Raw genomic sequence first — 72,089 nt, 5'->3', positions numbered from 1 at the left:
AGGAAGAAAGGATTTGTTAATCAAAATGGACCAGTGGGATTTATCATCCTAAGCTCTACTTCTCATTGGTTTCCTTTCTTGAAGAAATTCTCCAGGGTGCTGATCCAAAATTCCCCCAAGGAACTCCTGTTCTCTTATTTCAATTTAACTTCCTTTCAACAATTTATTGCTATATAAAAGGTACCTTTTTAAAACGTTCATTTCACACAGATTTTGTTGTCCTCTCCAGTGTATTGTGTTTCAGAGAACACTCAGGCAGCAGGCAAACCCACGAAAAGTAGAATCAAAATTAAATGAGAAATCTCCATTATTGCTTGTGCCATAGTCTACATTTTATTTTCCTCCATAATTTCATCAGGAACTAAAGATCAGATATATTACCCGTCTTGATAAGCTTCACAATTTCCAGGAGGCGTGTCATGTTCAAAGTTCTGAATATATGTAATAATCACCCGAGTTTTATATAATACATAGGTTTATATTTATGTGCCATTCTTCTGGGAATTTTAAAGGCACCTTCAAAAGTGCCAGAGAATGTCTGTGTCAGTGAAGGTACAGTCAAGAGACAGAAAACACACCAGTTATTTTATATGAAAGATAATTTAGTGTCGAGGATTTTTAGCGAGGTACAAAAAGTAAGTATTGGGTTGTCAGAAAATTCATGATGTATAATGCATTAAGTATTTAGTTAACAAAAATTTCAAGATAGTTCCAGTCAGTGTCAGTGGTAAAACTTTGTGCTCGAGGCCGGCAGGTGGCACTGTGGTTAAGGTGTTGGACTCCCACATGGCCAACTACAGTTTGAGTCTCAGACCTGGCAGCTTACTTTCTCACTTTCTCTTTCTCTCTCTCTCTCTCTCACTCATCTCTCTCTGGTGAGCACACTTGCCCTAGCAGGTTTAAAATAATAATAACAAATTAATTAAATAAGTTTTAAACATTTTAAACTGAAAGAAAAATAAGCTTGGTATTCCTCAAGGCAGTCTCACTGAGGATGTTCCTGGTTCACACTCAGAGACCTCCCTGAGTATGCTCAGTACATGGGTGCCCATGAGCCAGGGCTGGCTGGAGGCAGAAGTACATTGGGGCTTCAGGGCCATGTTAGGAGTGGTGTCTCTCTCACCCTGTTTCTCCCACTCTTTCTTTCCTGCTCATGGTAGGAAAGAGAGAAATAAGGCATCACAGAAGTAGCAAATTCAGAAAGCAGCTAGCACCCTGGGCTGGGGAAGCAAAGGCAAGAGGATGAAATTCCAAAAACTTAGAAGTTTGAGGAAGTGCCCCAGTCGAGCTGTGACTTAGAGCTCTGAGGTGGGGGTGCTGCCAGCTAGTGCCCTCAGTTCTGTGCTTGGTGCAGGGACCCCAAGGATCTAAGACCTAGTTCTCTGGGGGACTGATGCTGGAGTCTCTCAGGGGCACGAAGTCTGCTTCTGTCAAAGTAACCTCAACAGATCACGATAGGGGCACAGAAAATGCCCCTATTTTTTTCAGGGTCCTGCCTTCTAAAATAGTTTCTTCTTTAGAAACTTAGAAACCTTCAGGAGCAATGGCTTTTGTAGGCAGCCAATCATTCTGGCCAAACCATAGGTAGTCTGGTGAATCACCTGAGCTTGGATCCCATACTCAACCTCTTTCAAATAACATTACACAGTTTCTATAAAAAGTACTCGGTCATGCTTGAGACTATAACATAAACGAATTGCCTGAGAGTTGTCATATTCTAAAAGACTGGAGACACCACTCAAGGAGGAGTAGGAGTTGAAGTTGGGGATCAGTTCCGTTATCAGTAAACCCCCTGGCTTTCCTTGAGTAGATCCATGCACAATTGTCTGCCTTAGGTTTCTCCAAACTGAAAAGAAGGCCATTGGAAAAATACTTACGTTAATTCAGCATCTGCATTTTTAGATTTTGTCTGGCTTTTTTTCTTTTCAGAGTCTAAAATAACTTGAATCTTCTATACAAAGGTCAGAAGACACTGTAATTTGCTTTGTTTGCTTGTTTGTTTCTATGTGTTTCAATCCTACCTTTCCTCGCTAGAGGTCAGGGAATTTATTTTGTCTGTTCATGCCGGTCTGTCTATGCCGGTCTGTCTCCTCAGAACCTAGAAGTTCCTTATCTCATAGTAGTAACACAAATCATTGTTTAATGCTGAACGATCTCAAGTATATTGGTGACGTAGGGGTGGAGACAGACAAAAGGGAGAAGAGAAAGAATGGTAACAAGGGTTTGAGAAAGACTAGAAAGAAGGCAGAATAAAGAAAAGCTTTATAGAGATGTTACTTGCACTACGCCTTGTCGTATGGGAATAGAAGTTTGCATGGGGAAAGCAGGGGAGAAGAGTTTCTGAGCAGAGTATTTTTTAGATTTATTTATTTTTTAAAGAATTATTTTATTTAACTTTATTTTAATTTGACCAGAGATGGGGAGAGAGAGAGAGAAAGAAAAGCAAACCACCAGGTCCAGGACTTGAAGTGTGGTCGGCCATGCGGGAGAGGGAGAAGAGAAAGAATGGTAACAAGGGTTTGAGAAAGACTAGAAAGAAGGCAGAATAAAGAAAAGCTTTATAGAGATGTTACTTGCACTACGCCTTGTCGTATGGGAATAGAAGTTTGCATGGGGAAAGCAGGGGAGAAGAGTTTCTGAGCAGAGTATTTTTTAGATTTATTTATTTTTTAAAGAATTATTTTATTTAACTTTATTTTAATTTGACCAGAGATGGGGAGAGAGAGAGAGAAAGAAAAGCAAACCACCAGGTCCAGGACTTGAAGTGTGGTCGGCCATGCGGGAGTCCAGCATCCTTAGCCACCACGCCACCTGCCTGCTCCATGAGCAGAGTATTAGATACACAAAAGGTTGGTAGTTTGCCTGTGGCTGGGCATTGGATGCTGGCCACAGACATCAGGAGATAATCCAAGAGAAGGGATGGGACCAAATCAGAGGGCCTTGTGTGCCTGCTAGCACAGGCAGCAGCCCCGGGGCTGGGAGATGACCAGACTGAGCTATGATAAGCTCTTTCTGATAATAATGGGGAGAATGGTCGAGGCAGCTGAACTCAGAGACAGAAGGTTAATTGCTGACACAATGTTAGCCTATGGCCAAGAAAGGTGTGACAGATTAGAATCACTCTCATCTATTTGATCTGAATTGAGCTAGATTCTTCAACTAACCACCAGGGATTTCTCTGCTTTCCAGAGACAGTAGTAAAATTTTAAAACCTTCAAGACTCGAAATACCTTGCAATAGATTAATTACTCTGCTCTAGGTTCCCCAATATATTCTGCTAAACTCAAGTAAAATGTTCATATTTCCACTAAAAGTTTCCTACTCGTAGGGTGGTCACTGGTTTGCAAATGGTTCTAAAACAGGCAGGTTTCTGTATTCAGACATATTTGATATATTTTATTGAAACTTTTAATAAGACATTCTCCCCCTCATCATCAAATTGTCCCACAAATTTTTATGAGTCTGTTTGAAAATGCTTGTTTTGAACTTTGATAGTACAATCTTATTTTTTTTTAGCCAGACTTCTCACTTCTGGAAAAATAATATTTGCAATACAGTCATTTTCTACCAAGCAATGCCAGTGTTACCAAATGAACACAACAACGTGCAATGAAAAACCTTCTCAATATCTCATTATTTTAGACCCAACATGGCCTTCTGGGCAAAGGGACTTACGTTGGTTATTAAAAGTTTGTGTTTTCTTTTCTTTTTTTTTTTTTCTAAGCAAACATTCATCACAGTCATATCATTAAGGTCTTCTTGCCCTCTACCCATCCCATTACTATTTAAGTTGCTATTGGGTCATCAAAAAAAAAAAATCATGATGTATTTTTCTACATTTTTCTATACTAAAATGCGTCATAACTTTTCCAACAACCCAATATTTTCCATATCTATTTATCTAAATATCTATATATTTCTATCTCTATATAATGTTTACTATATTTATATATAAACATTTGTATCTATATCTCTATATATCTGTCTTCACATCTAGATGGGCAGACTGACCAGTAGGGTCCAGGTACCACTCAGGTTGTTGAATTTAATGTTCACTTTTTGTAAAGGGGGAGGTGGAAAGTTTCTCTTTTTCTTCCAGCAATCTATTTCTATGTTCATAATTGTGATGCTTTTATAATAGCAGTGGCTAGACCCCTTTGTGTTTAATAGGATCCATGCTCTTTGCCATCAGAGTTAAGATACAAAGAGCAGCACTAGCTGGGTAACAAGGAGAGCGTGTCATTAGTACTTAGCTACCTCATTACACTGTTTTAATTAGTCCTCCAATTACTTTCAGCTGCTACTAATGAGCGTCAGCTGCAGTAAGAAACACATCCTTAAGTAAATACTGGGAAAACGACATTTGCTCACCTACTCAGGTCAGTGGAGAGAGCATGTTAAAAGGTTTATTAGCAGTAAAAGTCACACTAGTTTGGGGCCAGCAGGTGGCATGGTGGGTAAGGTGCCTCACTTCTCACATGACTGACTGCAGTTCAAGTCATCCATCTAGTGGCTTGGGACATCACAATGATTACAAAGATAAATAAAAACTTAAAAAAAAAAAGAAATCAGGATGACTTTTTTCCTGTATTAATTAGGTTGTACTTTCAGCAAACTGATCATCCTTACTCCACATTTTGTTGTGGTTTGTCTGGGATTTTTTTCTTGATTTAGTAGAGAGAGACCCACAATCTATATCCAAATGCAATCTCAGTTGAATTTCAAAGAGTTCATAAAAATCTGGAGAAATTTTGGTTAAAAGAATATATTTCCTCTGTGGTGAGCACCTTTGGCTCACACATTCTGAGTGACTGGGTAGGTTCTTCACAAACTTAGCATGTAAAGACCCATGAATGGCCTTTATTCTTCCATTTCTCAGGTAATCCCTGACCATTTATTCTATGCTCACATCATATCACATGGCCCTGGAAATTTTTCGGTGGTTTGCTAGTACCTGTAGAATAAAATCCCAACCTCTTAGCCTAATAGTGTAGGCCCTGCTAGATGAAGTCCATTATTCCTCTTCTCTAGTTTCCGTCAACACACACATACCCACAGATACACCTGTACACACATTCCATACATGAATGCTATTCCTTCCTTTGGACTTCTGCTTTTTCTTTGAAAACTGCCTAAAGTCCTCCTCCCATCCCTCTGTATATGATTCCATACTATCCTTCAAGATCTCCTTGCATGGAACCTGTAGTGTGCTAGTAAATTATTCATAACCACCTCCTCAGAAAATGAGCAAACTGACTCGTAGCATTTTCTAGTTTGCATAAAGTAAATAATCCCTCTACGGTCATTTTCAATCAATGTGATGTGACCGAATGTAGAAATAGGAAGATCATCAGATAGAGTAAAAATTAAACAATCTCAAGAATATAGATAATAGCTAGATAAAGTAAAATAATTAAGAAATGATGGATCTTGAGTATTTAGTACTGTTATCTTTAGTGTAGTTTAGTTTATTGTAATTCCATTCTTAGTAATGGCTGTATCTAGCCACTGACTGATCCTGAAACTCTGATAACTGGCTCTCTGGAGCTGGTACAAGCCAGCTCGAACACCGCATTGCATGGAGCCTGCCACTACTTTTCTAACTCATGGAAATGTCCCTCTAAGTGGACTCACCATCCATGTAACATTTTGATGATTCACTCAAATAAATATTTATGGAGTGCCTACTATTTTCCAGGCATTTTAGTTCAGAAATTCAGGCATAAACTAGATAAAGAGACAAAAACACTATTTCAGGCTGCATCAGTTCTGAAAGTAACTGAAAAAGCAAGAAGATAGTGACTGGGCAGGAAGTGATACTGCTTGTAGGGGTGAGGGAGAACAATGGATGAGCAGAAATGAGATGAGGCAGAGGAATACTTGGTTGTAGATATGTGAGGTTTCAGGTGCTTATTAGACATTGGGGAGGAGATGCATTTAAACAATTTCTACGTAGATTCTAGAGCTCAGGGTAGTCAGGTTGAGGATATAGCTGTCAATGTCATCAGCATAAAGAAGGCATCTCAAGTCATAGCAGTGGAGGAAACCAGACATGCAGGACATAAAGATGGAGAGGGTGGGTGCAGTGACATGTATCCATAGTCCCAGAGCCTTGGGAGGCTGAGGCTGGAGGTTTTCCAAGTGTAAGGTCAGCCTGACTAGTGAGAACCTGTCTTTAAAACAAAAATGGAGAAGAAAAGAAATGTACTCCAACATTTAAAAGCCAAACAAAGAAAGTAATGATGTTTTACCTTCCTTATATTTTTTGTACGTGTGGATTTTCTTCCCCAGCTAAACTATAAGTTCCTTAAAGACAGGAGCCATGTGTTCCCCCAGTGTTCATCACACAGCAGAGGCTGGTCATGCTTACTCTTACTGGTTATTAAGTGGGCACAGGAGCAGAAGGATGGCCAAAGCTCTTTAGATAAAGCAGAAAAGGGGGTAAGAGCACCAGTATACTTGTTCTACCCAAATCTCAGCATTTCTAGGTGTTCAAATGACCCCCAACCCCACCTCCTGTCATACAGTTGTGTATCAGGAAAGCAGGAACATTTATGCACTGCATTGCACACTTAATAAAGCCCTTTCCTTCCAGTCAATAGCCTATAAGGTAGGCAGAGTATGCATTATCACTACCATTCTACAGCAGAGAAAGCGAACTTGGAGAAGGCAGAGATAGGCTTAAAGCCATGTTTGGGGCATGGCCAAGGGCACAACTCAGATTTCCTGTCTTTCTGCTGCTTGGTCCTGAACAGTCCTTAGTACAAAGGCTGATTCCTCAAGGGAACTCTAGGATCCAAGCAACTATTAAGTTTAAAATATCTTCAGGAGCGTAGAGCAAAGACTTCCCCCCGAGAACAAATAGCACTTGAATCCAGAAAGTAGGGGAGAAAAAAGCAGTCTTGGTACCAAAGTCAGGAGTAAACAAGTTTGTGTTATGCATTATTCAAAAAAGACAGTCTTTATTGACCCAAAGTGTCCCTTCATTTACAAGACTGGGAATTTATCCTTTTCATAATAGCCTCTGGGGTTCCAGAAGCAAGACCACGTCTTGCATTTGTAAACACAACCAAATCTCCTTTCTTGTTTAAAGGACTGAAAGGCAGGCTTTGGGTACCAACAGGAAATTTGAAGTAATTTACTCATGCAGACTTTTCCTCCAAGGATAAATGTAGATATATGTTCTGTTATTCCCTCTAACCCATAGTCTCCCTGGACACTTCAAAGACTGAAAGCAGGCAGGTCTGTGATGTAGTTACCTGGCATAAACTGCTTTTTCACCTTTGTCTTTGTACAGAATATAATTCCTACACAGCAGATGATTTTGAAAGGGCCCATTTATCCTTGGAGTCAAGTCATTTAAATCTTAGAATTCCACTCACCAGGCTATGTATTCCTTTGTGAGAAAGAGACCTACCTGACCAGAAGCCACAGGTAATCATTTTCTGCACATAAAACTGGTTGGACCATTTTAAGAAAAAATTGACTAGTGCATTTCATTTAGGGATTTTATTTTCTTCTTTTTATTTAACGTTGCCAAAGGGCCTATGCACTCACTAGAGACTGAGAGGGAAAGGAAAAGAGAGAAACTAACCTCAAAAGGGGCACGGTCATGCCACAGTCCCTTCTCCATTTCTCCATCCTGTCAGGATTTGGAGCACCCATGCACACATGGCTGTGTGATTTTTAAGCCATCGAGACCAGGATTTGAACAGCATGGTCAGCCACATGGGATCTGGCTCCCTTTGCCACCAGACAATGGTGCCGGCCCTGTTTTATTGTTTGAGCAAATCCATCTGTTAACCCAAAAGTCATCTCTGCAAATAGGCCTGTAAATCCACATGCCTCACAGGCCTTAAGAGGGTGGAAAGGGGAGAGGAAATACTGTCAGAGAGGAGCTGCTGGTTGAGGAGAAGATGGACTCATTAAGGAATTAGAGTTCCTGTGTGGCCTAGGAGTGTTTTAAAGGGGAGAGAGAACAAGACTATGGGGAGATAAGAGGTTGTGTTTAGATAGGAAGAGAATGCAGCTTGAGTGTGTGTTCTCTCCAGAGAGACAGTTAGGAAGAGAGAAATCACCTTCCTCTCCCATCCTCCCTGGGAGCTGGGGATGATCACGTCGCAATCCTTCCCCTTCATTCTCTTCTTGGGATTTTGGGCACTCATGCACATGTGTCCAGTATGATTTTCAAGCCACCAGGTTGAACTGGGGTCAGTCATATGGGAGTTCAGCACCTTAACTACAATGCTGCCTACTGGTCCCTAAAATTTACTTTTAAAGTGTAGTTTTTTAAAAGTGTATGTATTTCTTCCATCAGTGAGAGAGACAGAGAAAGTGTGTGAATGAGAAGAGAGAGAGAGATACATACAGAGATAGCACCTTCAACAGGGTATTGATGCTGTGATCCATCTCCCACTTCAGCCAGCCCTAGATCATGGGCACAACTATGCACAGTATATTCAGCGAGGTCTCCAGACTTGAATCCAGAACCTTCCCATGTAGGTCAGCCTCACAGACCTTCATGTTTTACACTATAGTACCATCTAACTCCCTCAACTACTCATTTTTAAATTTTGGATTCTTTCTCTTTCTCTCTCTCTCTCTCTCTCTCTTTTGGCTGATGAGTTGATTGGGTTCCTTATACCCTCTGGTTATAAATTCCTTGTTGAATTTATGACTTTCAAATATTCTCCCACATTCTGTTGGTTGTCTCTTTGCTATGTTCATTTTTTGTTGTTGTTGTTGTTATGCAGAAGCTTTTAAGTTTGATGTAATGTCATTTGCCCATTTTTGAGGGAGTTGCTCATACTTTTGAGGTCTTGTTTAAAAAATCTTTGCCTATATCAATGTCCTGAAGGGTTTTGCCTATGTGTTCTTCTGGTAACTTCATAATTTGGGGTTTTACATGGAACTCCTTAGTTCATTTTGAGTTAATTCTTATATATAGTGTGATGGTTTATTTTGGATACCAACTTGACTGGATTAAGGAATACCTAGACCCTAATAAAGCATTATTCCAGGTATGTTGGTGGGTTGTTTTCAGAAAAGAGTAACATGGGACTCTGAGTAGACTAGATGGGAGATCTGCCCTTAATATGAATGGGCATGATCCAATTAACAAAGGGCCTGGAGAGAACAAATATAGAAGACAAATGGGTCTGTTTTGAGAGGGAGTATGGGAGGTTTCTGCTTCCTTGGACATCAGAACTCAAGGCTTGTCTGCCTTCAAACTCCAGCATTCACACCAGTGGCCTTCCTGGGTTCTCAGGCTTTCAACCACAGACTGTGAGTTACATTATTGACTTTTTAGCCTCTAAGGCCTTGGGATTTGGTTTAAGCCATTCCTGTCAGAATCCCAAGATCTCCATCTTACAGATGAGCTGGCCTCTTGTGGGACTTAGCTGCCATAATCACATGAGCTGATTCCCCCAATAAATTTCCTCTTTCATACCCATATATATGCTATTGGTCTATCTCCCAGAGAACCCTAATATATCTAGTGAAAGATAGGGGTCTAATTTCACTCTCCTGCATGTGAATATACAATTTTCCTAGCACCATTTATTGTAGAGATTATTCTTCCCCCACTGAATATTCTGGGGACTGTTGTCAAAAATGAGTTGACTGTAAGTTCATGGATTTATTTCCAGGTACTTCATTCTCTTTCATTGGTCTATGTATCTGTTTTTATGCTAGTACCATGCAGTTTTTGTTACTGTGACTTTGGAATATATTTTAAAGTTGTTGTGTGATACTCCCAATTTTGTTCTTTTTTGCACAGGATTTCTTTGGCTGGATATATATATATATATATATATATATATATATATATTTCTCTGAAGAATTGTTATTTTGATGGGAATTTAATTGAATCTATAGATCAGTTTGAGTAGCACATAATCTGTTTTCAGGTAAAAAGGAATATTCCAAACTATATAACGTGGCTATATTACAGTGGTTTTTAAGTGGTTTTTTTTTTCATGTATCATAATGGCAACTTTTTTCTTTCTTATTTTTTTTTTCTGGTCAGAAGGTTAAAATGTATTATACCTTCCTCTGTCTAAATAACAGGATGATTATTTTATAAATAAAACAACTGTTGCTGGGGCAATAATAGCTACTACTACCAATCTTTTGCCTTTTATAGACATATGTCTCCTAACAGGAATCCCATCAGCCATTGTATAAAAAAGGTAAATTTATGGCTCTGTCTGTCATAAACTCACTCACAGTTTTTTAATTTATTTTATGTTTTCTTATGGGCTGTTTTTACCCTTTTCTAAACTTATACCTTCCACCATGGTAGTAAATTTAAAAGTCTATTTCGCTTTGTCTTAAAAGAAGAAAATAGATGCCTAAATATTCTTTTTCCTTTTACAAAGTATGCCAAGCTTTCTCCTTGTTAGCAGTTGTACTCATTCAACACAGGGATGTTCTTATAGCAGTGCCACAGCGCTGTCTATGAATCAAAGAACTTGCTCTTTCATACCACTGTAAGATCTGTTTTCTGTCATCTAGTACCATCCAACTGACTTATGATGTTTCAGAACTGTCATGAGACCTATGCAATATTACTGATTCTGAAATATCCTTTAAAAATGGGGGACATGTCCCATATTTCCTCCAAAACCCAAATTGTAGGAGAACGTGTTTAGCGTCAGGGAGTATAATTGCCCAGAGCCAGGAAAATAATCCTTCCTGGGCCATCAGCTTCAGAGGAGGCCCTCCTCAATTCTTTTCTTGTCTGCTACAATGCATTCTCCTCCGGACCATGCATTCTGAGTGATATCTTGTCTCGGGATTCAGCAGTTACTCCTGTGTTTGAGTATGATTCGAACTGGTCCCCAAGCTCCCTCTCTAACTTCATGTGAACATGTGTGCTAGACAGTTCAATGTGAGGGGTGTACCTGGTTTCTTGTATACATTCAAAATATTTGGGGGGCCCAAGTTAGAAATCCTTTTTTTTTTTTTTGGAGAGGTTTTCGCTATAGGGCGCGTGCGCTCGCCAGACAGACAGAGAAATAGAGACAGAAAGCGAGAAATCACCCCCCAGGGGGGATGGTCATGCCGCAATCCCTTCTCCTCCATTCTCCTCGGGATCTTGGGCACGCACGCACACGCGCCCGGCGTGAGATTTAAGCCACCGGGTCCGAGACGCGAACCGCAGTCGACTACGTGGGAGTCCAGCGACATAGCCATTACGCTAACTGCTGGTTTCCCCAAGTTAGAAATCCTTATCCTTCGAAAAAGCTCGTCACATATTTCAGTTAATATGTACAATTAATACCTGGAGTATTTTGCAAACTCTTGGTTTTATGCTATTATTCACGCTGAGACTATCTCTTCCTATTACATTTTCTTCGTCATATTGAGAATATCCCCATGTGTTACAGTCCCTCAAGAGTCCTCAGTGCTCGTTAGTAGTCAGTAACTCTTCAGATAACCTCCGTGAGAACTGAATAGCAAAAACTATGAAGACAAGATTTGTCAAAAGGACCTACTGAGATTCTAGTTTGCCATCTGTAGATGTCTATAGAAGAGAAAGCACACACATGTGCCCAGCGTGGTTTTCAAGTCACCAAGTCTGGGACTCAGACTGTGCAGTTGGCCATGTGGGATCTGGCTGCCCTAACTTCCATGCCACCTCTGGCCATAAACTTCTACAATTTTAAAATCTGATGTGATTTTATTTTTGCATTCATATTTTTTTGAGGAAACACACCCAAAACACCACTTTACGTGTTTCTTTCAAAAGTGTGTTTTTGTGGTGGTATGTTTGCACCCTGCTACTCTGAAAGAGTTGAGGCAGGAAGAAGCAGCTTAGGCCACTTTTGAAGCTGCGATGATGGACAGCTGCTAGAAAAACATGTTTGCAATCACAATGATGCTTATTCTTATAAGTTACAGGGCATTTACCAAAGATATGAGTCAACCCCCAAACACCTCCTATTTGTCATTCCTATAACTATTGGGGTATAAGCATATGAAAACCACTGGAGGGTGTTGCCAACCTTCCAGAAACAAAGTGTTCCCATTTGCCATGGTCACATTAATAGTCACATCCAAAGATGCCTCAAATAATTCTCCATTTCCCCTGGGTACTTTTATTCTAAAAGACATATTCCTAGGTGTCAGAAAGTACCCCTCCCTGTACCAGCAGCATCTGCCTTTTCTCTGGGAATCGTGTAAGAGTGGCAGAAAAATTTGTGTGAGCCTCCAAGTGATTACAATTCATAAGATGCTGATTATTATTATTATTTAAGATTTTGTTAGACGGTGCATGCACTTGCCAGGAGAGAGAGAAAGAGAAAGAGAGAGAGAAAGCAATCCCCCCCCCCCCCACCCGGGGGAAATGGTCATGCTTCAATCCCTTCTCCTCCAGTTCTTCTTTTTGGGATTTTGGGTACACTCACAGACTGCTGGCTGAATCCTTGGCCTGAGTCCCTCTGTGGGTCCTGCAGCCTAGCTAATGGCTGGCTGGCTGCTCCTTCTTTGTTGTTAGAAGGGCATCAGCAGGAGGCTGAGTCAGAGCCACTTTTCACCTGTTTGCTTCAGGCTCTCCTACCAAAAGCGAAAAGTCACTATGCATTTCCAAAAGAGGTATGTACTTTCTCATACAGTTTATAGGACAACAAAAGGCACTTTGCAGAATAGATTTCTTTCACAATTAAAGATCTAGGCCACCGGAGTGATACTGAGCATCAGCTTTGTGCCTACAGAGAAAAAGTAACATTCAACTGCTTTGTGGGCCCTCCTCTTTGCAAAGCATTTTAATTATCCTTTTTTGTTTTTTGGTTTTGTTTTGTTTTTGTTTTTGTTTTTTTTAGGGAGAGATTTTTGCCATAAGGCATATGTACTCACCAGAGAGACAGAGATAGAGAGATAGAAAGTGAGAAATAATCCCCTGGGAGGATGGTCATGACACAGTCCTTTCTCCTCCAATCTTCTCTTAGGATTTTGGGCATGCACACACAAAGTGAGCAAGTTTTAAGCTGCTGGGTTCAGGACTTGAACCACAGTTGACTATGTGGGAGTCCAGCGATGTAACCATTATGCCATCTGCTAGTCCCTTTAGTTACCTTTAAAATAACGATAACTCCAGATCTGTCTGCTGGACCCAGTCTCTCATATTCATTATTCTCTCCCAAGACCTGTTGCTTGTTGCCACATCTCCTCTGCATCTATCCCAGTGTATCCATATATCATCCGCCATCCAGAATCCTATGTATGTCCATATTATTGAAATGTAAACGACTTAATTCAAAAGAATTTTGCATCTCATTTATGCAGGAAGAGTCTCTGTCTTCTTTATGTCATTCATGGGCCCAGGTTGAGAGGTACCATTTTCATGGCTGGTTTCCATGGTCACTCTGGACATGAATATCCAGGCATCTGACAAGGGCATAGAGAATAGATTTAGCCCATAGCTAGTAGTTTGCCAGCCTCTGTTTCAGAATGTCAGTTGCATGACATCAGGGTCCCCACATGTCTTGTTCACTTTGTTTCCCATATGTTGAAAAGGACTTGACCTTCATGAGAAAGAGCTTCCATATTGCATTTGAACTGGAATCTGCAAGAAATACTTTTTATTGCAAGGAGACTGCAGAGAGAAAAATCTTCACTAAAAGATCTGACATCTTGTTGCTAATAAAAAAAAAAAAGCACTCAGTATATATAAAGTAGTAGATTAATTAATATTAGACTTGTGAGTTAAAGAGAGTTATGGGTTAATTAACTTGAGACTTGGTGAGTACATTTAGGGCTGAGAGCAAAATCAATTTCCTTTAGCAAATATATTTAACAGTCTAAGTGAACAAATAAAGTTTCCTAAAATAAATGTTAAACAAGTTTTGCGGTTATAACAAATGTATGTTAAGGTTTATAGTCCTGGGAAGGTAAATGAAATCTTTGTAGTTGAATCACTGAATATCTTAGAGAACTATCAACTTGGTTTCCATGCCCAGGGATTATTGTTAGAAAAAGAGAGAGAGGTAAAGAGACATTTAACCAAAATTAATTATGCATTAGTAGGTATTAAAAAGGGGAATGTACTTACAAAACAAGAATTTTTATAATTTTGGGACCAGCAATTAGTGTAATGGCTATGTTGCTGAACTCCCATGTTGTTTACCATGGTTCGAGTCCCGGACCCAGTGGCTTAAACTCACGCCAGGTGCGTGTGCGTGCTTGCCCAAGGTTCTGAGAGAAGAATGGAGGAGAAGGGATTGAGGTGTGGCTATCCCTTTTGGGGGCTGATTTCTGGCTTTCTATCTCTCTGTCTCTGTCTTTCTGGTGAGTGCACACGTCCTATAGCAAAAACCTCTCAAAAAATTTTTATAATTTTATTTATTTATTTACTATGAGAGAAAGGTGAGCAAGCAAAACATCCCTAACAGTTCTTATCATGCAACATGCCTATACTCCCTGCTAGCCAGAATCATAGGTGGTTACTACGCCAATAAGCTCAGGTCAGTCTGGGATTCAAACCCAGGCCTCCCATGTGGCTATGGCATCACTCATTAGCACTCTGCTGCTTGTGCTCTCACAGCTAGGCCAGAGAAAGGATTATTTAAGGCAGTTTCCATTTTAAAACAACTGTAAATGCTATTAATATTATAAACTCCTTAGCAAGAATCATAAAATAAAAAAGAGAGTATACATAACCAGTCATAAAAATAGAGAAAGATGTTACTACAGATGCAACAGCTATTAAAATATGTTAAGAAGATATTATAAATAAATTTAGGGCAATAAATTTGAACATGTATATGATATAGACACATTTCTAGAGAAAAGTGATTTATTACAACTGAGGAAGAAGAAATAAACAACTTGAATAGAGTGGATATCATCTAACAAATTTAACCAGGTAGCAAAAAAGAAATTTTCCCACACAGAAAATTCAAGCTTCCAGTGATTCCCAATTCAAATTCTACCTAATATTCAAAGAAAAGGAGGGATGAGTAAAACGGAGGATGAAGAAAAAGAAATTAGGAGAAAAAAAAAAGAGAAAAGAGGGGAAGAAAATATAATCATTGGAAAAGAAGAAATAGAATTGTCATTATTTGAACATAATGAGTACATCTATTTAAAAAATAAGCGAGCTTATGGAAGAATTTAGAAAGTGCAGGATTAAAAATCAGTATATAAACTTTAAAAACCCCCAAATTTCTGTGTATTAGATAGAAAAATACATGAACTTTTTTCCTATTTACAATAGGATCAGGACTGTTAGTTGCAAACAACTAAACTAGCCCTGGATATTGGGTAGTTCATGTTGATGTTAAACTTCTAGGGATGATAGTTAAAACTGTGGGGGAGAACTGCCCTAGAAAGTAATCAAATTCTACTATTACTTCCCTCACTGATGCCAGTTCTGCTCTGGAAATCAACCTTGTGACCACTCTCCACAGCTGAATAATCCTGCAGCAGTTTTCACCAGCAAAATGTCTACTACACGGAGCCACCTTCCTCAATTGTTTGCTTTTAAATCAAAATCTCTTTAGTTAGTCAGGTAGTGGAGTCCAGACAGCTCACATGTGTCTGTGTTAGCTGCAAGGAACACTGGGAAACAGAATTCTCTGAGATTGTCTACCTCAAAAATATAAAATATCTTGAATAAATCTAATAAAATATATCTATGACCTGACAGAGAAGAATAAACTGTTATTGAAAGAAATTGAAATGGATCTAAATACATTGAGAAGTATACTATAATCAAAATTTTGTTAAAATGTCAGCTTTCCCCAAATTTATCTAGAGATCAGTATGATTCTAATAAAATCTCAAAGATTTTTGTGGGATTCAACAAAATAATTCTGAGTCTTATGAAAATTGTTGAAAGTCTGAAATGGTCAAAAACAGGTGGAGAATTTGGTCTACCAAAAATCAAGGTTAATTTTAAAGCTATGTGATTTAGTGCAAAGATAGAGAAATAGACCAGTGAAACAGAGTACAGATCCCTGAAATGAATCTATTAATCTATGGGCACCAGAACATGACAGAAATGGCACTGCAGATTAGCAGAGCCTGCTTGGTCTTTGCAATAAATAGTGCTGGGAAAACTGGGTATCAATACGGATAAAGAATGGAATTGCATTTCTACCTTATATCATAGGCAATGTCAATCCTGTGTGGATGGCAAGATTATGAAAGCTAGAGGATGATTTTTTCAAAAGGTTAAAAAATTAATAATAAAGGAAAAAGTTTGATACATTGGATCACATTAAAGTTAAAAAATTCACTGTAAAGAGAATAAAAAGAAAAAGGATATTTCTATCGTATAAAACCAATGAAGTGCTAAAATCCACAATATATGATGAACTTCTACATACCAATGAGAAAAAAATAGACAACTTAAAAGCAGACAGAAGTATTGAAGAGGTACTTTGCAAAAGAGGATACCCAAATGCACACTGAGTATATGAAAAAAGGGTCAGCATTATTAGGCATGAGGAAAATGCACATTAAGGACATAACATTACTTATCATCTTGACTGGCAAATTATAACATTTTACACTACCAAATAGTGGCCTGATAGGGAATATAGACTGATATGCCATTTTGAAAAACTGTTGGGCATTGTTCAGTAAACTGGAAGATGCACATACACAAAGACCCAACAGTGCCACCTCTAGAAACGTTCCTAGCGAAACCCATGTATATGTACACCAATATACATGAATGTCCAGAGCAAAGAATACACACACTACAATTCTTTCTTATCAAAATCAGAAAGAGGCAAAGTTAAATTATGTTACTTAGGTTGTATGCATTGGTCATAAAAATAATGAAAAAAAAAGCAAGGAAATGATTATTATGAAGTCAAGATAGTGGTGGGGACCAGCAGTTAGCATAATGGCTATGTCACTGGACTCCCATGTAGTCAATCGTGGTTTGAGTCCCGGACCCAGTGGCTTAAACTCACGCCGGGCCCAGGTGCTTGCATGCCCAAGATCCCAAGAGGAGAATGGAGGAGAAAGGATTACATCGTGGCCATCCCCCTTGGGGGGTGATTTCTCTCTTTCTGTCTCTCTGTCTCTCTCTTTCTGGCAAGCACACACACCCTATAGCAAAAACCTCTCCAAAGGAGGGGAAAAAAAAGACAGTGGTTAATTTTTAAAGAGTTTTAAAAAATTTTTGGCCTTAGGGTGTACACACTTACTGGGGAGAGAGAGAGAGACAGAGATAATGAGAGAGAAAGTGAGAAATCACTCTCTGGGGGTACAATCACACTGCAATCCTTCCTTGTCCAGTGTCCCCCCCTGGGATCTTGGGCATGCACGCACACATGCCTGGCATGAGTTTCAAGCCACTAGGTCCAGGAATTGAATGACGCTCAGCCTTGTGAAAGTCCAATAATATAACCGCGATGCCATCTGCTGGCCCCTGTGGTTAATTCTTTAGGATGGAGAGGCTTATGATGGCAAAGGGACACAAGAAGGGGTTTCTGGGGTGCTGACAACAATATTCTCTTTCTTGAGTACAATGGTAGTTATGTAAGTACTTGCTTTATATAATTATTCACAAAATTGTACACGTATACCATGTACACTGTGTTGTATGTTCTATTTCACAACTGAAAAGCAGCAGAACACGCATATTTTAAATTTAGGTGAGACTTCTGCCACCCAGACTTCTAGCGATGCTCCTTCTATACTGTTCTCCTGTAGTCATCAGAATATACATATTCTTGAACTTTCTTATTTGCTAAGAAAGGCAATAAAAAAAAAATACGGTGCTTGAATTCTCTAAGAACTTCTTTCAACAAAATTGTTTTCTCTATGAAATAATTTAGTAATTTGGTTTCTTTGAATTTTTCTCAAACATGAATTCAAAGTTGAAACTTATTTAATTCCGGGTATAGTAGGTGCTCAAATTTGTTAAATGAATGTATCACCCACATGTGCAATTGTTTTTAGTAAAAAGACCATCTCTTGGGGCCAGCAGGTGGCATGGTGGGTAAAGGTGTTGTGGTTTGAGTCCTGGACCTGGTGGTGTGCTTTCTCACTTTCCCTCCCTGTCTCTCTCTGTCCCTCTCTGATCAAATTAAAATAAATAAATAAAGTTAAATAAGAAATAATTCTTTTTTTTTTTTTAAAGACTCTTTTTTTCTCTTCTTTCGTTTCAGGAAATTTCACGCCTGATTTTAAGTAGCAACAGCAGCCTCCCTGGGAACTTGTAAAAGTTGTTATAAATTTGAGACACCAAAGATGAATTAGTTCCATTTTTCACAAAGAGGAGGAAAATGGATTTTGTAAGCCTAAGACAGGTAAGGATGAGATAAATTCTTAGCAAGATTCTCGGAAGGATAGAATGTGAGTGTATAGATTTTATTTTAGTACTCTTAACAACACAGGATGTGAACATTTTCTTTTAGAACTAAACAGAAGGCAAGGCCATTTTACTGCTTAGTAACGAGAATAAACTTTTTCATTTTCAGTTTCCATAAGAATTATATAATGTACTGTTTCAAATTTTGCTATAAATTGTTAGGAAACAGCTTCAGGCTTAACTATATCAACTATGAAAACCTTCGCAGTTTGTATAATTGGATTCTATTTTCTGCCCCTGATCAGTCTTCCTGTTCTGATTTAAAACTCTTTGGTCTTTCTTACTATTGTTTATTTGTGGTTTAGCATCACATTGTGTGCTTTTCCTGTAAGTTTTTCCTAGTTACTAATTCTTAGTAAAACAAGACAAGGACGGGTAGAAGATGGCGAGAGGGTGGGAAAGGAAGGCAAGGGATGTCAGTCTGGAAGAGGAAACCTTAACTGTGTGTGTCAGTGCGTGTGTGTGTATGTATGTGTGTGTGTGTGTGTTTTCTAATTTGCCAGAGTCTGTGTGTGCTCTCCAGAGAGGGAAAGGGAAAAAGTACCTCCTAATGGGGCATGGCATGCTGCAATTCTTTCTCCAGTTTTCTGTCTTGTCAGGACTTTGGCCATGCATGCACATCAGGGTAGTGTGTTTTTCAAACCAACGGGGCTGGGACTCCAACTGTGCAGTTGGCCATTTCGAATCTTACTCCCTTAACGACTAGACTGTCCGGTCGGTAGTTTCTCTAAGTAGCAAATCATGGTGAACAAATCTAATTTCTTCCATTAATGAAGGTATTAGGTACACCCACAGATAAGGAAGTAGGGGCCTGAGGCGCCTCTGCTTGGGCAACCCCCTGTGTGAATGCCCATGGTAGCCTTCTAGTCACCATAGAGAAATCCACACTAATGGTAAATCACTTGTATATTTAGCTTATTTGCCCTTAAGCAAAGAAGGCAACCCAGAAGGAATTTCTGAGTGGCAGGACTCATGTGGGGAGCAGGCCCAGGCCCCAATATCTAGCTCAGTATTTTCATCAGTGACTGGGTAAAGCCCCAGAGAGTATCCTCATCAAAGTTGCCAATGTCATATATTTACAATCTGAAAGGAATGGGAAATTCTGAAAAACCTGGTTTCAAATTCTTCCCCTGCTCATGTATTAGCATGTCACCTTGGGCAAGTCATTGAAGAGCCTTAGTTTCATAATCTTCAGAGTAGGGATGGTGATACTACTTGGCTTCAGACTAGTTTGGGGAACTAGAGGTGATACGCCAAGTACTCAGTAAATGGTGAGGATATTTGACTGCTGAGTCAGGATCTGAAGAGTAGGCAGGCTGGGAAGGTGAATCAAATCTAATGGTCTTATTTTATAATTTCACATTGGGTCAAACCCAAAACCAAAATAACAGAAATAAAACGAAATTGCAAAAGTCTAGGAAAAAGATGCTAAAGAAATAAGCTCTCTCTACAAGCCTGTCTGTCCTGGACTCTGACCGCTTTGCTTTGTACAGGTATTTTAGCAAAGCAAATGCTAGAGGGAAACCAAAGACTTGTCTTCAGAGGTGAACTCCTCAGGGGGCAATTATGTGATCTTGTGCTACCTGGGCCACCCGAGGCGGGGATTTCTCTCTCCTGGCAGTCTCTGAGTGGCAGTGTTCTGGGGGGAGCCAGAGATCTCTCTGTGTAGTTCACAGTCCCCAGTGCAGCAATTAGAATGCATTTGCTGAGTTGAATTTCTGTTATTTCATTTTTCTAAATCAATCTCTTTAGTCCCTTGAGCACACTCAAGGAAAGCTCTGGCCCTCCTTGGAATTTAGCGGTAGAACATCTTAAAGAGATCTCTGAACAGTTCATGGAAATGCTTAGGAGTAAACCATGAGTAGATCTCAAATGTTCTTTTGCACCAAAATAAATATACAGTTTAGTTTCATTTTTCCATGGGCTTTTTGGAGTACCCTTGTACTGATGAAGACCAAAGGTATTTCAAATGTTTTATCTGAACTATAGTAATTTTTTTAAATTGCCAATGTGTGTGTGTGTGTGTGTGTGTGTGTGTGAGAGAGAGAGAGAGAGAGAGAGAAAGAGAACTCTCTAATGGGGTGTGGTAATGTTGCAATTCCTTTTCCTCCATTTCTTCATACTGTCTGGATTTGGGGCACACGCGTGCACACACACATACACACACACTATTTTTGAAGACACACCATGGCCAGAATTCGAACTGTGGTTGGCCACGTGGGATCTGGCTCCAATGCACAGTACTTAATTGCTGTGCTGTGGAACTGGCTCTGGACTACAATCAATAACAAGATACTGGGTATTTGAAATTGCTGAGTGGAGATCTGAAGTGCTCTCACCACATCAAAAAAAAAATAAGTAGGTGAGGTTTCATATATGTTAATTTGCCATTTCATAATGTATACATAGTATCAAAACCTTGTGTATACATGAGCTAGAGGTGGCATAGTGGTTAAGGTGCTGGACTCCCACATGGTCAACTGTGGTTCAAGTCCCAGACCTGGCAGCTTGAAAGTCACAAGTGTGTGCATGTGTGCCCAAAATCTTGAGAGGAGAATGTAGGAGAAGGGATTGCGGCATGGCCATCCCCCCGGGGGGTGTGTGTGTGGTGTGATTTCTTACTTTCTCTTTCTGTCTCTCTTTGTGTCTCCATTTCTCCATCCCTTTAGAATTTGGGGCATTCAAATACATGTGCCTTGTGTATTTTTTAAGCTTTTAGGGCTGGGATTTAAACTGTAGTAGCCCCTGTGGGATCCAGCTCCCTTAACCTAGCTACAGGGCCAGCCTCCCATCTTATAAAATCAAAAAGAACCTTTTATTTCTTTATTTCTCTTTCCTCCTTCTTTCTCTCTTTCGTCTATAGTAGTCCCCCATTATCTGTAATTTGGGGGGGATTGTGATTTCAGTTACCCACGGTCAACTGCAGTCCAAAAATATCAAACAAAAAAATGTCAGAAATAGGGCCAACCAGTGGCATGGGGGCTAAGGCAGCTGGACCGCACATGGCCGACTGCGTGGTTCAAGTCCCAAAACCAGCGGCTTAAAAACATGCTGGGCATGTGTACATGAGTGTCCAAAATCCCAAGAGAATAGAGGAGAAGAAACTGCAGCAAGACAATCCTCCTAGGGGATGATTTCTCACTCCTTACCCACACCTCTCTGGTGCATACACCCTATCACACAGTTTTCAAAAAAGAAAAAGAAAAAAATATTCAGAAATAAACAATTCATAGGTTTTAAATTGTGCGTCATTCTGAGTCACATAATGAAATCTTGTGTTGTTTCTCTGTCCCAACCAGGACGTAAATCATCTCTTTTATCAGTGTGTCCACACTGCGTGTGCTACTCACTTTTTGATCACTTAGTAACTGTCTTAGTTATCAGATCAACTGATGCAATATCACAGTGCTTATGTTTAAGTAACCCTTATTTTATATGTGAATTTAATGTACAAATTAAACCTTGTTATAGGTATGTATGTATAGGAAAATGCAGAACGTGTATAGGGTTTGGTACTCTGTGGTTTCAGGAATCTCCTGGAGGTCTTAGGATGAATGTTATGGAAGAACTTTAGGAAATGTAGACAAGTAAAAAGAAGAAAAAACAAAGTCCATTTTCCTTTGACCCAGAGATAGTTCCTTTGTGGAATCTCTTTTGGAATTACCCTTCCAGATATACTTCCTACATCTATATTTCCTAAAAGTAAGGTTATATCACCCCTTTTGATTTGTTATGTACTTTTTGTACACTTGATAATAGTTTTTTAAAGAATTATTTATTTTAGTTTTATTTATTACTTATTATTTTTAAAAAAATTCCTGTTGAGCACGTGCATTCACCAGAGAGAGAGGGAAAGTGAGAAAGCAAGCTGCCAGGTCTGGGACTCAAACTGCAGTCAGCTGTGTGGGAGTCCAGCACTCTAATCACCATGCTACCTGCTGGCCCTGACAGTAGGTTTTTTTAAAAAATCAATAACTATTTATCTTCAACATCATTTTTGATAGTGCAATAATATTCCATATTATTAAAGTAGTTTGAATATTTAGATAGTTGATGAAAGAACTTTAAAATTTTGGAGGCCTATTTAAAATAGACTTAAAAGTATAAGAAATAGTACAAAAATACCCATATGATGATTGCATTTTGGCTTCTATAAAAAAGATGATATAAACCCTTGTAGTTAAATTTTTATTTTTACTTTAATGATATCACTAGAATAATCCTGGAAGGTAATTTCTGGCTCACGTTGTCTGCATATTTCTTTCCAAATTTTTATTGTAAAATATTTGAATGTACAGAAAAAACGTAGGGAAAATAGAATAATGAACACATTACATGATGTATTATGTCAGGAGGTCCATAAAGTCAGTTTGCTCTGTGATTAGTCATGCAAAGTTTGGCCACTCATTTGAGAAGGCGTGGTAAGCACCTTAGGTCTTTAATTCTCTACTACCTTGTAATTTTCTCTCTTGGTAACCATCAACTTCATAAACCAATGCCTGAGCTGATTTCTCTGCAGAATAGTAAGCAGTGTTTCTTTGCAGTTTGTTTTGTTTTTGTTTTGTTTCTTTTTTGTTTGTTTGTTTTTTAACTACCAATCTGCATATACATGTTTTATGTGACTATTGATAGAAACTTTTACTAGCAGTTATTTTATTTTATTTATTATTTAACTTGCTGTAGTCATCAAAGAGAGACAGAGAGAGAGGGAAAGTGAGAAAGCAAGCCACCAGGTCTAGAACTCAAACAGCTGTTGGCCATGTGGGAGCCTAGTGCTCCAACCACCACACCACCTGTTGGCCCCTTGATCCATCCTAAATGGAAGAATGGAAATTCGGTAGAAAAGAGAGAAAAGGATACCCCATGGACTGAACTCCTCAAGGACAGAAACTGTCTTATTTTTCTTCGTATTCTGATTGTTTTACCCAACATCTGACAAATAACAGACACTTAGTAAACATATATTGAATAAATGAACAGAAAAAGAAAGAAGAAAAGAAACTAGGAGACATAGAGAGGCATTTCCCAATTTATAGAAATATAGGAATTAAATTTATGAACTAAATTTATAAATCTAACTTAAAAGTATAAGAAATAGTACAAAATTTATAGAAATGTTGGAATTAAAATATTACCTTTTACCAAAGTAGATAAATCACTAGAAACGCCTTCTGGTCCTGTTCTCCGACCAGGACAGTTTTTGGCGCACGCATCCCTGTTGCTCTCAGGCCCCATCGCTGTGAGGAAGGTGGTCCTGCAGCTCTGAATGTCCAGTCTCAGTGGCTCCTCAGGAACCGCACTACTTTCTACATGGTTTACCTTTCTGTACCATGATTATAAATTGTTCACACAACATCATGAGCCTTGCTCAGCCACTCAGTCATTCCAGAAAGAAAGGAAAGCACAGAGTAATGATATTTTCCTAATGGCAAGACCATGGAATTGTCCGAGCTGATCTGAGTGCATTTCAGTGTTCAGAATGATCCTCTCACATTCAATTTCATTTTCAATTTGTTTTCTTTGGTCCATATTGATCCATGGGCCCTCCCTCTGCATTGCATGGACCTGGGCTAATGTGTCCCCAGTGAGCAAAAGAGTTAACATCATGGGCCTCGTCTTTGTAACTGCTTTATTATTATTATTATTATTATTATTATTATTATTATAAAAGAAAGGACATGGGAAGGCACCAGGCTCCATGGAGTTAAATGGCTCCTTCTTTAAGCCTGCCTCAGTGAACTCCCCGTATCCCGCTGAGCAGAGTGGTAGAGAATAACCTGCTCAGACATTTTGCTTCTCTGACCCACAAATATAAATGCAAGAACAGAGCAGCCCAGGGCATAGTGGAGCGAACAAAAGAAAAGGGAGGGTGAGGGAGAGGGATTCAACTGAGAGCCTGGTATGCCCGGACCTGGGTCAGGCACTGTCCCACGAGATACCTTGCCCACCAGGCGGGCGTGGACTGAAGGACGTCAGTAGCTTGCTCAAGGCCACAGGAGATGGTGGAGGGGGATTCTAAGCTCGGTCTTTCCACTGCCAAAGCCAGTGCTTTAAGCACACTACCACCCCAGCGTGCTGCTCTTCTTACACTGGGATATAAAGCCCTTCACTCCAACCTTGGTGAGGCTCATCTTCCACAACTCCACTTGCCCAGCGCATTCATACTCATCCTCAGTTGCAATCACAGTAGACCACACACTCGCAAAAGCTACTTGCGATAATTATGTCTGCCAGGCAATGTGGTTATGTTCAAAGTGTACGGGGTGAATATTCTGTCTACTTATGCCACCTCCCAGTTGCCCTCCTCTGAGGCAACGGATTTATGTCTCTTGCATCTTTTCAGAGACACATTTTCTACATATATTACTACGTTAGTCAGTGTATACCAATAGAATCTACACAGAGAGATTTGGAAGACTGCATTTATATGGAAAGTGGCTCACAGAGTTTTGGATATGAAGAAGTCCCATCTGCAACAAGGGGAGGCGGGAAGCTGGTGGTGCAATTGAGTCTGAAAGCAGAGAAGCCAATAGTGCAAATTTGCCCTTTTTCTGTCTTTTTGCTCAGTTCAGGCCTATGCATGTTGGTGAGGGTGGATCTTTTCTCTTCCACGAACACCCTATAAAACATCCTCAGAAACAATGTTTTACCAGCTTATTTGGGTATCCCTTAACTCAGTCAAGTTGGAAAATAAGATTGACCATTACAATGACCAAATATTTATATTTACTCTATTTTGCCCATTCTCTCATTCTTCTCTGTCACCATGGTATTATGTTGTAGGGCTGAAGTTTATTTTTCTGGTTTCTTTGGTATTTGTGGTGTTTTCAAAAAGTTCATGGAAAATGCATTTTAAGAGAAAAATTTGCATGGATTTCATGTTACTTTTACATCAATATAAACTGGCACTTTCATTTCATTTTCCCACTAATTTTTAAGTCCCCTTATATACTTAAGTCATTTCCACAGTCTTTTACCATGAAAAATAATGCTGCCATGATTAACCTAGTATAATTTGCATAAGTGTAAGTGACTTTCTAGGACAACTTCTATAAGAGGTACTGCTAGGTTAAATGTAGTTACAGTTGCAATTAAAAATTTTTTTTTTTAATTTTTGGGAGAGGTTTTTGCTATAGGGGGTACATGTGCTCACTAGAAAGACAGAGAGAAACAGAGAGACAGAAAGCAAGAAATCACCCCCAGGGGGAGTGGCCACTCCGCAATCCCTTCTCCTCCATTCTCCTCTAAGGATCTTGGGCATGCATGCACATGTGCCCGACATGAGTTTAAGCCACCAGGTCTGGGACTCAAACCATCGTCAACTACATGGGAGTCCAGCGACATAGCCATTGCACCAATTACTGGTCCCTACATTTGCAATTATAACAAGTTTGCTAAGTTGTCTTCAGCAAGGCTCATACCAACTCAAACTTCAACCAGCAACACAGGAAGGCTTGTTTCTACACAACTGCCCATATAATAATATCATTGCAGTTTTAAATAGTTGACAGACTGAGGAGGAAATAAAAAACAAATCAAACCAAACTTTTTAGGCCTCTGTGCGTTTGCTTTTGTGGTTTCCTCTGCCTCACACAACCTTCTTTCTCTGAAGGATGATTTTGATCTAGTCTGAGATTCTGCCCCAAGGCCATGTCTCCTGAAGACATCCGCAGTTCCCACAAACGTCTGAAGAGCTCCCACGGCATTTTATTCTTTCTGTGTTACTGCACTGTGGTATTTGTGTCTATCTTCTGACTATCAATTTCCAAGGCAAGATTCTTGACCTTTTTGCCTAGTATCCTCAGCACCAAACTTCTTTATACAGCTATATGCTCATATAATGACTTTTAAAAATACCTGGGTTGTAATAGTTTGGTGACAAAATTAAGAAACTAGATTTTTGAAATAATTTCTCCTTCCCCAGCTTCTTCCTCTCTGACATACAGGAATGGTGTCCTGCCAAATTGTGGTGGTTCTTCTCGGCCAGGGCCTTTCTCTGCTTTGCTGCTAAATAGACATTGCTTGTAGAAAATGAGAATGTCGTGACTAGGAAAGGATGGTGAAGCTGATTTGACTCCATGCTCTAGGGAATGGGCTGGCTTTGACTTTTGAATGCAGGAGGGCAAAGTCCAAAACCTACCAAATCTCCTCCTGTCAAGTGTGCCAGGGACATCCCATTCAGGACTTACTAGATGGGATCAGCAGATGGTGTAATGGTTATATCACTAGACTCACACATAGTCAGCCATGGTTCAAGTCCTGGACCTGGTGGCTTAAAACTCATGCTGGGCTCTGGTGCATGTGTGCCCAAGATCCTGAGAGGAGAATGGAGGAGAAGAGATTGCAACATGGCCATCCACTGGGGGAGGGGGGGTGTGATTTCTTGCTTTCTGTCTCTCTGGCGACCACATGCACCCTATAGCAAAAATCTCTCTTAAAAAAAAAAAAAAGACTTAACTAGAAAGCTTTCATAGTTTTAATAGTTATTGGCAATTTCTCCCAGCTTTCCTTGCCAGTTTACATTGCTGAAATAGAGGGTTACATTTTTGCACAACCAGGTACTGTTTTTAAATGGAAGGATGAGGCTAGTTTGTACACTGAATATGAATTTTAGGTTCACGTCCTGACTACTGTGAAGGAAATGACTGGGAATTTATCACCTGCCTCTCAGTTGGATTTAATAAAGAGGAATGATGATATATCATGTCTACTTACCTTGATTTCATTGTTTCTCATCATAAGCAATTTATATGAGGACCGACACTAATTAATTCCGGCTTCATCTATCATGTAGTTCAACATTTAATCTAGTCCCATGCATCAGATAAAAATGTAGTATTCTGAATTTCAGAGTCCTTACCTTGAGTAACGAATGAGGTCATCAATCTAAGACAGAACTTGTGTTTCTTCATTTTCTCTGATACTCTATCAACTGTAAGTAGATACTGGCTTTAGGAGAGTTCAGGAGTGAGAACTGTCAACTCAGACTAACATAGAGCTATGTGTAGCCACCACCAGTCTCTCAGTTCCTAATGATCATCAAAATAAGAAGTCTGTCCTAAGGAATATATATTAGAAAATTTAAAAGCCCTCCCTTGAGTTGAAATGAATTTCTAATATTTCTTTAGGGTATGCTGTAGAATCCACCCCTATCTTTTTTTTTGATCCATAGCTGAGACCAAATATAGTCTGCATATTCTGAGGTGTATAGCTTTAAAGAGAAAATAGAGAGATCAAGGTCGGTAGCACTTTCCCTGCTACCCTGCATGACACCAATATCTGCCTGTTTTCCCCCCTGATAGCCATTGGATCGAGACCTGAGAACTTGACCCTCAAATGTAGACTTGACCCTGCTGCACACACGGTTTCATGATCATGGTATGTCTAAAAGCATATGTCACTTCCGTTCTAAAGTGGGAGTCTGCCTTGATTTCTGTGTGCCTGACTCAAGGTTTTATGTCCTCAAAAGAATCTCCTTTGTTCTTGCCATTCCCCTCTGCTCCACCTAAGGGCTGAGACCCACCTCGGTACTTGAGGATTTTCACTGGGTCTCTGACTCCTGATGAGAGTGTCTCTGACTCCTTCCATGTTTCAGTCTTTGTTCCCAGCCACCTGGGGGTGGGCATGTCCTGCAAATCTCTAGGACCATGGGCCCTGGCTGCTTGCTGTGACCGGTCACTTTTCACCATTGTCCCTGACAGCTGGTTCTTAGTGCTGGTCCTTCTTCCCAGTCTTACTAATGCAGCAAACTGCTTCCTTCTCCCAAAGACCCTGAGAGTTGGTCCAGACCCTACTCTGTCTGTTCTTGCTTGCTATGGTTAAGATTTTCATTGGAATATGAAATTAATCATTTTTATATTTCAGAAAAGTCACTCAGGTTGGCATGTAGAAAACAGATGAAAAGAGAGTGATATCAGAGCCATGGAGGCATCTAGGGAGTCGTTACAACATCCAGACCATTCCAAGATATGTTTAGATGTACACGTCATGATGGGTTGGTGGCCATATTATTTTCCGGCAAGCTGCGTTAGTACGGATTCATCATATGAAGAGCAAAATAATCCACACAAACACTGGGAGCCTATTAAGAGAATTTTTTTTATTGGTACCAGGATAAACCAGTCAACAGAGTATTACATAAACAGAACATTGAGCAATACAAGCTACTTAGGAATAAATAAGAAAGGTTTTGAGTTATTCAAATAAAAAAGGGATAACCCTAGGCTACCTTTAAAATTTCATCCAACTTTGTTTTTTTCCTTGACTGAAATTTGGAGGGAGGACATTCAATTCTTTGAGGTCTAAAATGTGACTTTAGGTCCAACCAGTTCCTAACAATGACCTTGACTATGGTTTGGGGTAACTGGTGAGGAAGGCAGGCCAGAGATGGCAGCACACATAGAAGGGGCTCCAAACGGGGTGATAGATATTCCCCACTTAAGCAGCAGGGATCTGGAGGCCTAGGTACTTGAATAACGGTTCTTACCCTCTTTGTCTCCCAGGGTACAAACCACTGTCCTGCTTTTCCTTATGGACTGAAAAAAGAACACATGCACTTCCTTTTATTTTAGGATTTTCACTTTTTGTCTTTCTCCAAGTTTATATTTGGGTAGAATCAAAGAAACACTCCTAACCTATCTTGACATGTAGAATAACCCAGAACCAGCTGGAGACTTCCAGTGACCCAGAGGAAGTGTCACCCATCTCAAGACACTGCAAACCCATGGAAGAGAATTAGACAGGAAATCTGAGGCTAAATGGAAAGGATAGTCATTGGCCAGGTTCACTGCTTCTATTTCTTCTGATAATGGCTCTGCCATGTGTTTTGGTGTGTGGTTCTAATGGTAGGGGAGGAGAAGGCAGATTACAGAGGGTGAACTCTGATGAAAGACTGAAATGGAGCCAGGGAGAAGAATTTGAGATTTGTTTCTTTCTACTTATTTTACTTGAGTCTTAAGCCACCTGTAGCCTGCTGCCATGATGAGTCCAATGAGATCTAGATGGATTCCTACCCTACCAGCCTCAGCGTCCTCACTGGAGTAGTTCTGTGAGTCTCTCCCACTGTGTTGGACTCATTTTGCTCACTTCTGATGATTTTTATCCCAAGCTGCCTGGCATCCTCCAGCATAGTCTTGCTCCTTTCACTATCTCTGGCAATTCATCAGTCTTTGTCTGTTTATGATTAGGACTTTTGTTGTTTTTATTTATTTTTAAGAGAGATTTTTGCTATAGGGCACATGTACTTGCCAGAAAGACAGAGGGACAGAAAGTGAGACATCACCTTCCAGAGGGGATGGTCATGTTGCAGTCCCTTCTCCTCTATTCTCCTCTTGGGATCTGGGGCATGCACATATTCACACTGCTATCAGTGTGAATTTTAAGCTGCCGGGTCCTGGACTTGAACCGTAATTGACTACATGGAAGTCTAGTAACATAACCATTACTCCACCTGCTGGTCCCATGATTAGGCATTTTTCTTTTTGGAGAGGTTTTTTTTTTTTTTTTTTTTTTCCTATAGGGCGTGTGTGCTCACCAGACAGATAGACAGAGACAGAGAGACAGAAAGTGAGATATCGCCCCCCAGGGGGCGGTGGCCACGCCACAATCCCTTCTCCTCCATTCTCCTCTTAGGATCTTGGGCACGCACACACACACGCCCGGCGTGAGTTTAAGCCACCGGGCCCAGGACTCGAACCACGGTCGACTACGTGGGAGTCCAGTGACATAGCCATTACGCTAACTGCTGGTCCCATGAGAGGTTTTTGCTATAGGGCGCATACTCTCGCCAGAAAGACAGAGAGACAGAAAGCGAGAAATCACCCTTCAGGGGAAATGGCCACACCACAATCCCTTCTCCTCCATTCTCCTCTTGGGATCTTGGGCACACACGCACATGCACCCGGCATGAGTTTAAGCCACCGGATCCTGGACTCAAACTGCGGTTGACTACATGGGAGTCCAGTGACATAGCCATTACGCTAACTGCTGGTCCCATGATTAGGCTTTAATTAGGAGCAGGAAACCTGCGCAAAATAAGGGACATGACAGGATACTGATGGGAGTACCTGTCACCTCTTTTCCTTCAGCAACACATCCAAACGTGAGGTCCGCTGAAGCAAGAGTCCTGCTGCTTGTATGACGCTCTACACAGTGCCTGGGATGTGATGGCTGACAATAAACCTACCTATCTTTCTTTCCTTCCTTCCTTCCTTTCTCTTCTTTCTCTTCTTTTTTTTCTTCCTCTCCTTTCTTTCTTCCTCTTCTTTCTTTCTTCCTCTTCTTTCCTTGGACTAAATACATTCCTGTTTTGAGGACTTTTCCACAGCTTAAGTTGTCTAAATGTAGAAATCTTTTTTTATTTAAGTATTTCCCTCCTAGCTTATTTATTTATTTATTTATACATTCAATCACTGTATGTCTTTTCAGCTTATAAAATGAATTTTCCCAGCATGAATACACTGTATATTAGTTCAGGCAAAGATGTCATTATCAAAGGAGGATCAGAATTTGTAGAAGGATATCCTATGCAAAGGGAACACAATAGAGACACGCTAGCATAGGAGAAGGCGGCACAAGTGAGAAAATGATGAAAAATGAAAATATCTGAGTAAGGACTTTGTTAAAGAGGTCAAAAGTATCTTCTTTGGTGGCTTCATGGTTTCTTAAAAAATTAGACATAGAATTACCATACCAACGTTTCCACTCCTAAGTAGATACTCAAGAGAATTGAAAAACAGGGATTCAAATAAACACATGGATGTACAAATTGATAGTCACTCTATTCACAGTAGTTAAAATGTGGAAACAATACAAATGACCACTGATAGATCAATGAATTCACAATACTTAAGATGTTAAAATGATACAAATGTCCACTGATAGATCAATGAATAAACAATGCAGTAGTATGCAACCTTAGAAAAGTGAAGTGCTGATACATGTTAGACACACAAAATGTTACATATTGTATTATTCCATTTACACAAGATATCTAGAATAGATAAATTCATAGAGATAGAACACAGAATGTTGATTGCCAGGGGTCAGGGGAGGAGAGAACGGGGAAATTGCCTAATGGATATAGGGTTTATTTTGGAGTGATGGCAACGTTTTGGAAGTAAAGAGAGGTAGTAGTTGTACAACGCTGTGCATGTTCTAAATGCCACTGAGTTTTTCACTTTGGGATAGCTATGTCAGGGCCAGCAGGTGGCATAGTGATTAAGGCTCTGGACTCCCACAAGGCTGACTGCGATTTGAGTCCTGGACCTAGCAACTTGAAACTCATGTGGGGTTCGTTTGTGTGCATGCTCAAAATCCTGAGAGGAGAATAGAGGAGAAGGGACTGTGGCATGGTTATCCACCCATGGGGGTGATTTCTCGCTTTCTGTCTCTCCAGCAAGCACACACACACATCTCTAAAAAAATTATATTATATTGTGTGAATTTCACTTCTACACACACACACACACACACACACACACACACACATATATATATATATGTATTTAAGGATGACATAATTAATTTGTTCTTTTAGGAAGTTAATTGACAGTCTATGGAAGATAAATTTAGGAAGACCAGACCAGAGACAGACTGACTGGAGGGATGTCATTTACACAGTATGAGTGAGACATAGAAACTTTATGAAAGAGTGGTTTAGCAGGGAAGGTGAAGAGAACGAGGACAGTCAAGAGACTGGATTACAGGATTGCATACCATGGTGTTGGGAGAGTCTGAGGAAATGAGTGAAGGTGAGGGAGGAGACAGCTTCTATCTTAAATGACATGATGAATAATGTCAAAAGCTGAGAAAATAATGGAAAAGATAATGGAGAAAATGATAAATAAGATGGGATCCATGAAGGGTAAACAGTTTTGTTTTGGGAAGCTGATGTCAGTGGAGACCTGGTGGCCCTACAAGGAAATACTGAAAGACAGGGAGTTTCCAATGTTTTTACAGTTGGATCTGTGTTTATAATAATTGTGATCTATTTGTTACTTCTTTTGGATTTCATGTCAGTGCTTATAAAATAGATCTTTGTGGCTGAAATATTCTAAGCTAAACCTCCAACTTTTCAAATGTGGTATTGTGGGAAACAAAAATTGGAATTTCCAGTTGAAGCAATAAGGTCTCAGGAAGCCTTCCAAAGTTCAGCCGTTCACAGGAAATGTATGGTATTGTGGTCTAACTGTATACCACAATGTCATCATTATTGCCAGCAACAAGAATTTCCGATTAGCTCAGGACTTTCCCAATTTTAACACCAAAAGCCCCAATCCCTGAAAACTCTACAGTCTTAGCCAACCTAGACTTGAACACTAATTACAACAAAGTTCAAATAACCCTGGTTTAAGTATGGGGCTCCTGTTTCTCAGTTAATATGAAATCCATGTGTAAGCAGTCCCTGGCAGGGCAGCTGTTCAGGGATGTCCTCAAGAATGTCTTTTATTTTTGGACCAGCAGTTAGCATAATGGCTATGTCGCTGAACTCCCACGTAGTTGACTGTGGTTTGCATCCCGGATCCGGTGGCTTAAAACTCACGCCGAGCACATATGCATGCGTGCCCAAGATCCTGAGAGGAGAATGGAGGAGAAGGGATTGAGGCATGGCCATCCCCCCTGGGTGGTGATTTCTCACTTTCTGTCTCTCTGTCTCTCGCTGTCTGTCTGGCGAACACACGTGCCCTATAGTAAAAACCTCTCCAAAAAAAAAAAAAGAATGTCTTTTTTTTACTCACTGCTGTCCTTAACATCTGCCACCTCATGGTTACAAGATGGTTTCTCTACTTCCCGCCTCACAAACATATTTCAGGGAAAAGGAAACGGGTGGGGCAACACCACCTAGAAAAAGTGAAACAGCATGAGCATGACTGACTTGGCTTCGTTTCTTCCTCTCTCTCTTCTCTTTTCTTTCCTTCTTCCCTCCCTTTTTCCTGCCTTTCTTCTTGCCAGAGAGTATGTTTGCTGACAGGAGGGAGTGAAAGGGAGAAAGCATTCCCCCAATGGTTGTGGGACTGTTGTGGCCATACCACAATCCCCTCTCCTCCTTTTCTCCATCCTGTTGAGATTTGGAGCCTGCATGCATAGGCACCCAGCATGTTTTTTCTAGCTACTGGGGCTGAGATTTGAATGGCAGTTGTTCATGTAGGAGCTAGCTCTCCTAACCACTAGGCTACAGGCCAGCTCAGACTTGGCTGTCTTTCAAAAGCTTCTCTGGCATCCCTACCCAGTGACTCCTGTTGCACAATTGAGTCCGTGTCCACCCCAAGGGACATGGGAGCCTAGAAGATTCACTCTTACTAATACATGACTTCTACTGAGATTGGGGGATTGTTTCTTCAGCCATAGCAAATTGGAAGCAGCATTGTTGAAAGAAGGGCTTTTTGAATCATAACACACTGTCATTAGAATTAAATGAGATGTAAAATCCGAAAACAAAAGAAGAGAGAAGCGCTCACCATGTCAATTCTCTTCTCATCAAGAAAAATGTGATACTAGGTTAATTCTCATCACCTCGGCTACTAAGAGCATAAACTCTTGTGGTATTTCCATAAGTCTCTCTGACAGTCGTAGCCAAGTTTAAAATACTCATTATATTGGTAAGGCATCTTCTAGGTCTTATAGAATTCACAATAAGGAAAAGAAGATAAATATCTCAAAACACCAAAACAAAGACCCAAAAGACAGAAGAGAGGAAGAAGACTAGCATAGCTACAGAAAAAGAACAATCCCTAAGCTGGTAGGCTTTGATGTGTGGATTTCATGTGTGTATTGAAAGAGTTTAAAAGAGACTAAAAAATAATCATTAAGCACTTTTAAGAAGAATTGTTAGATGCCTAGTGTAAAAAGCCAGATACAATTCTTTTTTTTTTTTTGGAGAGGTTTTTAGCCATAGGGCATGGGCGCTCACCAGACAGACAGAGACATAGAGACAGAAAGCGAGAAATCACCCCCTAGGGGGGATGGTCACACCGCAATCCCTTCTCCATTCTCCTCTCGGGATCTTGGGCATGCATGCACACGCGGCTGGCATGAGTTTTAAGCCACCGGGTCTGGGACGCGAACCATGGTCGACTACGTGGGAGTCCAGCGACATAGCCATTACGCTAACTGCTGGTTCCCAAGTCAGATACAATTCTAAGTTGTAACAGATCTTACTTTTAGAATTCTGCCTTAAGTGGTCAGTAGTTGGGTAGTGATTAAAGGTGCTTGACTACTACAAGACCAAACACGGTTCAAGTCCTGGACCTGGTGGCTTGCTTTTTCACTTTCCCTCTTTCTCTGATCAAGCTGGAAAGTAATAATAAAAATAATAATACATAAAGTTAAATAAAATAATTTTTAAAACAAAAAAAGAGAATTTTGCCTTAAGAGAAAAAAGGTGAGAATTTGATATTCCTATTGACTTGTTCTCATTAAATGCTTTAGAAATCTTTTAAGGCATTTTTAGAATGCACTTGTGCCCTGGTAACGGGCAGGGCACGATGTTGGGATCTTTACCTGAAATACAGCAGCCCACTGCAGTCCCTCCCCTCAGGAGCTCACAGTCTGGAAGCAACGATAGTATAAATTCATAAACAGCACTAAGATGGGGCAAAGGAAAGGGAGTAACCCAGAGTACACGTGGTGTGTTCAGAGTGCCGGAACCAACTGATTTATAAGGATTTTCTGAAACAGTAAAGTTCACTATTGTTATAAAACCTTATCTTCTTGGGCAAAACATTAATGGAGCAAATAATGATGTCCTATTGATACAGGAGGCCTCAGGTGTGTTTCAAAAGTTAAGCTATGAGGATGCAGGTGTTCTCTGTTTTGAGGTTGGCATCAAGATGGTTGAAAGGTAATGGCAAATGAAACTTAGTTGTTCTGAGTGGTAGTGTCTGAAGTGCCAGGGAGCTGAACTAGTGCAGAATCGGTTATGACCTATTTGAAATCTGTAGACTTTATCATGCAGTGTTGGTAGCTTCGGCACCTGCTGTCTGTACATATGCTCCTATCCCAGGTAGCTTCTTTGTACTTCTCCTAGAATTGGAATCTTCTAAATGGTATTCTAGCCTCTGGTCTCTCTCTGCCTTCCACCCGCTCTACTTGCTGTCCCCAGATAATGTGGCCCATGTATAAGGGGCCATGATCGCCATCTTCCCTGTGTTGTACTCTAATGAGTAAGCCTTCTGCTAGATCCTGACCCTCACCCCCATTTCAGGACCCTCACTATCCTACCTGTTTCTAACCACCTGCCATGTCTCCATACCTCACCCTGAGGCCTAATGCAGACTTTTTTTAAAAGAGGTTTTTGTCTTAGGGTGTGTGTGCTCACCAGAGAGAGACAGAGATAGTGAGGGAGAAAGTAAGAAATCAACCCCCTCCGCCACCGATGGGATGGCCATGCCACAATCTCTTCTTCTCTATTCTCCTCCCAGGATCTTGAGCAAGCACACACATGTGCCCGGTATGAGTTTTAAGCCACTGGGTCTGGGACTTGAGCCGTCTGTGGTCAGCCATGTGAGAGTCCAGTGATGTAACCTCCAGGCCATCTGTTGGTCCCAATGTAGGCCTTTTTAACATGCATTGAAGCTACGGAGCTGGAAATATGCTGTGTATAGGGGTGACTTCCTGGTTAAGAGGAAGAGTGTGACTTACCAAGGCATGTTCTACCAAAGTCTGTAAGACTAAAGTAGAAATCAATGTATGATGCTTTAAGTTTAATGTACTTCATATTTTGTTTTCTTTAAAAGTGACTTTGGGGAACCAGCAGTTAGCGTAATGGCTATGTCGCTGGACTCCCACATAGTCGACTGTGGTTTGTGTCCCGGACACAGCAGCTTAAAACTCATGCCGGGTGTGTGTGCGTGTGTGCCCAAGATCCCGAGAGGAGAATGGAAGAGGAGGGATTGCAGCGTGACCATCCCCCCCCGGGGGGTGATTTCTCACTTTCTGTCTCTCTGTCTGTCTCTGTTTGTCTGGCGGGCGCCCGGGCCCTATAGCAAAAACCTCTCCAAGAAAAAAAAAAAAAAAGTGACTTTGTAAGCTGGATGCTCAGTGTAGTTAAAAAACAAAAACAAAAAACCCTAGTTTCAAAAGTATGTATAGCACACAGGGTTTCTCTCACTCATGCACACCACAGTTTCCCTCTCAGTATATACGAGGTTCTTAGGATGGGACAACTACTTCACTGAACAACTGCTTGACCACGCGTGTCATTTGATCTTCCCTGCACCCCTACAGGGTCATCTATTATCTTCTCTTTTCACAAATACAGAGTCAAGGGGTCAGGGAATTTAACAAGCTATGTTCTCACTATCAATAAGTACTATCTCTTGGAGGCTAACTATGCAAACTTAAACTGCAAAGGGTCCTCCTCCACTCCATAGCAGTCTGCTCCTACTCTTGAATTCCTGCTCCTTTCTCAGTAACTGGGTTGCTCATGTTGGCCAGCTGTCCCTTGGAGAGGACTTCTGGTTGCTCAACTTATACTTGTCCTTCAGCATGTCACCATTGCTGGGAACGTCATAAAGCATTTTTACATAGAAAAACGTAGAAAAATATGCCATGACTTTCCCAATATCCTAATAATATGGGGTTATTGCTCCCACTTCTACTCCAAGGCCACCTTTGGCTAATGTTGATGAGTATTCTTTCTGGGTCAGGAACATCAAAACACTCTACAGACATCATTGTGTTCAGTCTTCACCACACACACCTTATAGAAGGTGAGGGGTGGTGAGGCATTTAAAGAAGGATTTCTATTAAAACCCTTAACTAGTTGAATTCTTCCATTTTTTTGAAGCATTTGACTTCATTTAGACAGGAGCTAACATAACTGTTTCTGGTTCTACCAGATCTGTTGTCTCAAAGTTTTTTGTAGCTTTTCCTTGGATCTTAGCTTAGGCTGCTGTAATAAAACACTGTAAACTCATTGGGTTAAACAAAAAGGGTTTATTTCTCACAGTTCTGCAGGCTGGGAATTTCAAGACGAAGACATAGGCAGATCCTGATGAAGGCTCACTTGTTGGTTTTTAGATAGTCATCTTCTTGCTCTAACTTCAGATTGCTGGCCGGGAGCTGACTCACTTTCAGGTCTCTTCTTTAAAGGGGACTAATCCCATTCCTGAGGGTTCCATACCTATGATTTAATTACTTCCCAAAGCTTCATCTCCAAATACGACATTGGTATTAAAATTTCAACATATGCAGGACCAGCAGATGGTGTAATGTTTACATTGCTGGATTCCCATATGACTAACTGTGGTTTGAGTCCCAGACCTGGAGGTCTGAAAATCACACCAGGTATGTGTGCATGCATGCTCAAAATCCATAGACAAGAATGGAGGAGAAGGGATTGTGGCATGGCCATCCTTCTGGGGAGTGATTTATCACTTTCTGTCTTTCTGCCTCTCTGTCTCTGACTCTCCAGTGAGCACACATGACCTATAGCAAAAATTACTCTCTTAAAAAAAAGTTTCAATATATGAATTTTGGGGTGGACACAAATATTCTGTCCATTGCACCTTATATCAGTTGATTTTCCCTAAGCCTAAGGAGATCATATCTTCAGTTTATTCAGGGCAGAATAATCTGCACCTTTATTTTATTTTATTTTTACATAATTAAGAACATCTCTTCCATTCTCACAAGTATCTGGTCACCTTATTCAGATCTGCCACTTCAGCTAAGGAGAAAGAGCAAGTGTTTTGCAAGGCTGTAGAGGTTATCCAGTCAGACCCATATATGAGTTTTCTTGATGGCTGAGGGCTTCACAGAGAGCTCAAAACTGAGGGATCCAGAAGAAGGTTTCAGAAGTAGGGGGAGGAAGCTAGCCAAGTGGCACCTCTGACCAGATTGTCCAGAAGAATCAAGGAGGTGGGAGCTAGAGTTCCCACACTATGTTAGCAAAATTGTCTGTATTAAAATCAGGGCTCCCAGCATGAGGTCATTCCATCTCAATATGTACATCCCCAGTGTCCTGGATTCTCCCATTCCTCCTCATCTCAATTCCTGGTTCATCACCAAAAACCTATGGACACACAAAAAAGGTTTCAGTTAGTGACTGTCAGTGCTGAGCCCTGGCAGACCAAGTAACACCTACGGGCCCAGGAAACTCCTTCTACTCCTTCACTGTTTATTGAGCATGTGCGACACATTCCACCCAGTCCTGAAGACAAGGATCAGGGGAGGAGCTTGGGCCACCTCATTGCCAAGAAATGCAAAGCTTCCTCTCCTCCAAATTGAGGATAAAGGGCAAATCTCTATAGTGGGTGCCTGGAAAAAGGAGGCAGTGAGGACAGATAGCAACCCATGCCTGACCAGGCAGCCTCAGCCTCTAGTAGAGCTAACAGCAGCTGCAGCCCAGGGAGAAAGCTAGGGCTCTCCCGTGTCTCTCTGGGACTAAGGTGTGAGCTGGGAGGGCTTGGATGAAACCTCTCTACACTGGACAACTGGATCAAACCATCACACTATCTAGAGCCATGATGCCAACATTCTGAGCAGCTTGGTGGAGACCTCCAGTGTCAGAGTCAGATTCCCAGGACTTCCCCCAGATGTGCATGTTAATAAGCTCCATGTCAATAAGAACAGAGCCAGTCTATAGCTGGACTCCTCACATCACAGGGAGGAGAAAGGATCCAGGTAGAGCTCAGAGGTCAGAGCACCAAGCAGATCCAGGGCTCATGGTTCAGCAAATTTGCTGAGGACTAAGGTCAATGCTCTCTTTTCCTTTCTGTGGAGTACTTACCCACTCCACCTTATCCCTGCCATGCATTCTAAGGAAGGAAGAGGAGGCTCAGGAGTAGGATGATTCATCAGTTTTGGGTTCCACATCTAGCTTTGATTTTTTTTTTCTTTTTTTAACTAGAGAGAGGACATGCAAGAAGGAGGGAGGGAAAAAAGAGAGAGAACACTAGTTTTGACAGTGTTGTCCTCCTCCTGCCCCACCCTCCTAATCAGCTAGGACCACAGGTGCACAGGTTGGACCAGAAAGGAGCCTGGGTCTCCCATGCAGCCTCAGCCACTGTGCAGCAGTGCCCTCCTGCTTGCACCATGTGACTGTGCCTCTAGCTTTGGATTTAACAGGTTCTTGAACTCAGGCAGTCATCCTGTCTTTGAGTTTTAATTTCATGCTATGCAAAGGCAAATAATAAATATTTATTTCCAAGGGTTTTGAGAGGATTTGATGAGATAGCAAGTGCTCACTGACAGGAATGCAGGGGCAGAGGGCGACCAAGCCCATGCTTGCAACGAGACAGGGGTTCTTGTCCCACACTCGGGAAGAATTACAGATACAGACACGGAGAGGAGATATAGCAAAGCAGGGAGTTTATTGAAGGAGACGGAAGGAAAAACAGAGCTTCTAAGAAGGAAGGGGTCCTGGAAAATGGGTTGCCAAGGAAGAACTGAGCTGAGGGGTTTTTATATTTTGGTCAGGAAGGGCTTTGCCCAGATCTGTTCTAGGTGGGGCTTGCACATGCATTCTGCTCCTGGTGGGGAGGGGCACGTGTGGGATGGGCCCAGTTATTCTCCTAATTTTGGAGTGGGTACACAGGTCCGAGATTCTGTGCCTGAAAGCTTTGGGCCATCAATTATTCAAGAACAAGATTTGCATGTCTAAGGCCAAAGGTGACTGGGAGAAGAGGAATTGTCAGGAGCCTCATAGCAGAGGCTCTCCTCTGCAGGGCAGGCAGCTCTGTCTACCTATAATGGGGTCCAACTTGGGCCTCATCACCACAGTTCTTGTTACAAAGAAATAATAGCTGATACTAATTTAACCAAAGAGTATGACCTTCTAGAGGGCTTTTAACATACCTTATTGTTTCTCCTGCCAGACCTGGCCCCAACGTGCACTCAGGTAATGTTTCGTGGAATTGAAAAAGGAAGCTAAATCTGGTTTGTTCAGTGAAGGTCTGAGATCTCTACAAATGTAAGGTCCATAAATACGGGACCATAAGAAGGGGATTGGGTGGAGCTACCCTGCCCCAAGTCTACATACCTGACTCTCCCCTTCCTGTCTTCATGATGGTTTCTTTTCTCCTTCAAAGCTATCTTTCATTTAAGTAGTTAGGATAATAACCAAACGAAATCCATTCCTGTCATTGCTTGGCCGAGGAGAGAAAGCTGTGAGGAGGACAAAGCAGGACGATTAGGGGCAGTCTGCTGGAAGGAATTGGCTTCTTCTGCTGGAGGCCTTTCTTCACTCTGCTCCTTCCCTGGTCTCCTCTGCACCACACCCCCGGCATACCACTGAGAGGGTGTCTGCCTGGGCCTCTTGGCATCCCCTGACCAGCCTGCACTGAGGCTGATGGTGGGTTGCTTGTCCACAGCATGAAGTTTCATCAGCCCTGGGCTGTGGATAAGAACAAGACGGCATGGCCCAGCAGGCTGCCTGATTTCACCCTTGCAGTGGGTCCACACCCACCATTCCATGACTTTGTTGCCCAGCCAGTGGGCCTCAGATCCGCACTAGAGAGTGTCTGCCTGGATGACTTGCTGGGCATTATCCACAGGAAGAGCTGAGCCATGTGGCCCCTCGACGTGGCTGCCCTTGGAAGCATCCTGAAAGCAGCCCTGTGGGTTCCAGAGGACTGAGAGGATCCTCTTGTACTCCCTACGGAAGTTCTGGTTCAGAAGCCCGTAGACAATGGCATTAAGACAGCTGTTGAAATAAGCCAGGAAGTAGCTAGTGACAAAGAGCCCTTCTGGGACCTGCGGTGCCATTTCTTCAGGGTTGATGGACACAGCGAGGCCGATGCAGTTCAGTGGGGCCCAGCAGATGGCAAAAATCACGAAAACCACAAACATGGTCAGGAAGCTCCGCATGTGGCTGCGCCTGAGACCCAGCTGGCTCTCCAACTTGGCCTTCCTGCGGGCACGGAGCACCAGTACCCAGATGCGCAGGTAGCAGAAGGACACGATGGCGATGGGGAGGAGGAAGTGGATGACCACCACTGCCGCCGTGTACTGGGCACTGGCCGTCTGGATGAAGGTGCAGGAGTAGATACGTGGGTCATACTCCAGGGACCCCACGAAGAAATTGGGCACCAAGGCTACCAGGGTGAGGAGCCAGACAAGGCAAAGGTAGAGAGGGGTGTGCCAGCGCCGGTAGATGCGGTGGTAGGCCACGCTGTGGCAGATAAAGCAGTAGCGGTTAATGGCAATGGCGGTGATGTTGAAGACGGAGCCAATGACGCTCAGGCCCATCACAAAGGCACTGGCCTTGCAGTGCACCTCACCCAGGGCCCAGCCATCATGGAAGATGGCCACGAGGATGAGTGGGTAGGGGTACAAGGCTACCACCAGGTCAGCTAATGCCAGACTCACCAAGAACAAATTACCTGGAACAGGAAACACAGAGTAAGAGTCAGCACAAGACCTCAGGCTTCCATTCTGTACCCTGTGCTGTCCTTCCCTGAGCTATCGTGACTCTGGCAATGGAAACCAGTTGCTTTTAAAGACACAGAACTGAACACTCAAATTGCACCTCTACTGAGCACTAGCTGGATGACAGGCAAGTGACGCAGCCTCTTGGAACCTCATTTTTGTCATTTGTAAAATGGGTATAATGGTTCCTCCCTTGTAGTATAGTTGTGAGAATTAAATAATGATGCAAAGTGCTCGAGGACACAGATGGTAACTGTTTCCATGACAAGCACAGCTCTGCATCATTGAAGATCCAGCAAGGACTTCAGAGGAGAAGAACCTAAAAGTCAGGATTGTGGACGTGCATAGCCACCACCGTCACCACCGCCATCACCGCCATCACCATCACCAGCATCCTCACCCTCACCACCACCACCACGCCTCCCCTCCTGGCTCCACTGACGGCACTCCTCTCTGACTGTCTCCTTTTGCATCTTCTCCCCACTGGTTCACAGGCTGTTTTCTAAGTGTCTTTAGGTCATTTCCTACATGTAAATGCATCTTGCAGCTGGAATGGAAGAAAGGGTTTGAGAGTGGGAACATGAATATCTAGTATTGGCACCTGCCTGGTCTGGAGCCTACACTTCCAGCTGTGTTGACAGACACCTGTGGCTACACAGGGTCCCAGGTCTGTGGAGTGGGGATGCACCGTCCACTTTTCCCATCTCTGCCCTCCCTTTGCCTGTGTGTTCATGGACTTCCTGTACTGGCTCTCTCCTCTAAATGGAGTCTTCTCCACCGTCATCAAGTTTAGCCAACCAAAGAGAACCTCAAGGAGCCATACAGCCATCAGTTAATATGTTTCAGGCATGTTCTGGGCCTGTGCCTTAAACACCATGCCACCCGCTGGCTCCCATTCTGCCACTCTTTTAGCCATGTAATTCGGACACACTACTGAACTTCGTTCCCTCTTCCCCACGCCCCCCCCTCCCACACACACACACATTCCACAAGGTTGTTTCAGTGAAACAACAATCTTCCCAACATGGGAAGATGGGCCTCCACAGGGCATGGGCTCCATTGGGCTCCTGGCCGGGCAGCAAACCAGCTCTTGGCACTTGTGAGCAGGAGAGGAGAATGTTAAGAGGGGCTTGGAGCGGGTGCCAGCTGGGCCAGCTGTTTCCCTGGGAAAGCCGAGGGAGGCTCTGCCACGTCCATGTGGCTTATCCCCTAATGACGCCCCAGAGGCTGGTGAACAGCTTGTAAGTAGCGAGGAGAACACATTCAACTCCACGTGGAAAGTGATTCAATTACTCTCTCCTATTACTCTGGCTGTTCCTAAAAGGCTGAACTCAACCAGTTCCTACTGAAGATTCATCTGCCCAGACATCCTACTGGCTCCCAGCTTTCTTGGCACGGTTCCAAATTAGGTGAATAAAATTCTTGTTTAGTCTTCCATCTGTAAGGAGCCAGGTCCTGTCTGGATGATAGTCCAGGGGAGATCCTGGTCCCCATTCATTTCTTCTCCAGACAGGTGAGAAATCAATCAGCAGGCACACGGCTCTGTTCGTCACCCTGTGCACAGGCTTCTAATGAATGTTTATGTCATAGGTCCTGGTGTGGCTCATTTCCATCTGCCTCCACCAGACAGGGTGTGTTAGTGCAGAAAAGCTTCAACAATGGGGCTTTGTTCACTAGTGTGCAATCCCCTTCCAGGATCTATACATAAAGCACATCCCTTCACACACATGCCATCACAATCCCTTGTCTCTCTGCTCTTCTCTCCTCCTTTCTGGGGAATTGCTTTCTTAAAAAGGATCTGGCAATCCTAAAAAGCACCAGGCAGTGCTGAGTGCTCTAGTCTTCATCAGATAAGAGATTTCTGGAAGGGAAAGCTATCTCTGTCCCTTGGCCCTCTTCTCTGTGCCCACTTTCCATGCTCAGAAGGGTTTGCTTGGATTTAAATTGACCCTGCTCATTAAGCTAAAGTACAGCGTAGAGATACATATTCATGGAGTCATTTACTTGACATGTATTTCTGAGCATAGACTAGGAACCACCTGTGACTATGCCAGGGACTTGGAGAAGCATGGTGAACAAGACAGACATGCCCCGTGCCCTTACAGAGCTCATGGTCTCATAGAGGAGACAACTCAACAAATGCAAACGAGGTGTGATGAGGTTTATGTTGAGGAAGTCAACGAATCATTTCTTTCCTTTTTTTCTTTTCTGAGAGATTTTTGCTATAGGGTGTGTGCACTCACCAGAGAGACAGAAAGCGAGAAATCACCCCCTAGGTGACATAGCCACGACACAATCCCTTCTCTTCCATACTCCTCTTGGAATTTTGAGCACACACACACACACCTGACGTGTGTACCTGACATGAGTCTAGCCACTGGGTCCAGGACTCGAATTGTGGTCTGCTATGTGACAATCCAGCTCCTTAACCACTACGCCACCTGCTGACCCCAAATCATTTCTAACAGGGTTAAACTTCTTCTGCCTCTCATCTGTTTCCACGTGTAATGCATTTATTGGGTGCCTAGCACACTCAGGTCAGGCACAGTGATGGATGAAAGCCTGGCCTTGCCACCAAGATGCCAATAGCATTGTCAAGGAAACAGAGACACAGCGGCCATTTACTGTGGTAAGAGCTGAGAGGGAGGCCAGAACAAGATGGCAGAAACTGTCGGGAATTTCTAAGTTGCCCTGGGGCTGGGGATAGTGTACAGGATGGGGCTGGTCAGGAAGGACAATTCACCAAGGGGCCAAACAAAATCGCCAAGGCTCTCATAACAGCACTGTCTCCATCCCAGGGTGGCTGTTCATCTCACCTGGGATTTTGTGTGGGAAAGGTTCTAAGAAATAACAACAGGGGACAGTGGCATAGTGACAAAAAAAGATGCTCTGTGGGGCTAACCAACACGGGAAGATTCCAGATGGACATTTGGAGCCCCCGGAGTATACCAGGCACGTGCATGCCCGTGGTCTGGGACTTGCTGAGCGTGGGGTAGATCGTTGTGTTGAGGGTGCTTTCTCCTCTCTGTCTTTCTCATTCATGGAAGAATGAAAGACACTTAAAGGGATGAAATAATAACACCCTCCAAATAAATGGGATGTTTTCTTATCAGTTATGTTCTGGGGATAGGCATTTGAAATCATTGAACAGATATTTTATCAAAAAGTTGATTTCCTTACAAAATACTAAAATGACACATTTAATATAAGCTCTTAAGTAGATTCCCAAATTACTTGAGGGTAGAAATTATTTTCTTACAATGTCACATGTTTGTAAAAAACCCTATGGTGCATAGATGAATTACACAAGGGCCAAACTGAAATCTAACTTTGCTTTAATTTAAAGAGGAAAGAATTTCTAAGCAAACTAATAATGAGCACAAAAATGTGACAGGAGTATTTCAGCCGCTTACAAGAGAAAGAGCACACGAAGTACCTACTTAGAAGAAAATAGCTGAGATATTATGAAACATTCTTCCATAACCATTATAAGAGGTGGCTTGGAAACCCTTATGGGTAGCATTTTATTACTTTAATTACATTTAATAATAACAAAACAACAATCAGTACAGCATCCTAAAGCTGAAGATGCGTATTTACATAAATCGACTTGTTTCTCACAAGAATCCTTAATGCTGATAGCGTGGTTTCCATTTTATAAGTAAAGAAACTGACTTCCAGATTATGTGAATAGTAAATAACCACACAGAGGGAAATCGAGAAAGAACAAGAAGAGGAGGGAACCAGGAAAAAACCCAAGGCAGTTAAAGGCAAGTGTGGAGTTTCTTGGTCACCCATGAAAGTGAGAAAGAACAGAAAACGTCCATTGAATTGAGCAGTTAGGAGGCCAACAGGGATGTCAGCAGGGGCAAATTCTGCTGAGTGTTGGAAGATAGAGTTCTTCCCTGTAGGTAGTTCTCTCAGTCAGCTTTGCCTTCAGAGGAGAGAGATGGAGTGGTACTTGAGAATGGGTATTCCTTTGCTGGGGTCTTGTAAAGGTCTCTTTCCTTCTTCTCTCTTCCTCTTAAATGAGAATGCAATGGTAGGCACTCAGGGCATGTGCACTCACCAGAGAGACAGAAAGAGAGAGATAGTGAGAGGGAAGGTGAGAAATCCCCCCCCCCCAGGGGGATGGCCAGGTCACAGTCCCTTCTTCTCTAGTCTCCTCTTGGGATTTTGGGCATGCATGCATGCCTGGTGTGATTTTCAAGATACCAGGTCTGGGACTCGAACCTCAGTTGACCCTATGGGAGTCCAGTGCCTTAACCACTATGCCATCTGCTGGTCCCTATTATACTTGTTTCTATATTATTAGTTGCATTGAAAGGACAAGAATGAAGCTCATTATGTTGGGAAAGGATCTTGATGAGATAAGATGTGGAAGTGATGGTAGGCTGGGGATGATGAAAAGGGACAGACATTCCCCCTAGATTGTAAATTCCCTAAGAACTGGCCCCTTTCTTTCCAGCTCCCTAATGGTTATTCCTTCAGCAATAAGCATTTTCCATTTTAATACCTATTGGCAGCAACCAGTACTTTCTGAGTTTTGCAGTATATCATATTAAAATACAAAATCCAACTTTGTAGGAAAAAAAGGCAGTTAAACATGAAAGTCTTTATATACCCCTGGGCTACTGAGAGCTACAAGGGAGGAATTAAAGAGGATTATGAGCTTTCCTGATTATTCAGCTAAAGACATAATTATGGGATTTCTTTAAATGTTCATTTTTGCTCAGTGGTGAGATAATGAGGTATTCACAGATGAAATGTAAAGTTGGAAAGCTCGGGAAGCATTAGGGAAGAGATCCACTGTAGCCCAGTTTGGTCTTGGGCTGATAAAAAGCACTCCAAAACCCTGCAGGCTCAGCGGGTCGAAAGATGCTTCACATCAAGTGACATCTCAGTGAGTAAGGTGGTAGGATGGAGCCTGAATGCTTCTGGATAAGAGCTGCTGCAGACTGAAGCACCTCTGGGGCCCTGGAGAATGGGTGGCTTTGCTGGAATGGACAGAGTGGATTCTGGACAGGGATCAGTATGTCTTGCAAAGAAATCCTCCATGTTTTCTTGGGCAACCCTAGTATCAAATATTTCACATCTTTCCTTATAAATCATTGAAACACCTTAGAAATGTCAAAGTGAAGCCAAAAGGTGGCATAGTGGTTAAGATGCTAGACTCCCTTGTGCCTGACCATGGTTTGAGTCCCAGAAATGGAGGCTTGAAAGTCATGCCAGGTGTGTGTGCATGCATACCCAAAAATTCCAAGAAGAGAATGGAGGAGAAGGCATTGAGGCATGGTCATCTCCCCTGGGGGTGATTTCTTGCTTTCAGTTCTCCAGTGAATGCACATACCCTACAGGAACAATCTCTTAAAAACAAACAAACAAAAACAAACAAACAAACAAACAAAAAACCAATGTGTCCACTCACTAATGCAGGTTTATTTGTTCTTTACAAGGTCTTGCTGCATTTCTCAGGCTAACTGGAGTTACAATGATCCTTCTACTTCACCCTCCCCGAGTCTCTGGGATTACAGGGTGTAGTAATGAGCACAGCCTAAAGTTGGATGGAAATAAACCTGGGCCTTCTGTGTGGTTTCACTGCAGGGCACAGCATCTGAGCAGCAAGTGCCACTGTGCCCGGGCCCCAGTCAGCTTCTGTAACACACATGAGGCACAAAAACCCATTGTCAGTCCACAGATTCTGAATGGTCCTTGGAAAGTGAGGATGGTTGTGTCTATGGAGCCAGGAATAACTGAGGCTGTGCGCTTTTCTCTACGCTGATGGAGATGGCCTGTGTTTCACAGTGTGGACACGGTTCTTTCAGTTCTCTGGCATGGGGGACTGTCAGTGTGGTGCAGGCTATGGAAGGGCATCTACGTTTTATACGCGGCTTAAACGTGGCAATGTGGGGGCAGACCAGCAAGGGAGCAGCAGTCACTACCACACGATTTGAGAGAACTGTGCTATAAGGTGGTATCCACGGAGCTGCCAAGCACACGAGAACAGTGGAATGGGCATGCCTTGTGCAGACTGTGCCTGTTGTCAGCTTCCTAGGATGACAGTGAGACTTACTTTGGGCTTTCAGGGCTCAAAGCAATTCATTTCCATGAAAACCTACTGACTGTGTGGGCAGGGCTGAGGACCTGATGTCTCCCTCCCTCATGGAATAGAATTGATTCTTTCTGTGCCACTGCTCTGCTGGACCCTTGACCATTTGCATTCTGCTTCATCAGAAGTGTATTCAGTTCCTGCTGTGTGCCTGGCTCTGTGGACTGAAATGGAGTGAAAGCCTGCTCTCACAGCTCTGTGGGAATGAATGCAGGGAGAGAGGTGAGTGCTGTGCTGAGCACAAAAGACCTCTTGGGAGTGAAGGGAGTGCTCATTCCACCATGGGGTATTGGTAATAGCATTAGGGCCAGCAAGTGACATGGAGGATAAGGGGGCTGGATCCCACATGGCAGACTGTGCAGTCCTGGACTCGGCAGCCCGAAAATCATGCCAGGCATGTGTATGTGCATGCCCACAACCCCAAGAGGAGAAGGGATTGCAGTCTGGCTAACCCTCTTGGGGGGGGTGATTTCTCACTTTCCTCTCTTTCTCACTTTCTCTGTGTCTCTCTGGTGAGCATATGCGTCCTATAGCAGAAACTAAAATAAAATAAATTTTAAAAGGAAACCCAAAACATTAACCAGGGGCAGCGAGGAAGTGGGTGTGTAAGAAGAGCAGACATCGACTAAACAGAGGAGCTGGGGGCCTGTTCAGGACGAGAGAGTGTGCGGCAGGCTGAGGTAGGTGGGAGGGGGTCCATGGGGAATCATGAAGGAGGGGTAACTCGGTGACAGTAGTAACAGCCACTGGAGGAGAGGAGGAAATGCCATCCTCCTCCTTCATTCCATAAGGTCTAACATTTTTCTTTGCAATGGTCTTCAGTTTCCCTTTCTTCTTCCCTACTCTTACTGCCCAGCTTAGTACTTTGGCTCTCGAGAACTCTGGCAGACTGTCCAGAGAGTACTCCCTCCTCCCTCCTTGATTCATTCGTACGAAGAAATTAGGACTGCAACAGGGAGAATAGATACATTTCCAATAACCAAGGTATGGAGCACATGTCGAGGTCACAGTGTGTTTCTAAGAAGACCTCAGCTTCCCTTACTTGCCTATTACAAACCAGTTCCTCTGTGGGGCAGATCCTTGTCATTCTTAACAGGATGTTCCCGAGAGCAGGGCCCATGTGGCATAAGGCTCATGTATCGCGCTTTCCCTGAGCACACCTGGCCCACGTGGGGGCCTATGGTCTGTGCTAGCTGAGACTGGGAGTGCATCATGGTGTGAGAGACACCTCTGTTGGAGGTGCCGTCTCTCTGTCTCTCTTCTCTCTCTGTCTCTCCCTCATGGAAGAAATAAATCCCTAAGTATTAATCTAGTATCTTAGCCATAATATATTCTTTGCTAATATATGAGCTTTCCCTGGAAGGGCAAGATATTAGGTCTTTGGGAAAGTCATGAGGTATTTGTTTTGAGAGATTTTTGCTATAGGGTGCATGTGCTCACCAGAAAGACCGCGAGAGACAGAGAAAGAAACTAAGAAATTACCCCATGGAGGGGTGACGATGCTGCATTCTCTTCTCCACTCTCCTCTTGGGATTTTGGGCACACCCCCACACATGTCCAGTATGAGTTTTAAGCCACTGGGTCTCAGATTCAAACCACAGTAGACTACATGTGAGTCCAATGACGTGACCATTATGCCATCTGCTGGTCCTTATGATGTATTTCTATATTTTTCTATGCAAAAATGTGTCATGACTTTCCAACAACCCAATAATATCTTTAAGAAGGTATTACAGACATTAGTCACCACTGCTGAAATGACTAAAGTCAAAAACTTTCTTCTTAATAATGTTGTTTCCCATTCAATGGCTAGAAGCTCATAGTTTCATTCTTTGTCTTTTAGATAAAAATCCTTGAGTCATGGAACCACACAAAATGTGTCATTGACCAGAAATGGTATTTCTCAGTGTTCTGAGCTCCCTTGAAAAGCATCATTTTTAAGCTATACAGTTGGTATCCTGCTGCTGTCTTTCCATTGTAATTCAGTCTAGTATTTCAGCTACCCCCCCACCTCCCCAGGTCCAAGGTAGGAAATTTACAAAGGTGAGAACAGGTCACGGAGCTCCTGTCCACACTGAAATAGTTTGCTTACTCCAATGACCTGCCAGAGCCAGAGTTCAGAGACTCCCTCTATGTGGTTTTGTTCCTTTGCAGACCTGAGCATGGAAAGATTGAAATGAAATCATTTTAATTTTTTTGTAGTTAATCCCATGAATTCCCTATCTTTAGAAAAGACCACATTATCTCAAAGCAATTTGGTTCAGCCTCAGCAGAGCCTGCAGCTTCTGCATTTATGCTCTCTTTGGTGGAATTGGGTCTTCAGATGAGCTGGAGATATTTTTTGCAGAGGTATTTTCTAAGTATTTGCTTTCATGTAGTAACCGGAAGCCTCAGCGTTTAGCAGGGGAGGAAGACAGTTGTAAAAAGTTGTAAGATTTCTGTGGCCAGATATGGACACCATCGAAAAGACATAAAAATGGAGTGCCAAGGATACTATGACCGCCCCACCACATGGGTTCCCACTGCACCAGAGCCCTGCCAAAAAATAAAAAAAAGCGGAGGCAACTACCCGGTCCCCGCTGGCACTAACTTGCCCAGAGCGTTCTGGGCAGCTGCTAGAGGCGGGTGCCCGGACCAGCGCAAGTCAGAGAGGCAGAACTCACTCTAACTTTCAGTGGAGAAAAACCTGGGGACTAAGCGCAGGAAAAGGGGAGTCCCGGATTGGGGAGAGACAAGGCAGTGAGCTGCGAGGTCAGGGCCAAGCCCAGAAGGCTGACACCAGCTCGACCACAGCGAGGTGTGTGGCGCTCACCTGTGTTCCGGAGCTTGCGGTTTGTGAGCACAGAGAGGATGACCAGGAGGTTGCCCACGACGTCCACGGCAGTGGTGACAATGAGCACGGTGGCTAGCACGGGTGCCACCCAGGGAGGCCTGGGGGTCCCGGAGGGTTTCGCGCCGCCCGCCCCCAACCAGCCCGGACGCACAGCCAGCTCGCCAGCCTCGCAGCAATTAGCGAAGGAGTCGTTGCCCGGCATCGCGGACCCTCGGGCTCTGTGCCTGATCGCTACAGGCTCACAGCGCTGAGCTGGGTGCTCCGGCCACCCCTTTCGCTGACCAGCCTGCGTGGGTCTAGAGGAGATAATTAAGCGTGGACAGGGGCGGAGAAAATACATAGGGTTGGGAGGAGGACCTGGGGTGCAGGCGTTGCAGAGGGTTGCGCGTCCCTCAGCGGCACGCTCGGGAACAGCTGGGGCAGCCCGCTCTGGCTCTGCTGCCGCGGGAGCCAGCAAGTGCTTGGCCCCTCGCAGGCCACTGAGACTTCTGGCCTCTGTCCACCAGCTTACCCATACTCCCATTCCCGAGACCCCCAGCTTCCTCCACAGCTTCCCCCAGAGAAGCTGTGCCCAGGTGTGTGGATTGGAGAAGCTTTCGGTGGTCAGGATCTGTTGCCAGACTGGCAGAGTTTGGGGCCCCCCACAGGACGGTGCAGCTCGAAAGAGAACTTAACTCCTGGGATGTGGAGACAGATCCCAGAACACAGTCAGGTGGACTGTTCTAGGCTGGCTAGCTGCAGGAAAAGACAGCCCTGCACTATTTACTATACGTTTGCTGTGTGTTGTGGGAGGCGTTGGTGATGTCTCTGTTGGGTCCTTTTTACTACATGAAGCCAGTACTTTAACAAATTTATGAGCATCTATTTAAATAATACTTAGGTATGTAGTCAACACTGGAGCTTATTATCATGTGGCTTTTGGAGGGGTTAGGATAAAAGGGTGAATGAGGCATGATTACAGGAAAGAAGAACTTGGGTGCCCTTTATTCAAAATGTTTAAACGCTTATTCTGGTAATAAACTGGTGAAACTCTTTGGAGGGCTAATTTTATGCCAAGTACTATCCTAAGCACTTTTCACACCCACTAGAATCACTAAAAGCAAAATGACTTAGAATCTTAAATTTGTTGAGGAGGTAAAGCAACAGGAACTCACACACGGCTTTTCTGAGATCGCAAAATGGTACAGCCACTTTAAAGAGCTGTTTATTAATCCTTTATATAGTGAAGTATATACTTCTCCTATGACTAGAAACCCAAATGAAAATATATCTCCATAAAAGGACTTGTAATGAGAGCCCAGAGAAGCCTTTTATAAAAAATTATTTATTTTATTTTATTTTTTTTAGGTTTTTTTTTTTTTTTTTTTTTTTTTAGGTTTTTGCCATAGGGCATGTGTCCTCATCAGCGAGAGACAGAGGGAGGAAAAGAGAGAAATCACCCCCAAGGTGATGGCCATGATGCAATCCCTTCTTCTCCATTCTCCTCGCTGGATTTTGGGCACATTTGCACATGTATCCAGTGTGATTTTCAAGCTGCCAGGTCTGAGGCTTGAACTGTAGTCAGTCATGTGGTAGTCCAGTGTCTTAGCCACCATACCACCTGCTAGGCCCCAGGGAAGTCTTGTACATGAATGCACAAACCCAGAAACCACCCAAATCTCCACTGATAGAAGAATGGATCAACAAATGATAGTATATCCATGCAATGGAATACTAGGCAGCAATACAAACTACTGACATGCATGGATTAATCTCAGAAATATTATGTTGAGCAAAAGAACCAGACACCAAAGAGCACATACTGTATGATTCCATTTACATGACGCCCCCAAACCAGAAAATTTAATCTATGGTGATAGAAATCCTAACAGTGGTTTCCCATGGGGGTGAGAGTTAACTAAAAAAGAGCATGAGATCATTTCTGGAATGTTATTTTATATATGTTATTTTACTTAAATTATACTCTTTTTCCCTGCTTCCACCCCAAAAAGAAAATGAAAAGGAGGGATACAGTGGAAAGAGATGGCTGATGATGTGGGGAGAATGGATAATGAAAGGACAAACTCTGAGAGGTGAGCCCATCCAGGGCCCAACAAAGGACATTATTGTTAGAAGAAAGCTGTTTTTGAAAAGAAGAAGCCAGTTACCAATTTGGAAGGGCTTCTAGACTCATTTGAAATGTAGGAGTTCTTTTCTGGCTTCTTTATTCTCAAGGAATTTGAGGCTATCTCATTAGCTGGAACAAACAGGAGGACAGTGTAGAAGGTTTGAAAATAGGAGATGGTATGAAATGCCATTTCAGGAGCCAGCAGGTGGCACGGTGGCTAAGGCATTAGACTCCCACATAGTCGACTGTGGTTTGAGTCCCAGACCTGGTAGCTTGAAAATCATACTGGGCTCATGTATGTGTGCCCAAGATCCCAGGAGAATGGAGAAAGGATTGCAGCATGGCCATCCTTCCAAGGGGTGATTCTCACTTCCCCTCTCACTGTCTCCCTTTCTCTGGTGAGCACATGCACCCTATGGCAAAGCAAAACAACAAAAAAGAAATGTCTTCTCACAAAGTGACAATGTTGGAACCAGCAGGTGGCATGGTGGTTAAAGGCATTGGACTCCCACATGGCTGACCATGATTCTGGTCCTGGACCTCATGGCTTCCTTTTTCACTTTCTCTCTCTCTCTTTCTGGTCAAATTGGAAAATAATATTAAGTAATGTTAAAATAAAATAATCCTTTTTAAAAAGTGACAATGTTAACTTGGGGAGCCTAGCAGATGGTTGGGAAAGGAGATGTTAAAGTCATGGTTAAGATCAGGGTCAGCTTTAGGGTCAGCTGTGGTGGCACAGAAGGTGAGCACGGCTAGAACCATGTGGGGGGCCCATGTTTGTATTACATTTTTTAAGAGGGTGCACATATGTGTGTTCTGCTGTAGGGCATGTGCATTCTCTGAAAGGCAGAGAGAGAGAAAGAGAGAAATGATGCCCAGGTGGATGGTCCTGCTTCAATCCCTTCTCCTCTATTCTTCTTTCAGAATTTTGGGCATGGACACTCACACACCCAAAGTTAGTTTTATGCTACCGGGTTCGTGACTTGATCTGTGGTTGACTATGTGGGAGTTCAGTGCCTTAACGACTATGCCTCATGCTGGCCCCAATACAATCGTATATATTTTAAAAGGTCATATCTTTAAATGAAACCAGTCAGCCTGGTCAGCAGTTGTTAATTGGCAATTTGGAGCTGCTTAGGACAGAAATGGGGAAGGCAGAGTGAACTTCAGTCAGACTTGAGATTTGCCAGAGAACGTTCAATGGTACCATGGGAAGATGGACTCTGAGTCATGAATGATGAAGAAACAAAGGGACTGATGGGCTGTGCAAAAGAGGGATGGGAGACCCTGTAAATCCAAAGAATTGTGGCCAGTGAACTAGAAATAATCAGTCATTAGGGCCAGCAGCTGGTGTAGTGGATAAGGTGCTGGACTCCCATATGGCAGATCACAGTTCAAGTCTCAAATCAGGCAGCCTGAAAATCTCATTAGGCATGTGGACGTGTATGCCCAAAATCCCAGGAGGAGAATGGAGGAGTGGTAATTGTAGCATGGCCATTCCCCACGGGGGCCATGATCTCTCACTTTCTCTCCCTGTCTCTAGTGAGTAAACATATCCTATAGCAAAAACCTAAAAAATAAATAAAGAGTAATAATCAGTTGTGGGATGGAAAGAGTGAGTTATTTGAAACTAAGATTTCTGAAGGTTGCAGATTTGGTTGATGTGAGAGCTTCCAAGGTGATTATGGAGTGAGTGGGTGGCTGGAGGAAGCTGGAGGAGAAGGTTCTTAGAGATGAGAAGGTCAAGGTACTGAGAAGTCAGGGTGTGGGAGAGAAGGAAAATATGAGTCAGGAGCCAATCTGCATGAATGAGGAGGAATGACTCAGCCATAGGAGAACAGTAAGCAGGGGGTGGGGGGTGGGGGGGGAGCCTAGCTGAACAGTGTGAGGGTCCTAAGGTCTCTTCAGGAAGAGGGGCCAGCCGTGCTTTCCCTGCCTTACTCGTGCAAGCATTAGGGAGTCTCCTTTAGCTTTCAGTGGCCATCAGAGCAATAGGTGAGTTGAACATGGTGTAAGTTTCCTCAGTCCAGACACACACTCTAAGAACACACACTGAAACCCTCCCGGACCACTGTCAAATGGGCCACCTCATGGCATTTATCAACAACTCTGTGAGGTTTGGAGGCATGAATGATCAGAAAAGAAGGAAGCAAATTTCAAGAGACAAATAGCTTGGCAGGGTTGTGGCTGAGGAGAGGCCATCTGCCTAATGGAATCCATTTCTTTTTATTGAATGTATGATGGTTTTCACTCCCCAATATGAAATATAAAAGGTATACAAAGAATATGTGCAAAATACTCTTCTCGTAATCACCTTGCAACCTGGCTGAAACAACACTTGCTCTTTTAATAACATTGTGAGCAATAATCATATCAGCCACAGCTAATATCGACTGTTCTGCATTAGACATGCACTTTCTTTCATTTAATTATCACAACGCCTCTACAAAATGGATACTATTACTGTGTACTGTGAAGAAACTGAGATTTGGAGAGGAAGAAAAAAATATCCACCTGCCCAAGGTTGCCCAGCTAGGGGCTCAGAGCTAGGACTGGAACCTGGCCCATCTGATTTCAAAATGGTACAGATTCATTCATGCATTGAGGAAGGTTAGAAATCTCTGAATTCTTTTCTACCGCATAAGAAAGATAGGGAAGGTCATCCAAGTTAGGCAGGCTGAAACCTGGGAGAAATGGAATAAGGCTGCAGGTCTCTTCCTTCATTTGTTTTTGCAAAGGTGGTTTTCATAGATTACACACAAAATAATTCAAGTCTGCCTAGCATTGTGAAGCTGCCCTACACTATCCTTCCTGAAGTGAAAGATAGTCTGGAAAGAGGGATATTCTACACAAAAAGAATAAAAACAATCGGCACTACAAAGCCCCCACCTTCTGGGCAGTCTTCCTGGCATTTCCCAGCACAAACTCCTGGCAGAAACCAATCAAGTGACCCTGGGGCCAAGCCTGGCCAGGTAGGTCAGAGCAGGCTAATTCTTTCTATGCTGGTTGCACGATCCTTTGTCTTTTCTGACTTTTTTCTTTTCCTTCAGGGAAAACAGTAAGAGTTGCTGTCCTTATTATTTCAGGTTTGAGAGTAATCTAAGAGCTGAATGATTAAACAGAAGGGCCTGACCCTTCCCTCAGAATCCACTGGACTCAGACTAAGCCCCTGTTCATGTTTCTCTATTTTTTTTAAAGAATTATTTTATTTAACTTTATTGATTTAGTTACTTATTTTAATTTCCATGTTTCTCTGTTATCACATGCTGTCTAGAATGAATTATTTAACAAGTACATATGTATGTCTTTATATATAGGTAATACATATAATTTAAATTGTTTAATTTTTATTTTATTGAATTTTTTTCTTTTTTAGTTTTTTTGTATATGTGATCACAGGGGAGAGATAAAAAGAGGGGCAAAATTACCTGTATCACTCCCATTTCCATCACTCCCATCCCCATCTTTCCTGGTACCATCAGTCCTGGTTCTGTCATTCCTGAATCTATTACTCAGGTTCCATCACTCTGCACTTATCACTCCCAACTCAGTCACTCCAGGTCCATCACTCCAGGCTTCATCACTCCTAGCTGTGTCACTCCTGGTTCAGGGTCTATCATGCCATAACTTCTGACTCTGTCACTTTCAGCTTAGGCTCCATCACTCTGGCTCCAAACCTCCTGGTTCTAAAATTCCAGCCTCCAGCTCTGTCACTCCCAGCTCCTTTACTCCTGGCTCTATTGGTTCTGCTTTTGGCTCCATTATTCTTGCCTCCATGATTCCCAGCTTCATCACTCCTGGTCCCTTCACTCTTGGCTCCATCACTTCTGGCTTTATCACTTCCAACTCCATCATTCCAGACTCTATCACTAGCTGCTCCATCATCCCTTGCTCTGTTACTCAGGCTCCATCACTCTCAGCTCTGGCTTTATCACTCTTGGCTCCATCACATCCCTGCCCATACTCCTGGTTCCATTATTACTGGCTCAGTATGTCTGATCTGTCTCTATCTCACTTTTCTATTACCCAGGCACCATCACCCCAATACCATCATCCTGGTTCCATCATTCTGGTCTCATCACTCAGGCTCTATCACTCAGACTCCATCACTCCTGGCCATGTCACTCCTGGATCCATCACTCTGAGATGGGGGTCTGGTAGACCTGGCTCCATCACTCCCAGTTACATCATTATCAGCTTCATCATTCCCAGCTCATTACATATGGCTCAACCACTCCTGGCTAGGGCTCTGTCATTCCCAGCTTTGTCACTCCTGGTTTTGTCACTCCCATTACTTAGGCTCCATTACTCCCAGCTCCATCAGTACTGGCTTTGTCACTCTTGACTCCATCATTTCTGGTTCCATCATCCTGGTTTTATCACTCTTGGCTCCATCACCCCAGTTCCATAAACTTTGGCTCCTTCATTTTAGCTTCATCACTCCTGGCTCCATCATTCCTAAATCCATCACTCTCAGCTTCATCACTGCCAGTTCCAACACTTACTACTCTGTCACAGCCTGCTTTGGCTCCTTCACTACTGTACAGACTCTATTACTCCCAAATCTGTCACTCCTGGGTCAGTCACTACCAGGTTTACCAGATCTGGCTCCATCATTCCTGGTTCTGGCACAGTGGGTCCATCACCATGGCTCCATCATCCAGACTCAATTTCTTCTGACTCTATCACCCTGGCTTTATCATCCCAGCTTCTTCACTTCCAGTACAGTCACCCCAGCTCCATCTTAACCACCACCAGCATTCTTATCTTCATCGCACCGGGTCCATCATTATGACTCCATCCTCAATGCTCGATGACTTCTGACTATCACCTTGGTTCCATCAGCCACCTCTATCATTCTTGATTTATCACTCAGGCTCATTACCCTGGCTCCATCACCCCAGCATCATCACTTTTCACTCATAATTCCAGATCCAAAACTTATAGCTCTGGCTCTGTCACTTCTAGCTCCATTACTCCTGGCTCTATCACTCCTGGCTCCATCATTTGCACTTCATTGCTTCCAGTTCCATCACTCAGGCCCCATCATTCCCAGCACCACCACTCATGGCTCCTTTATTCATGGCTCCATTACTCCTGGCTTCATAGCCGTGGGCCCATCATCTGGGCTCTATCACCCTGGCTCCATGATCTTAACTTCATCACTCCCAGCTCCATCATCCTGGCTCCATTACCCAGGCTCTATCACCCCAATTTCAGGATTCCTGGCTGTGTCACTTTCATCTCCACATTTGAGCTTGGGCTCCAACACCCCTGACTCTGTCATTTCTGGCTACATTTCTCCCAACTCCATTACTCCTGGCTCTGCCACTTTTGGCTACATCACTCTTGGCCCCAAGTCTCCTGGTTCCAAAACTTCTGACTCCAGTTCTGTAACTCCCAACTCCATCGCTTTGTGCTTGATTGGTTCTGCCACTGGCTCAATCCCTCACAGCTCCTTCATTACCCTCTCTGTCACTCCTCATTTCATCACTTCTGACTTCATCATTCCCAGCTTTATCGCTCCTAGCTCCATTATCCCTAGCTCTATCACTTCCTGCTTTAACATCCTCTGCTCCATTACTCAGGCTCCATCACTCGAGCTCTGGCTTTATCATTTTCTGCTTCATCACTCCCCTGTCCTTACTCATGGCTCCATTATTAATGGCTCTGTCACTTCATGCTCTGTCACTCTGGCTCATTATACCTTCTCCATCATCTAGGCACCATTACCCCAGCACCATCATTTTGGCTCTATCATCCAGGCTTTATCATCCCAGCTCCATGATTCCCAGCTTTGTCACGTTTGTCTCCATACTTGATTTTGTAACTTCCAGCTGGGGTTTCATCACTCCTGACTTCATCACTCTGGTTTTCTCTCTCCCAGTTTATTACTACTGGCTACATTACCCTGAATTCAAATATCATGGCTCCTATACTTTTGGCTCCGACTCTGTCATCCTGGCTCAATCACTGCTGGCTCTGTTTGTTTCACCACTGGCTCTATCACTCCCAGCTTCATCATTCCCAGGTCTGTCACTCCTGGTTCTATCACTTCTGGCTCCATTACTCCCTAGTTTATAACTTTGAGCGCCATCATTCCTAGCTCTATCACTGCCTGCTTCATCATCCCATGCTCTATTATTCAGTCTCCATTGCTCTCAGCTCTCATTTTATTACTCTCAGCCTCACCAAATCCCATCTATACTTTTGGCTTCATTACTAATGGCTCTGTTACTCTCAGCTCTGTCAGTTTGGTTCCATCCTCCTTTCTCCATCATCTAGTCACCATTACCCAATGTCCATCATCCTTACCCCATTACACTGGCTACATCATTCAGGCCCCATCACCTTGACTCTATCATCCAAGTTCCATCATTTCTCATTGTGCCACCTGGATCCATCACTCCTGCTTGGGGTCTGGTCCTCCTGGTTCTATCATGCTAGGGTCCATCATTCCCAGTTCCATAATTCCAAGCTCATCACACTCAGTTCCATCACTCTGGCTAGGGCTATGTCATGTCCAGCACTTTCGCTCCTGGCTCTGTCATTACCAGATAGAGCTCTATCACTACTGGCTTTGTCACTCTTGGGTTCATGTTTCCAGCTCCAACATCCCAGCCTTATCACTAATGGAATCATTACCCCAGTTCAGTAACTCTCAACTCCATCATGTTGGCATCATCACTCCTGCCTTCATTATCCTGGATCCATCATTTCCTGTGTCATCACTGCAGTTTCCATCACTCCAGCTCCATCACCACTATCTCCATTTCTCCCATCTCTATTATTCTGGATCCATCACCCAGAATTTATCACTCCCGGCTCCATCAATCCAGTCTCTGTCAATGTAGGCTCCATCACTCCCAGCTTTGTCACTCCTGGCTCAGCTTGTCACTCTCAATTCATAAATATCAGCTGTCATTTCTAGTGCTACTACCATCATTCTGGGATCCATCACCTCTGTTCCAGCATCTCTGCTTCATCATTACCAGCTTTATCACACCAGGTCTATCACAGAAGCTCCATGATCTCATCTCCATCAGTCCTGACTCCATTATTCCCAACTCCAAACTTCCCAACTCCGTAAACTTGGTTTCATCATCCCAACTCTATTACCCTTGCTTCATCATTTTGACTTCATTACTCCTGGCTCCATCATCCTGGTTCCAACACACCTGGCTCCATCACTCAGGCTCCATAACCCCAGCTCCATGTCTCCTGTTTTTGTCCCTTTCATCTCCACTCTCATCTCTGTAACTACTAGCATGGGCTCTATCACTCCTGGCTCTGTCACTTCTGGATCCATCTCAGGTCCTTTACTCCATGCTCTGTCACTGTTAGCTACATCACTCTAGGCACTGAATCTTGTGGCTCTAAAACTTCCAGCTCCAGCTCTGTCATTCTGGACTCCATATCTCCTGACTCCATCACTCCCAGCTCCATCATTCCTTGCTCTGTTATTCCTGGTTCCATCACTTCTGGCTACATCACTCCCAGTTTCATCACTCAAACCTCCATCATTCCCAGCTTTGTCACTCTTGGCTTCATCACTGCCAGCTCCTACAATTACTACTCTGTTACTCGTAGTTTGGGCTTCATCACTGCTGCTCTGGTTTTGTCACTCCTTGGTCAGTAACTTCCAGGTCTATCAGTCCCAGCAGCAACATTCCAGGGTCCATCACACCAGGTCCATCACCATGGTTCTATCATCCAGGCTCAATCACTTCTGACTCCATCACTCTGGCTTTATCATCACAACTTTTTCAATTTCAGTCCATTCACCCCAGCTCCATCATCTCAGCTCCATCATAACCACTACCATCATTCTTGTCTTCATCACATTAGTTCCATAACCATTGCTCCATCATCAAAGCCCCATCACCCTTGTTATACTAGCCACCTCCATAACTCCTGATCAATCACTCAGGTTACATCACCCTGGCTTCATCATCCCAACTTTGCCACTTCTCATTCAATCAGTCCCAGCTTTGGCTCTGTCACTCCCAACTTTTCTTAGCTTCATTACTCCTAGCTCTATCACTCCTGGCTGTATCATTTGCACTCCATCACTCCCAGCTTTATCATTACTGGCCCCATTATTTCTGGCTCCTTTATACCTGGCTCCATAACTTCCAAATTCATAACTTTGACTCCATCATCCCAACTCTGTAACCCTGGTTCCATCAATGATGACATTATCACACCCAGTTCCATCAGCCTGGTGCCATCAATCCTGGCTCCTCCAACCCACTTTCACGGCTCCTGGATTTGTTACTTTCATCTCAACCCCTGGCCCTGTAATTCCAAGCTTGGACTCCATCACTCCTGGTTCTGTCACTTCTGGCTCTATCTCTCCCAGATCCATTATTCCTCGCTCAATCTTTCTTGGCTATATCACTCCTGGCATCAACATCCTAGCTCCAAAATTCACACCTCCAGCTCTGTTACTCTCAGCTCCATCACTTTAAGCTTTAACAGTCATACCTCTGGCTCTATCATTCCCAGCTCTGTCATTCCCATCTCTGTCACTCCTGGCTCCATTACTCCTGGTTTCTCTACTTCTGGCTTTATCACTCTTAGGTCAATCAGTTCTGGCTCTATCACTACTTGCTCTATAATTCCCTTCTCCATTACTCAGGCTCAATCACTCCCAACTCATGCTTTCTAACTTTCAGCTCCATCACTCTCCCACCCATACTCCTGGCTCCATTATTAAAGGCTTCATCACTCATGGCTGTCACTCTGACTCCATCATCCCTTCATCATTCTGGCACCATCACCCCAGCTCTATTACTCTAGCTCCAACATCCTGGGTACATCACTCAGGTTTTATCACTCAGGCTCCATCACCCTGGTTCCATCTTCCCAGCTAAATTACTTGTGGGCGTGTCATTCCTGATTCCACTACCTCTTACTCGGGGTCTGGTATGCCTTGCTTCATCACTCCTAGCTCCATCACTCCCTTCTCATTACACCCAGCTCCATTACTCCTGACTAGGTTTCTGTTACTACCAGCTGTGTCACTTTTGACTCTGTCACTCCCATCTTGGACTCTATCACTCCAGACTCTGTCTCCAGTGGCTTTGATACTCTTAGATCCATCACTTTTGCCTCTGTCATGCTGGCTGACTCACTCTTGGCTCTATAACTTTGGCTCCATCATCTTGGCCCCATCACCCCTGGCTCCATCATCTCATCTCAATAATTCCTGGCTCAATCACTCTTGGCTTAGTCATTTCCAGCTCCAACGTGTACTACTTCATCACTCCCAGCTTGGGCTTCATCACTGGCACCCAGGCTCTGTCACTCCTGAGTCATCACTCTTGGGTCAGTTGCTACCAGATCCATTAGATCTGGCTTCATCATTCCTGACTCCATTACTCTGTATCTATTACCCTGGATTTATTACTCCTGGCTCCATCACTCCAGTCTGTGACAATTCAGACTTTGTCAGTCATGGCTTTGTCATCCCTGGCTCGGGCTCATCACTCCTGGCTTCATAACTCCCAACTCTGTCACTTCCAGCTCTAGTTACTTCACTCTTAGGTCCATCACTCCTGCTCCATCATCCCTGCTTTATCATTCCCTTCTCCATAACACCAGGTCCATCACTGCAGCTCTGTAATACCAGTTCCATCTTTCCTGGCTCCATCACTCTCAGTTCCCCACCTCCCAGCTCCAAAATTCCTATCTCCAGCTCTGTTACTCCTGGCTCCATCACACCAAGCTCTATTGGTCTCACCTGTAGCTCCATTATTCCCAGTTCCATCACTCCTGGTTGCATCACTTCTGGCTCTATCACTCCCTGCTTTATCACACCCAGTTCCATTATTCCTTGCTCTATCACTACCCCCTTATCATTCTCTACTGCATTGCTCATTCTCCATTACTCCCAGTTCTGGCTTTATGACTCTTTGCTTCATCACTCCCCCGTCTATACTCCTGGTTCCATTATTAATGACTCCATCACTCCTTGCTCTGTCACTCTGTTTCCATCCTCCCTTCTCCTTTCAGGCACCATCACCCCAGCTCCACCATCCTGGCTCCATCATCCTAGCGATATCACTCAGTATCTATAACTCATGTTCCATCACTTCTGTCTGTTTAACTCCTTGCTCCACCACTCCTGGCTTGATGTCTGGTACTGCTGGCTCCATCACTCCCTGCTCATCACACCCAGCTCCATCACTCCTGGCTAGGGCTCTGTCACTCCCAGTTCTATCACTCCTGTCCCCATCACTCCCAGCTCTGTCTCTATTATTCCTAGCTCCACCACTCCTGGATCTGTCACTCTTGGCTCTATACTCCTGGCTTTGTCATTCCAGGCTTCATCACTCTGGCTTAATCATTCCTGACCGGGGCTCTGTCATTCCTGGCTCTGTACTCCTGCTCCATCACTCCTGCTTTGGCTTTGTCAGTCCCAGCTCTCTCACTCCGGTCTCTAGTTCCATCACTCCTGGCTTTATCACTCCTGGCCTTGTCAGAACCAGCTCTATCACTCCTGGCTCTGTCACTCCTGTCTCTCTTAGTCTCAGCTCCATCACTCCTGGCTCTGTCACACCTGGTACCATCACTCTCAGCTTGAGCTCTTTCACTTCTGACTTTGTCCCTCTGGGCTCTATCACTCCCTGCTATGACTCCATCATTTATGTGGCATGCCAACAGGCTGATGTGGACATGGTGGCACATGCCAGCCCAGTCCTGGGCTCTGAGTATTGATGACTATGTCCATTGCATGGTCACAGTTTTCTGTGTGTAGGACTATCAGAAACTGGGTGGTGAAGGGTGCCCAGTGAGTCCCCTGGTTTTCAAATACTGCCTTTCTACCCATCATTTGTAGACATGGCTGCTCCTCTCACAGTCAGAGGAGGGCCCCCACCAACACTGTGGCTTTTCTATCTCCATGGCCACAACTATTGCTACATCTGCTGTCAGTTGCCTCCTGCTCTCTGCTCATCAGAGCTTCATAGCCAGGGGTACAGGATACCCCTGTACTTGAGAATATGCCTCCCTCCAGCTTTGAGCGGGAGTCTGCACTCATCATAGCTCAGGATGCAGCACAGACAAGGGCAAAGATAATGCACTTCTTTTTCCTGCCTCATTCCCTTGTTTTTAACTGCCCCCAGGTGACATTCTTGCATTCATGTGCCTATAACCTGACAGTGGGGACAGATGTTTGAAATGCATTGAGTGCTGCTTGCTGGTTATGGCTACCAGGTAGCAACAAAACCAACACCCACCCCTCCTTTCCTTCCTTTTGCTCCTCATTCTCACCTCCACAAGGTCAGTGCACTATTGCTCTTTTGGCAAATCTGAAGTCAGCTCCCACCCCAGCCCAGACTCTGGAGGAGGTAGTTGAGTGTTGAAACTCAGGATCTGTCTGGGCTCCTTTCAGTCCTTGACATGCTGCCCTCACCTCCTTGCTCACCAGCTGGGCCCCCATGCCTTCACTGTCTCAGCTCACCCGTGTTATCTCCATCTTGAAAGGGCCCAGGCAATGTTATTGAAAGGAAAACCAGATTCTGCAGACCACCTTTTCCAAATCCCATCTCAGAGATTCTCTGACCACCCCCCCACCACAGACTCCTCTCCTGTCAGTTGCTTCTCCTCGGGGTGCTCAGGACTCCAGCTGGGGTAATGGGAGAGACCTGCTCTGCCATACAGCTCCATGGAAGACCTTTGTCCCAGGAGGCCTGATCAGTCCTGGATCACAGATCTTTCCCCCGTCTGTCACCCCTAGGGACTAACAAAAGCAGCAAAGCAGAATGAGGAGTTCCATCAGGAGGGCCTTGTCCATCTTGGAGGGAGAGGGTCCAGGTTCCAGCAGGAAGAGCTCATGCATACCTACTTATACCCTCCTAGGCTGTACTTTCCATAAAGGGCTGGGTGGGGGCAGCAGACATCCTCGACAGCTGACCTGCTTCTAGGGAAATCAGTGACCACCTGTAACTTTTTTTTTTTTTTCAAATGGGGGAAAAGGGACCGGTTGGGAAAGCCCTGGGTTCATTTATGCCCATGCTGCCCTGTGGGTTTTTCCATGCCTAGGGCTATGGTCACTAGCCACACACACAGCACGTTAGGGCTGGCAGAGGAGCTTTGTCTTCTATACCCATGAGCCTGTTAAAACTGAGAGGACAGATGAACATGAGTGGAAGATAGAAAGGCAAAGGAGGCTGGACAGACACAGAGCCTCCAAAAGGACCAGAAAGCCAGGAGGTGAGCTGATCTGGTTTGGGCATCCACCTAGTTCTGAAATTGAACAGAGACTCCCTAAGAGGCATGGGTCTTCAGTTTCCCTCTCTGTTAAAGAAAAAGTAAAAATTTTCTAAACTGAAAATTAATAAGGGCTGAACTAAAAGTAAAGAGTATTTTCTAAGGTGCTTGTAATGGCCCAGAACAAGGGATAAGACTTCAGACTTCAGTTATAATAATGGAACAGTATTGGCCATAAATAAATGTTATTCGACCTTTAAAACTCTCCCTTAAAGTAAAGATAAGTTTTTCATTTCATTATGTAAGATGTTTTATAGGATAAAAACTGTTGGCTGTGAGCTTAAAGACCCCAGGCGAAATGAGTCCAAAACCTAAATAAAAATGTAATTGTCTAAGGCCTCACCAAGGGGAACACCTCAGGGAGACCTGGTCTTTTCAGCACGAGCTTCCCGCCCTCCTTGCTTTGCACTTTGCAGTAAAGCTGTGTACTTTACTTCATCACACCATGTGCCTACAGTTTGGTTTGATAGCACTTGGGTGAGTGAACCTGATTTGAGGTTGGTAACCGTTCTCAAAAGGTGAGCAGAGGGGCCAGCAGTTAGCGTAATGGCTATGTCACTGGACTCCCATGTGGTCAACCGCGGTTTGTATCCTGGACCCGGTGGCTTAAAACTCATGTCAGGCACGTGTATGTGTGCATGCCCAAGATCCCGAGAGGAGAATGGAGGAGAAGGGATTGCGGTGTGGCCATCTCCCCTGGGGGGTGATTTCTTGCTTTCTGTCTCTCTGTTGCTCTCTGTCTGGCAAGCACACGTGCCCTATAGCAAAAACCTCTAAAAAAAAAGTTAAAAAAAAAAAAAAGGTGAGCAGAAGCCCCACTGTCACCCCTGTCTCCGAGAGAAGCAGCCCAGAGGATGCAGGCTGAGGAAGGATGCCACCCTGGTGAGGTGCCTTATTAGGACCTTTTGGAGGCAGGGTCTGACGGCAGGGGCTGACAGCCATGCCTGGCAGCCTACCCACCCCAGGTCTTCTGCTTGGTTCTTCAACTACAGCGCTGCCTTCAGCAAACCATGTGAGAACTGTGGCTTGGTCTCTGTCATCATCTTGGGGTTGAGGGAAGAGTGCATGCCCACCCTGAGAGCAAAGGAAAGCACCCAGAAGGAAGTAGGTTGTGCAGGGTCCAGTGCAAGGTCAGAAAGTGGCCCAGACAGATGTCGGCTGAGGCAGCAAGGGATGAGAGTGAGATGTGAATGGTCTTAGGGGCCATCTTAGAAGCTATTATTGCATGGCAAATGAGCAAACCAGCTCCTCCACACACAGAGGAAGAGAACATGTGCTCACTGACTGCTGCCTGGGCACCTGCTCCCCTGGCATAGCTTTGGAATGGCATCATTAAGCATTCATGTGTCTTTACACATACGTACACAAGTGCATATATGTATTCAGATGAACATACACAGGTACACATGTGTTCTCACACACACACACACACAAAAGGGATTACAGCATGGTCATCCCCCTTGGAGGTTGGTTTCTCACTTTCTTTTTCTCTCCCTCTCTGTCTGTCTCCAGCAACTGTGCTTGCCCTGTATAGCAAACTAAAAATAATAAGGATTAGTGTATTACTATGTTCCCTCACTAGATCTCTAATTTTCCCTAAATACATCTAGGCAAACAACTTTATATCCACAGCCGTGAGTGTTTCAATAGACATTTTCCGGTCTTCAGCTGGAAAACTAGGTTTTAGTCTGGAATTCCTTGTATCTTGTTCTGGGACCTCAGGCCAGCCACACAATCTTAGTGGGCTTCAGGAACCTCACTTGCAAAAGTAAGGAGTTGGATAACCACTATGGTTTCTTTCCATTCTGGCAGAGTTTATGGTTCAAGGATTGTAGTAAGCACAAAAAATGTGATGGCCAGTAACTGAGAATAGAAGCCCCCTGAGAGCAGGGTCTTTTCAGCTCATTGCCTGACAGTACAGGACAGACAGTAAGTACTCAATATTTGTTGAATAAGTAAATGAATCCCCCTGATGCCTTGCAGAATCAAAAGATGGAGAAGACTGAATATCCAGATAGGTAACCTGGAGAAAATCAACATCTGGTTGATCCCCACCCAATACTAGCCCAGGACTTGGCATTGGTGGCTGCTCATGGATTGTGTTTTTCTTTTCCGTACTTTTTTGTTTGTTTGTTTGGAAAGGATTTTGCTATTGGGTGCATGTGCTTGCCAGAAAGAGAGACAGAGAGACAGAAAGCGAGAAATCACCCCCCAGTGGGGATGGCCATGCCACAATCTCTTCTCCATTCTCCTCTCGGGATCTTGCGTATGCACACACACGTGCCTGGGCCTGGAGTGAGTTTAAGCCACTGGGTCTGGGACTCGAACTGCAGTTGACTACGTGGGAGTTCAGCAACATAGCCATTACGCTAACTGCTGGTCCCCTCATAGGGTGTGCTTTTGAACAGCACTTAGAGGGGCTGGCAGATGGCATAGTGGTTAAAGCACTGGACTCCCACATGGCTGACCACAGTTCAAGTCCTAGACCTGGCAGCTTGTGTTCTCACTTTTTCCCCTTCTCTCTCTGTTGAGCACATGTGCCCTATTTCAAATATTAAAAGTAACAATAAATACTTTTTAAAAAATATTAAATTGAACTGAGAGTGCTGGAGAAGCAGGAGTGAGGGTGGTTTCAGTGTTTGCAGTCATTATAGATCTCAAGTTCCAAGAGGCCTAAGGCAAGAAGTAGTAAGGCACCAAAATCTGGCCATTTTTATTCTGGTGGAGGTGCCCATTGTAACGTGTTTTAGATGTGACTAAAACTGCTTAAGACAAGGTTTGAGAGACAGAGCTGTTTCATTGCCGTGTGTGTGTGTGTGTGTGTGTGTGTGTGTGTGTGTGTGTGTGTGTGTGTGTGTGTGTGTGTGTGTGTGTGTGTGTGTGTGTGTGTGTGTGTGTGTGTGTGTGTGTGTGTGTGTGTGTGTTGCTTTAGCCCCTGTAGATGTCATGTTGCTTTTGTAGTTTAAGCAGAGGCTCCAGAGAGCAGGTGAAAGATGCTCTTTTCCCTTCTCCCCCACCCAGCATCATTGGCTGTACTTCCTGTTTCTACCACTGGGGGTCACAAGTGTCCATATTAACACTCCATTTCAATTAAATAAAGCAAATAAATGGGAAATTTCTTTTGTCTTTTCTTTCTTTTATTATTATTATTTTTTGTAAATGAGGTGCCAGGAGTGATGAAAATAGGAGTGATGGAGCTGGGTGTGATGGAGTTGGGAGTGAAGGAACTGGTAGTGATGGAGCCAGAGTAACAGAGCCCAAGCCAGGAGTGATGGAGCCAGGAGTCATGAAGATGGGAGTGACAGAGCAGGGAGAATGGATCCAAGGTGAAGGAGCCTGAGTAAAAGAGCTTGAATGATGGAGCTGAGGTGATGGAACCAGGATGATGGAGCCAGAGTGATGGAGCTGGGAATGATAGCCAGGTGTAAAGAACTGGGAGGAAAAGAGCTTAAAGTGATGGAGCCAGAGCCAAGAGTGGTAGATCTTGAGATGCAGCTGGAGTGATGGAGCTGGGATGATAAAGCTGGGATGATGGTGCCTGGATGATAAAGCTGGGAAGATTGAGCTGGAGTGACAGAGCAGGTAGGGACAAAGCCAGGAGTAATGGAGCCAGGAGTATAGACCTGGGAGTGATGGATCTGAGAGTGATGAATCCAGAGCTGAGAGTGATGGAGCCTGAGTGATGGAGCTGGGAATGACAGAGATGAGAGTGATAGAGCCAGGAGTGAGGGAGCCAGGAGTAATGAAGAAAAGATGATGGATCTGGGCTTATGGACCCCATGTAAAAGAGCCAGGAATAATGGAGTTAGATATAATGGAGCTGGGGTAATGGAACTGGGGTGATGAAGTCAGGGTAACTGAGCTGATAGTGACAGAACCAAGAGCATGGAGCCAGGATAATGGAGTCAGAAGTGACGAAGCCTGAATGATGAAGCCATGCTGATGGGCCCCAATATGATGAAGCTGGGAATGATGGAGCTGGATATGATGGAGCTGGGAGTGACAGACCCAGGAGCAAAGAACCCAGAAGTAATGGAGCCTGAGCCAGGAGCAAAGGAGTTTGAGCTGGGAGTGACAGAGTGGTAATAATGGAGACATGAGTATCAGAACTGAGAATGACAGAGCTGGGAATGATGAGGTGGGATGATGGAGCTGGAGTGATAGACCCTGAAGATGGAGCTGGGAATAATGGAGCCAGGTATTATGGAGCCAGGGTGATGGAGCCAAATTGATGGAACCTAAGTGATGGAACTGTGATGATGGATCTGGAATGTTGGAACTGGGGTGATGGTGCCTGAGTGATGGAGCTGGAAATGATGGAGACAAGAGTGACAGAGCCATAGTGATGAAGACAGGAGTGATGAAGCTCAAGCTGAGAATGACAGCCAGGAGTGATGGAGCCAAGATTGATGAAGCTGGGAGTAATGGAGCCAGGAGTGATAGAACCAGGAGCAATGGGACCAGAATGATGGAACCCAATCCTGGAGTGATGGAGCCAGGAATGAAGGAGCCAAGAGAGATGGAGCTGGGATGAGGGAGCTGGTGTGATGGAGGCTGAGCGCCAGAGCCTAGTAATGGAGCTGGGGTTATGGTGTCAGGATGATGGAGCTGGAGTAACAGAGAAGGGAGTGAGAAACAGAACCAGGAATATGGACTTGGGAATGTTGGGGCTGATAGTGAAGGAGCCAGAGCCAAGAGTAATGGAACTGGAGTGATGAACCAGGGAGTAATGGAGCAGAGACTGATAGAGCCAGGAGTAATAGAAGCAAGAGTGATGGAGCCTGGAGTGATGGAGCTGGGGTGATGAAACCAGAAAGATGCAACCAGAAGGATAGATTCAGGAGAAAGGAATTGAAGTGATAGAGCCAGGATCATAGAGCCAGGGTGATGGACCCAGTGTGTTATAATTGGGAAGGATAGAACCAGGTATTACGGAGTCAGGAGTAATTGACTTGGGAGTGATGGATACAGGAGTTATGGATATTGAGCAGGGAGTGACAATGCCATAGGTTATGAAGTCAGGAGTCATGGAGGCTGAGCTGAGAGTGAAGAAGCTGGGAATGACAAATACAGGAGTGATGGAACCAAGAGTAATGGTTCTGGAGTAATAGAGCCTGAGTAATGGAGCCAGAAATGATGAATCAGGAGTGATGTATCTGGGAGTGATGGAGCTGTGGTGATGAAGCTGAGAGTTATGGATCTGGGAATGATAGAGCCCAGATGATGGGGCCAATATGGTGGAGGCAGCTGTGATGGAGCCAGAATAATAAAGTGTGGAAGATGGAGCCAGGAATGATGGAGCCAAAAGTAATGGAGACAGAGTCAGGAGTGATGAAGCCAGAAATGACAGAGCCCAAACTGGAACTGATGGAGCTAAGAATGGCAAAATTGGGAGTAATGAAGCCCAAGTAGGAAGTGATGTAGCTGAGACTGATGGTGCTGGTAATGCTGGAGCTGGGAGTAATGAAGCCAGGAGTGATGGAAGCTGGAAGTGATGGAGCCTGAGCTGAGAGGAATGGAACCAAGAGTGATGGAACATGAGCTGGGAGTGACAAAGCCAGGAGTTATGGAGCTGTACTGATGAAGTCTGAGCTGGGAGTAATGGGACTGGGAGTGATGGAGCTGAGAGTAACAGAGCTGGGAGTGACCAAGCCAGGACAGATGGACCAAGATGATGTAGCTAGGAGGATGGAGCTGGGATAATAGAGCTGGAGTGATGGACCTGGCTTGATGGAGCTGGGAATGAGGGAGTCAGGTATAATAAAACAGGAAGAGATTCACCTGGGAGTGATGGACCCAGGAGTGACAGAACCTGAACTAGGAGTGGAGGATCTGGGAGTAAAAAGCTGTGAATGACAGAGATGGGAATTATAGAGCCAGGAGTGATTGAGCTGAGAGTAATGATACCAGAGAGTTAGAGCCTGAATAATAAAGCCAGGAATGATGGAGCTGGGAGTGATGGATCTGGGAGAGATGGAGCCAGGAGAGATGGAGCTGGGAATGATAGGGCTGGGTTGATGGAATCAGGGAGCTAAAGCTAAGATGATAGAGTTAAGGCAATGAAGCTGGGGTGATGAATCCAGGAGTGACAGAGCTGGAACCAGGAGCTATGAAGCTGGGATTGGCAAAGCTAGGGTGTTGGAGCTGGAATTATGGAACTTGATGATGAAGCAGGATGATGAAGCCAGTATAATTGTTCCAGGAATGATGGAGTTTGGTATGATGGAATGGGGAGTTATTGACCTGGGAGAGATGGATGTGGGAATAATGGATCCTGAGTGAAAGAGCTGCCAGTTATGGGGCCAGGGGTGATGAAGCTAGGAGTTAGGGGGCAGGAATGACAGAGCCCAGCTGGGATGATAGAGCTTGAAAGATGGAGCCAGGAGTGATGGAACTGGATATGGTGAAGCTGGGAGTGATAGAGCCAGAAATGACAGAGCCCAAACTGTGAGTGATAGAGCTGATAATGATGGAGCTGAGTGTAATGGAGCCCAAAAAGGGAACAATGTAGCCAATACTGATGGAGGTGGTAGTGATAAAGCTGGGAATGATGGAGCCAGGATGAGAGAACTGGGGAAATGGAACCTGAGTGATGAAACCAGGCATATTGGGGCCATGGTTTACAAAGCTGGAAGTGATAGAGCCTATGCTGGAAATGATGGAGCAGGGTGATGGAGCTTGAAGAGATGGAGCCCAGAGTGACAGAGCATGAGCTAAAAGTTATGAGCTGAGTTGATGGAACCAGAAGTGATGAAGCTGAGAGTGACATAGCTGAGATGATGGAGCCTGAGAGAACCAGCATGAGTTATGGTTCCTGGGTGATGGAGCCTCAGTAATGGAGCGAGATGTGGTGAAGCTGGGAATGATGAAGGTGAAAATGACAGAGCCAGGAGTCATTAAGCAAGGAGTGATGGAGCCAGGAGTGATGGAGCTGGGAAATACAGAGTCTGAGCAGGAAGTGATATAGTTGATGGAACTGGAAGTGATACAGTTGATGGAACTGGAAGTGATGGAGATTGGAGTGATGGAACTGGGATTGATGGAGCCAGTAGTGATGTAG

At 43.6% G+C, this 72,089-nt stretch overlaps 1 protein-coding gene across 1 annotated transcript; it reads right to left on the bottom strand.

Moving 5' to 3' along the window:
• Positions 1-40,786: 40,786 nt before the first annotated feature.
• Positions 40,787-50,905, bottom strand: MTNR1B (melatonin receptor 1B). Its single transcript, XM_027776535.1, has 2 exons — positions 50,626-50,905; positions 40,787-41,658 (listed from the first exon to the last, which is right to left on the bottom strand). Exons 1-2 carry the CDS (start codon positions 50,846-50,848, stop codon positions 40,787-40,789), a joined length of 1,095 nt encoding a protein of 364 aa, XP_027632336.1. The 5' UTR covers positions 50,849-50,905.
• Between the last annotated feature and the right edge of the window lie 21,184 nt (positions 50,906-72,089).

Source organism: Tupaia chinensis, unplaced genomic scaffold, assembly GCF_000334495.1.
Source record: "Tupaia chinensis unplaced genomic scaffold, TupChi_1.0 Scaffold000680_1, whole genome shotgun sequence".
In the NCBI taxonomy this organism is placed as follows: domain Eukaryota; kingdom Metazoa; phylum Chordata; class Mammalia; order Scandentia; family Tupaiidae; genus Tupaia; species Tupaia belangeri.
This window is presented reverse-complemented; position numbering and strand designations above follow the sequence as displayed.

Coding starts and splice junctions, on each gene's coding strand:
- MTNR1B (XM_027776535.1), bottom strand. CDS start 50,848: ATGCCGGGCAACGACTCCTTCGCTAATTGCTGCGAGGCTGGCGAGCTG. Junction 41,659..50,625: donor CCGCAAGCTCCGGAACACAG/GTGAGCGCCACA, acceptor TTCCTGTTCCAG/GTAATTTGTTCTTGGTGAGT.